The 62076-nt window shown below is 44.6% G+C and overlaps 2 protein-coding genes across 2 annotated transcripts; one reads left to right on the forward strand and one right to left on the reverse strand.

Annotated features, from left to right (window-relative positions):
- Window positions 1–49910: 49910 nt before the first annotated feature.
- TYW3 (tRNA-yW synthesizing protein 3 homolog) lies at window positions 49911–53231 on the reverse strand (the record flags this gene model as incomplete). Its single annotated transcript, XM_029959733.1, has 5 exons — window positions 49911–50379; window positions 50560–50693; window positions 50960–51031; window positions 51821–51919; window positions 52935–53231. Coding segments are annotated over 5 exons (807 nt in total), but the record flags the coding sequence as incomplete, so codon positions are not given.
- An 857-nt stretch (window positions 53232–54088) lies between these two features.
- Window positions 54089–60554, forward strand: CRYZ (crystallin zeta). Its single transcript, XM_008921926.3, has 8 exons — window positions 54089–54280; window positions 54623–54775; window positions 55991–56154; window positions 56809–56860; window positions 58089–58238; window positions 58623–58724; window positions 58868–58963; window positions 59225–60554. The coding sequence occupies exons 1-8, from the start codon at window positions 54170–54172 to the stop codon at window positions 59384–59386; spliced, it is 990 nt and encodes a 329-aa protein (XP_008920174.3). The 5' UTR covers window positions 54089–54169; the 3' UTR covers window positions 59387–60554.
- The last annotated feature ends 1522 nt before the right edge of the window (window positions 60555–62076 follow it).

The raw sequence follows: 62076 nt of genomic DNA on the forward strand, positions 1-62076 counted from the left end.
CAGTGGTGCAGGATTTGTCTGTTTATGACCCTCTTTCTGTTGTTTTAGATGTGAGGTAATATCTGGGCAAAAGGACAGGCTCTGGATCTGATGCAAAGGACTTGAAAGTCCGTGGTCAGGAATGAAGAAGGAAACAGAATTAGACCAACTCAGTGCACAGAAGTGATGGTATAAATATGTTCTGGGCTACATACCTATGCTTCTTTCCGTTTAAGTTCCCAAATAAACCCAGTTATTTTAGGGAAGCCTTGAAAGACTAATGGATGCAGTTATAGGTGTAATATCTTCCTCTGCAATTGGCATGCTGGAGGCAGGGGTTATTTTAAGGTTATAGACGTGCAGTTTGCAACACTAATAAACAGTCATGGGGATAGATGATATAAAGACACGTGCATTGAAGAGCAGGTTTGGTACTCCATTTCTCACTGTCTGTTCAGAGCTCTGCCCTGCAATCTGAAACCACGAGGCCCAGCAATAGTGTCTGTATACCTTGTGCAAGAGTTCAGCAATCTGCCATGCGCATCTGAAAAAGGATAATCTAGTCCCTGCTGGCCCCACATGTGGCTTGTCTTGCTCAGGGTGAAGACAATGAGCCTATTTGACAGGGATGGGCTGGGCATGCTGCCATCAGCACAGGACATCATCTATGCGTGGGCAGCTCATGGTGCTTCTAATGAAGGTTTCTGCCGTGTCAGTCACTTACCTGCTAGGTGGGTATTTGAAGATGGGATGTTTAGCACAATATCCTGTTCCACAGTTCTGAATGGAAAATGTGCTCTAATACCCAGGGCATGTTGCAGTGGCCTGGCTGAGGTGATCCACACTGTCCTGCCTGTGTGCTGGTGAGATCCACACCTATGCCCATGGCAGGCTGGGACTGGGCAGGGTGGGAGGGGGCCTGGGGGAGGCTGGAGCTGAGGGTGCCAGCCCCCAGGGGCTACTTGTGTGCACAGAGCAGCAAGAGCCAGCGTGTGGCCTGGGGGAGCGGCTCCATTCATGGAGAGAAAGGGGGGTGTGACACTGCACCACAGGGCTGCATAGCTGCTGCCCTCAGTGTGTGTTAGTCCTGATCTGCAGAGAAACCATCACTGGTTTAGTTGGCTGTGCAGAACTTGTCCTCTGGGATACTTCGAGGCTTTTTGACTTTCTCTGCACAGAGCAGACCAATTTTGGGTAAAACCACCCCTCCCAGACTGGAGGCACAGTCATTCAATTTATTGCATTTTCAGATAGTTCAGACTCCTCTTAATTTCATTTCTGAGAAAGGCCTCAGACAAATGGTTTAGTTCATATAATGTGTTACAGTTTTGGATGCAAAAGCTACTTTTGTGTTTAGTGATGACAAGTGTAGAAGGTCTGTGTTTAAAAAGCAGATTCCAGCCCTGTTCCTGTAACAATCCCATGATCCTCACTGTGTCAAAGTGCCTGCTGCCTTCAGCCTGAGTAATGACCGCAGGATTGGGTTTCTCTCTGCAGATTTCAGGTTTCTCGTGGAAGTATGCATGTACTCAGATGAAATACATATGTTTGTCTGCTAAGATATGGTTATGCTGACATTTTAGATATGCTGAGTGAAAGAGTATAAGAGCACAGCCCGAACTGGGTGGCTCTTGGCAGCCAATCAGGCGAGCAAAGGGTGTTGCCAGGACCATTTGTGGGTGATTTAAACAGCTCTAGGGAGCGTGAGTGACCCAGAGCTCAACGAACAAGGGCATTGGCACAGCACTTTGTGCAGGAAGGGCACAGCCACTCTCCCAGCTCCTGGTGGTGGGTTATGTGTTAGATGTGGCTGTGGTGGGGTTTTTTTGTGTTTTTTTTCCCCCCCAATTTGACTAGATCCTCAATGGTTTACAAATGCTCAAAAGGCATTGCTGCTGCTGCTAGCAGGAGTGTGGTGACCCAGACAGAACTCCCCAAGAAGCATGAAACTGTCCAGGTCACTGGCTGCAGGGAGTGTCTGAGCCTCGTGTTAGTACCCGTGTCGTGGTGCCCCCTCCTGCCTGCGCCACAAGGGACTTACTCCAGACCTGTGGATTCATGAGGAGAGCTGTGTGCTAAAATCTGTGCTGCCTCAGGTGCCTTGCAAGGGATGTGTCTCAGTGCTTGTTTTTGTCAGATGCTGCTGCCCTTCAGTCTCAGCTTCAAGGCATTATCAGTCTTGATTCAAATCCTTAACGGCCTCTGGAGCAAGTACTTATGGAAATATAGGATCATGCTTGACACAAGAGTGCCAATGAAGAGAAGTTGTTCAAATGCCTCTAAATTACTAGCTTTCGAGCATCAATCTGCCATCTCCCTTTGGTTGTTTTTGTTTTCCCTTAGGAGGCTGCTTTTTGGAAGGAGGGGTGAGTTTTGACTCAAAAGTGAAAACCTAGGCTTTAAGGCTGACACATCGCAAAGAGGGGTATTTGAAATCCCCAAGAGCTTTCCATCTGTGTGCTATGAGAGATGCTCCCCCACTCAGACAAACCCAGCCTATGGTCCTCTGTTCTGCAGAAAGAGCCCCTCACCATGTTCCCCGCAGACCTTAATGAGTTTAGTCTGCAGGATTTCCTCTTCCGGTGACATTATCAGAAGAAATTGCTCTGTACCATTACCTGTGGCCAATGAAGGCTGACAGGCCTCTCCCGGACTGTGTTCCACCCCTGAGACAGGAGAGTATTGTGTGGACTTAACCCTTTGAAGCTTCCCTCACCTCCACCTAGCAGCTGCTGCCGTGGCAGTGCTGGGGTCCCTGCCCTGCGTGCTTGGGAGCTGTGGGTGCTGATGGCTTCACTTTACATCTTTTGGCTATGTCCGCAGCCAGGTGCTGTCCAGCCTATGCTGTGTGACTCAGAATAGTGTTGGTTTACACACACTGACTCATTCTGTATCTCCAGTATAATTACTACACACAGAAGTTCAGGCCACTGTTGGTACCACTAGAGAAAGCAATAAACCTCTGTGCATGAGCTCCAAGGGTACTGTGAGTGCCACAGCCTTGACTAAAACCAAAACTACCTAGCAAAAGATGAGGAAACCTTTTTGCAAGGTGGTGTGCTTCAGTTCTTGTCTGATAATTCTGGGTAACAAAAAATGATGTTCTGCGGCATCAGCCTAGGGAGGGTGAAACAAGGTTCAGGAAAGCATTCACATTTTGTACCCCATGGCTTCAGTGATGGGTTCACAGGGTCTGCAGGGAGGACACCCAAGAAAAAGGAATTGTTGGTCTGCTTGGAGGGTACCGAGGAGAAACAATGTTCTTCCCCATCTCAACTTCACCCCACTTTGCTCACCCTCTGAGGGGATGCATTCTGCAGAGAAGGATTTATCATGGGTGTCAGCAGCAGTAAGTTCTGCTGCTGATTTCCTTTCTGGCCAAAACACTGGATTGCCGGGCAGCTTTCTGTGCCCTGTTGGGAAAGCACCACATCCTCTGAACCCCTCCGCAGGGAGGTAACCTGGCACATCTCCTGAGCTGTAATGGGGACAGGGGAGGATGCAAGGGGGATTACTGCTTCTTGTGGAGCATTTCTGTCTGTGGCTGCCGTCTCTCCTGGGGAACAAAGGGCCTTTCCTGCTCCCAGGTGAGGCAGCAAGTGTTAAACCCTGCCTGGGGGCCCCGCTAAGTGTTTGCATTTCTATCGCTGCTTCTGGGGTTTCATTAGCCCAGTTATTTGATTCACTGCTTGGAGAATTAGTCCGGTTTTCTGTAACTGCGAGGCCTTCATGTAAAGCTTGCTCTTGGTGTAATTCTCAGCCAGTTTGGTAATATTATTGGACCTCAAAGTATTCAGTGGCTGGAGGAAATGCTCTGTGTAAAACTCACAGCTTCATCTGGTAGTGATTTGTCATTTACCAGGCTTTGGGCTTGGTGCCAGCTCAGCTGTTGCCAAATAAAAGGAAGACAAGGGAATAAAATGATTATCAGGAAAGGGCTTAGAAATATTGTACATGAAACAAACTAAGAATAGCTTAAAACTAAGATGAGGATATATATATAATCAATCACGGAAATCACAGGGGCAGGGAGCAAGGGAGTTCAGGTTTCCCCTAGACTAGAGTCCTTTCACACCAAGAACATTTCACTGTTATCCCTCAAATATATGAGATCTAGTGGACCACCCAAAACAAAATTTCCTGTGAACCTGTGAAAACGGGCTTGTCTCTACTTTGTGTCCCTCACCTACAGAACATGTGGAAGTCCGTGTACAAATGGACTGCCTAAATCCATAACCACTTTGAAAGAGAGTCCTGAGTTTTAGTTAATGAAAGTTTTGGGTTGAAGGATGGAGCACAACAGGTGAAAAATTAGTGTTACATATATCAATTTCAATGATCATATTTAATTTGTATAAGGAGTTGTTCCTTTACACTCCCATTACTGGATTTTGATTTAATATGCACATTTAGGCAGAAGTTGTAACTTTGATGTTGGGAAAAAATAAAAGGTCAAAAGATAGGGGTCATTCAACAAATACTTTATCCAAATAACAGCACTTCTAGAGCTTATAAATTTTTTAAGAGACAGCTCTGGCAGCAAACAGCTGTGAAAGGAATTCCCCACAACTTTTAATATACTCTTAATTTAATAATTTTTCTTCCCAGCTCTGTGAGGTCAGTCAGTAAAATTTAATGGAGGAAGAAACAGAGATGTAGGGTGATTAAAGACTTGCCTAAGGTCCTACAGGACTGGGATCTACTAGCATGGTGCCGCCCCAGCAGCATGTGATGCTGTGGGTGCACACGGGTGGGATGGGGTGAGGATGCTCTTGGTAGCTGGGAACCATGGTGCTGAACTCAGGTGAGGCAGGAAGGGGGTGGGGCTGTGTGGAAGGGGCTGTGCCAAGCATGGGTGAGAGAGGCAGAGGGACAGCCAGGAAAACATCCTCACCTGGGCTGGGTTCAGGGACAGGCATGCTGGGGCAGAAGCAGCTCCTGTTTATTTCCACTCATGCAGCACTCAGAGTTGGGTGATGAAGTTGGTGCACAGCAAGAGCAGCAGCACTGCAATCCTACTGCAAGGTACCTGACATGCAGATGTTGGCTTCTTACAGGCTTTTCACCTATTGGTAGAAAACCACTGAACAAAGCAGAAGCTGTTCTGGTAAACTTGCACTTCTCCAGGCTCCAATTCTGCTTGTCATGTCCCAGTTTTCTCAGTCCAGATATCCTATACACTAACAAACTGCAAGGACTGAATCGGCTCCTCTTTAGCCACTGCCCTTGTCATGGTTATCCTTTCCATGGTTACTCTGCTGCTTTCATCTGCTACTCTCCCTTCCAAAGCCACTCTTCCTCTTCCTGCCTTTAATTTTTCTCCTGCTTTGAGATGCATATTGCCTGAGCTACTTTTCCCCTGCTGTGCTAAATTGGCCCTTGAGGAAGGCAGTGCCTTCCATCATCACGTATCATTGCTGATTTTCCCTTACAGAGAGAAATGGCTGCTGTCGAGGGGGTCCTGGCCGTAACGATAGGTGGCTTGATGTCTGTTATGGTTGTAGTCTTCAAATACATGAGCAGCAGAAATTTCCTTCTCTTGTTGTCTTTTTGTTCTTTCTTGAAGGTGCATTGAGAATAAGGAACTTAAATTGAGCTGGCAGTGTGTTCTTTGTGATAGCAGCACACTGGAATACATTGCTGTCTAGTTCAGAGGGCAGAATGCTGCTGCTCTTGATGTGGGATGCACCCCTGCCTGTCATGTGCTCCCGCCCAGAGCATCAGCTGATGTTCGCTACTTGTGTGATTTTAATGATGCTGAACAAGTGAGGCTCTATCTCCTTGATAGAGCTAAAGAAGCTATTAAATAGTGAGCCGAATGGAGGACTAAGATCAAGGAAATGTTGTTTTATTCCAACCTTTCAGGTGGATTTCCTTGGTACTGTTAGCAGAGCTATGTACAAACCTAACTTCAGAAGTGTTAATGTGAACTGATACCTGCAGGGACACCACACTTAAACAAATATCTATTTATTGTGCCTCAGCTGTTGCTTAGTGAAAGACAGGATCCATTTAGAGAAGGAGATGGGTAAAGGAAGACTGCTGAATAGCCATAAATAGCCTAAATAGCCATAGGAAGGCAACGATAATTTAGACATGGATTTATATTCTGTGTCTGTAGAATAGTGACATATATAGTTTTTGGTATTTGCGAAACGTGAATTTCTTTTTCATGCCGTCTTCTAATAAAAGCATGGATCCAGTTTTCCTGCCATGAAAATATAGATGGTCATCATGGTGAAAATTCTTACAAGATTTGGTCACCTGTTATCCTATTTCCAGTTATTTGAGATAATTTGAATTAAGAGAAGTCTGGTAATGTGATACACTTGTAGCAACAGTTTGAGCAATTTGGAAGATGTGGATTTTGGTCTCTGAAAAGAATTTTGGTAGGTCTTAATGCATTTTTTGAGGCTGTATAAGAAGCAAAAAAATTATTACGGCCCATCCTGATTTGTTCTACACTGGGGTCCATCATGATTGCTGTGGTTTAATCTCTGTAGCAGCCAAGCCCCCACAGCCGCTTGCTCATCCCCTGCAGAGGGGGAGAGAATCCAAAGGGTGAAGGTATGAAAACATGTGAGCTGAGATAAAGACAGTTTAATAGGTAAAGGAAGGCCACGTGCACAAGCAAAGCAAAACAAAGAACTCATTCCCCATTTCCCATGGGCAGGCAGGCATTCCACAACCCCCAGGACAACAGGGCTTCATCATGCATAGCAGTTACTTGGGAAGACAAACTCCATAACTCCAAATGTCTCCCTCCTCCTTCTGCCAGCTATTACTGCTGAGCATGACACCGTATGGTGTGAGATACCCCTGGGGTCAGCTGGGGTCAGCCATCCTGGCCATGTCCCCTCCCAGCTCCTCAAGTATCCCCAGCCTGCTCGCTGGCATGGCAGAGTGAGGAGCAGAACAGCCCTTGGTGCTGTGCAAGTGCTGCTCAGCAGGAGCTACAACATGGCTGTGTTATCTGCACTGTCTTGCTCACAAATCCAAAATATAGGACAGCACAAGCTTCTCTGAAGAAAACTAACTCTAGTCCATCCAAAACCAGTACAATGATGCACCAAAGGTCAAAGTTGAAGAGTTGATAGGAAGTCAAGAGACCAGAAGGAAAAGATATGTAGTGATCAGGTCCATAAATACTGTCTGCACCTTACTGAGAACCTGAGGTGTTCTCACTGTGCCCCCACAGGGGCTGGCTAGTCAGCAGCTGATACTAGTTGTTAATGGGAATGTGTATTTACCTCTTGTTAGGTTTATTACTGACATTTTGTGTAGATGTGAGTCACAGAGGTTCAGGCAGCAGCTTTGTGAGGACGATTGAGCAGTGAAGGTAAATGATGTGGTGGCTGCTGCAATCCTTGGAGACAGTCAAACCTGGTTTGAAGTGTCCCTGCTTTGAGTATAGGTCACTAGATCACCTTCTAAGGTTCCTTCCAATCAAAATTATTTTATGATTTGTGATAAGAGGAATTTAAAAAAAAAATCTGACATTAATTTATCCTGTCTAGGTATTTCTTCAGCATATCCTTGCTTCCTACTGCATTTCTCTGAGAATACCCCCTTTTGGTTAACTGTCTGGAAATTAAATTTAATGACATGCTTATCACTAACTCATGGTCTCTCCAGATGAGTGAGTCAAATTCCAGGCTGGGCGACTGGCTATGAGTTATGCAGCCAATCTGAAAATTGAGTTGCATTCATTTTCTTAATCTGAACCACAGGTTCTATCTAATATTTTTGTTTTCTCAAAACCAACGATAATGCCATTTCTAAGTCTGGTAATATGCCTTGGAAACAGGAAAACCAGAAAGAAAATATTTACATTTCTAAACAAAATATCTATCCAAGCAGGTAATCGCTCTGAGAAGGCTGGAGAGAATGTCTCGAGTCTGGCAGCAGCAGGAGACAACACCAGCATAAGAACAGCAGGGGAGGGTGACAGCTGTGTGTCTGTATCCAAACTGAGAGTGTATAGCGTAATGTTCTTCACTGCACTGTAAGTAGTTAATAGAATAAGTGCAAATTAAATGGGAATCCAGAAAGACTTCCTAGGCACATCAGAGTTTTTTTACACTAATGAACAATCTTGCTGCTATTTTCACAGAATCAGAGGATAGCTGTGGTTGAGAGGGGCATGGGGACTGCCCCTCTCATTGAGAAACAGTCCGCTCTGATCAGAGTCAGCTGCACCAGGCTGAGGTTTGAGCATCTCCACAGGCCTCTCCAGGCAATGTACCCCAATGCAGAAGATGCAACAAACTTTCTCCTTTAAGATGACTTCCAGTGGTTCCTCAGATGTGTCAACCTCATTGAAATTGGGTTTGTGAGGGCCCAGGGCAGTTTTAGAAGGCCCACAGTGCCCAGCTACGTCCACTGCCATCAGCTATCCCGCTCACCTGTGCTCCAGCTGCAGGGCAGGAGCTGGGGTTCTGGCACAGCCCTGGCAGGGGCAAGTGGCTGGGGGGGATCTCCACTTTGGGGATATTTCTGGACAGAGCTCTTTGCCAAGCTCCAGCTGGTCTGGTTTCTCCACTGCTGCCAGCCAGCAGAATTGCCCAGTTCAGCTGCCTTGGATGTGTTCAGCATACGTGAGGTTTGAAACTTCAGATTTCTAAGTTTGATAGTCCCAGGGATGCTGTTCCAGACTGCAGCCCAGGATATGATCCCCTTGGTATAGTGAACTGGAAGGGGAGTTGGCTGAGATCAATCAGTACATGGGGCATCTGTGGACATATGGGTTATCTCTGTGGATAAAACCACTTTCAAATTAAAACTGATTAGAAAAAAGAAGAGCCACAAAAATGAAGCTGTTTCTGGTGACAGGATCAACTTCTATTAAGCTATCTGCAGTTTAGAGTTCACTACCTTAAGATGCAAAAAGCAATCTTGATTTAAAACAAACAAATAAATCTCCCTTTTTTCCTGTTTTCTTATGCCACTATTCTCACTATGTAATCTAAGCATAAAGAAAAGTCCACTGCTGAACTTTCTGAAGCCTTCATTTAGCATTTACATGAAAAACTTTAAAAGAAATAATACAAACAAGTTGAATGTATATAAGGAGCCTTGGAAGATTGTATCATAGATAAGGAAAATGCTTAGGATTTTCTTTTTGTGTGTGTAATGCCTTTGCAACCTACTCGCAACATTATTCCCTGCATGAGGGCCCCCTAATTATTTCATCATGCAGCAGGAAATTCTGGTAGGTCATATATAAACAGCCCGAGGCAGAGACCTCTTCATCAGATAGAGCATGACATCTGACATGTGTGCAGGCTGCTGCTCGCATGACACAACCAGCCAGGCAGCCCCGAACGCAGGGGCAACTGGGAGCATGGGGCTGCCTGGAGGTGGCAAAGGGCTCCTCTAATTCAAAACTGAACCTTCACCCTGTCCCTTTCCGATGGCCACGTCCCACCTCTCACCTGGCTGAGCCTGCAGCAGGCGCGGTCAGGGTGCGGTGCCAGGCGGTTCGGGGGTGGGATCCTGACCCTGCTGTGCACAGAGCTTCTCCCTGAGGATGGGGCAGTGCATGTGCCCCTTGTCCCAGCGTGTCCCTGGGCGTGAGCCGGGTCCCGCAGTGGCAGTGGCACCGCCAGGCTGCACGTCCCGGCTTCAGCTGGGGCTTCATCCGTCTCGGAGCACCTCTGGCACCAGTGCACCAAGGAACGGCACCAGCTCCCGATGCTGCCTCTGAGAGCCTGAGATGCCATGGTGAGGAGTGGCTGGAGCTTGGAGACAGCTCAACCCCAGGTGACTGTGACAGATTAGGGCTCTGTGTCAGACATGGTACGTGACTGCCTTCCCCCCCCCCCAATTGCCCTTATTTTTATGGTTACCAACAAAAAGGCAGATTATTTTCCCTTAAATAAGTAATGGTCAGTGGTGTTTCCTTGCTACAGAAAACGGTTTCTTAGGGAAATTGTTGGAAGTAGCAGGCTGGGGAGGAGTTTGAACAGTGTAGGGAAAGCACGTGCCAGCAGTCCCCACACCACCCTGCAGGATTTCTGATCTGAAATTCCTTGCGGCCCCACACTGGATTGCCCAGGCCATGCTTTGTGTGCAGAACAGCACTGCTTGCTCTGACACTTTGTGAGCTTGTCTCTGTCTTGGATGAGAGAAATAGACCACGTGAAAAGCAAAGGGAAATTCTCCGAAGGAATGTTTTAGAGAAGCAGAAGCTCCCTATTGTGACATGTATTTTCCCCTCCAGTGTATATTTCCACTGTCTTAAAATACACAACTCTACTTCATTAATATTGTTATTGTTTAGACTATTGGATTCTACTCTTATGTGTCTTGGCTGTTTTGAATCAAATAAGAAAATTTTTAATGTATTTTTTTACTTTGACTTTAACCTTAAGCCCAGTCCCAGAAAACCCTGTGTTCAGCAGTTTTCCAAACTCTGTCCAAATCCGTTTACACAGGAAAATGTTCTTTCCATTGCTGCATCTAAGGCCATGATAAATTCCACAAGTTTTAAGAAACTCAGGACAGTGACAGAATTTGAAGACAGACTTTTGATCTTAATACCAGACTACTGAGGCTTGAGCTCTGCTCAATCTCCCACTACAAAATCTCCTTCAGACAAACAGTTCATAATCATTTTTTTCAAATATCAGTCATTCAGTAATGCTACGTATTTCCTGAAAAGTCGAGTTTTTTCCCTTGGGTAAGTGACTGAATCAGGTAGTTTGCTGGAATCAGCTATTTTTAAATCAAAGCATGCCACAGACTGAAATTGTTCCCTACTTTCTTCTGATGTATTTTTTACATTACTTACATTTGTAATTAGACAATTCCTCATTAACCCTTTTTTCTAATCTACCGTTGCATCATCGTACACCTCAGCATGCACCCATTCACTTTAAATTTGAAGACTAACATTGAACATTTTTTTGCAGTTAGTAGAAGTTTAAAATTTAATCTCTGAAATGGACTTTCTGCAACCTCCATGTACCTCCTTAAGATTCTTGGGTTAGGGACCTTGTGTACCTGCGTTCATTCCTACCTCGGGTGATACTTCTTAGCATCTCTGTTTCAGGGTGAATAAAATGAAGTGTCTACCCTTAAGACTTTCAGTATTTCTGACAAATATAAATGCTGTTTAAAACTGCCTTTGTCCTTATGGGTGATTTTAATTTCCCAGATGTCAAGCCTGATTTGTTAGAAAACAGAGCTGAATCTAGGTTGATTTTTTTCTGAGTAACTCTGCAGAGAGAACACTTTCCATTTCATGGTGTGGGAGAAATTCAGGAGAGATGACCAATGCTAGAAATATTTTTCTATGCCTGATGTTTCAGGTTCTGCCAGGTGCCTTTAAAAAAACAGGTCATACTTTTGTACCTGCTTGGTACCTGAGAGACTTCCCCACAAAATGGAACAGACTTTTGGTGGTCTGGAGGGAGAAACAGACCTCTGGCTATAGCTAAGCAAAAACATGCAACTTGATGTAAGGGAAATGCAGACCTGGGCTAGATGTGAACACAGCAAACTTTGAGGGTGAGGCTGTTGCTGGTCTGAGGTATCAGTGGAGAAGAAAAGGATACCAAGGTAGATGATGAAGAGTGCAGGGAGACTGGTGCCTTTGACCTGACATGCTGAGAGAATCTCTGTGTGCAGCTGCCCTTGCTGGGTGGGATGTTGAGACCCTGGAGGTGCGCATCACCGTGTCTGAATTAGCCGCACTGTCAGTGCTGAACACAGCTCCCAGAAGATGTTATAAAGCCAGAGCGAGTGTGTTTGCTGTGTGACAGCAGTGTAAGCAGGTCCACATAGCTGTGCAGGATATCCTTGTCAGCCATAGAATCATAGAATCAACCTGGTTGTAAAAGACCTCCGAGATCATCAAGTCCAACCCTTGATACAGACTCATGACTCTCACAGTCATCAGATCAGTGGTCTTCCTCAAAGCAGAACATTTTTTGCAATTTTTTGCCTTCTTTTACCTCACTTGATATACAGCTTGGTGTCTGAAATCTGCTGTGTAAGTCTCTTGTATTAATGTGCTGCCAATGTTGAAGTGTCAGGCACAGGTAGCTCGGTCTCCTTGTTTCCCTGTTAGTAACGTTTGGTTCTGGTTGTGAAACAAGAGAGAGGCACATGGCTTAAATGAAGCCTTGGCTGATGTTATAACACACATGGACAGTACATTTTTTGGCAGTGATATGATGGAGTAAAAGTATGATTATTTGTCACTCTGTCTCTGATCTCTATGAACGTCTTAAATCCAGCATTCTATGAAACCTATGACACCCAGTGTCAAAGCAGTGGAGTGGGTGGAGGTGAAATTCAGTGTCACAGCATCTGGGTCGTGAAGATCTCACTCTGGATCTGATGCTGCTTACCTGTGCCTTTAAAAATCTTTCACTAATAAATGTTAAAATTTAATCATTAGTAATTATGTCATCAGCTCCATCTGTTGGAAATAGCTGAGACTCAAGATACTGAAGATTTTTATGTAATTTTGCCCTTCTGCACCAGAAAGCGTGTGCAATGAATACCTCCTGTTGTCTTAAAGATCTTTATGTTCTCTTAATATTTCTTCTCCATCTCTGCACCAAAGTCCTATAAGTATTGCTACAGAGGAATGAGAATTGTCTGCTCTTTAATAGACATTACCTGAATTAATGCATAGAGACAACTGTATTCCTATTTAAAAGATCTAAAGAAACATACGTTGAAAGTAAATCCTAAAATAAAAATCCTTGATATGGATGGAAATTTCATGAATGAATTTCTTTTCCTTTTTCCCTCTTCTTTAATGAAGAACACAAGTAAAATTGCAGATTCAAACACTTTTGAGTACTGAGACAGGCAGGGGGTTGATTAGGGTTCTCTAATTATAACTAATGACAGAAATAACATAGGCTCCTGTTTTGCCTGGATGATATAGGAATTGAGCCACTCATACAAATACAGCATATCTCCCCTTATTTTCTTATGGCAGATGATACAAAACTGGCTCAGTAAACAACGCTGCTGCTTTTGAGGTTCTCAGGAACCAGGACCTCAGTCTGCTCCCAGCTCTGTTCACTGGGTTCCTGGTGGAATGGCATCCAACAGGGATGGAACAGCAGGTACTGCACGTCACAGCTCTTCTGCTGTACTTGCTCTCATTCCGGCTACAGCCTCTTACTGGGCTGAGACCAACATCTTGTTTAGGGCTCCAGTTACTCTGACTTGGGCATTGTGGTGCTTCCATATGTTGTGCTGTGTTAGCAGTGGAATTCCTCTGACTGGAATTGGAAGTGATACTGCTGTGGTGTTATGTTGAGAATCCTGGTGTGTGTTTCAATATTTACTCAAACACCAGTCTGTGTGCAATTCCCTAGGAAGGACAGGCCAGGAAAAATTGCCTTTTGCTTAAACATAATCAGAATAAGATACTTAGAAATGCAGTCATTGCCCCTCACCTGCCTCAATAAGCTCTTGCCAAGGTTCATTCGGTCCTCCTGTGCAGGACACCAGTGGTGCTGGGAGCAGGAAGCCAGGCACTGCCTCCACTTTCCCCTGAGCAGGGATGGTGTTCTGCTCAGAGAATCCTTGTGCCTGGGTGTCAGCATGATGCAGGGACAGTTTCTAAATCAGGGCATGCATCACAGATCCTTTTTAAAAATATATCTTCTAATCCTGTTTGTTTTGTCTACTAATGAGCAGATTCACTGAAACAGGCACCTCATGCCCTGAAGCAAAATACCAGTGCTGGGGGAAACAAAAATGACAAATATTTTTGTTAGGTATCTTTCTCTGTCAATATTTATACAATCCAATTCCCCAGGTAGCTGTGGGTGAAATTACAGAGGAGAAAAAGAATTTTTGAGCCTCTACCTGACTCCAAGGACACAGCTCATGTACCCTTGCAGCAAGAGGCAGAGAAGGATGAAGCCGAGCAGTGAGAGCAGCTGAGAAGACATGAGAGTGGAGGGCTCAAGTGCTCTGCCTGTCGTGGCTGTTCCTGCACTGTTATCAAACCCTGCCTGGTGTGGAGGGGCTGCTGGGGCAGAGCTCACCCTGGCTCCCACCCTGGCCCACTGCCCCGCCAAGCCATGGGGGCACAGTCCTGGGCAGGAGGGCTGGGGCTCCTGCTCCTCTCTGTGCCCTTGGCTGTGCTGGCTGGGTGTGGGGCACTCCGTGGGGCACCCGTGGGGCACGGCTGCTGAGCAGTGCCCAACCTTCTCCCCATGTTACCCTGTGGTGCTGCCTCTGTGGGAGCTGCTGAGGCCACTGGGAGCCATGGCCCTGCAGCTGCAGAGAGGTGCAGAGGGGCTGCAGGTTTATCTGAGTAAACATTGTGGGAATGGTGAGGTGGAGTAACAGGGCAGAAGTACAGAAACAATCTGGCATGCAGACCACAATGACTCCTCTCTTTTTTAATTTTTAATTTCCCCAGGGAATCATATGTTTATTAAAATGTTAGAATCTATTGTCTCACACTTCCTTCAGGCTAATCCCAGAATTTGCTAGAAAAATCCCTTCTTGTAGAGCATACATTGTAAATCTGTTTTGTTTAAATAGAGTTCATAGAAGAACTTTGTGAAAGTCAACATTTGAGCTTAGCATTTGTGTGTCTGTATAAATAGCATGGCTTTGCTCAAAATGAGAGTATCCATGCACACACGCTGCGTAGTTCCTTAAAGCTCAAGAGAGAATGAGCATGTGCAATACATGTGGTTAAGTGTAACTGTGGAAGTAGCCCATAAAATTGTTTTACAAAACATGGATTTATATATGTTTTACTCTGGGACACAAAGAGGCAGAATCAATGTTTTGCTTGGCATTGCTGCAAAAGAACAATTAGAATCTCTTCACATAACTGAAATATGTGCCATGCAAGTGTTTTTCTTGTTTTCAGACTTCTACACTTTGAAGTCCAGTCTGACCTTTGCTGTCTGTAGAGCTCTGGGCTCCAAGGTATGGGGTCTGGGCACCAGGAGGGCCCTTGTTGTGGTTCTGCCCAAGGCACAGCAGCCTCTGGGCACAGGAGCAGAAGTGAACTCTTGGAATGTCTCCTGCCAGCAGGACCCTATTGCCTGAAGAGCACAGGTTTTTGGCCAGGAAAGCACAGGGAAAGAAAAGTATGGGAGGATGTGTCCGGTCGGTGTGGGTCCTGTGCTAAGTGCTTTTCCAGGAATAATTGTGTATACCTCTCCTTCAGTGACAGTGATTGCTACTTAATCTTGCCATTTGGCAGAGTAAATTACAGGGCATAGAAGTTATGGTGTGGCCTGATGGCTGGTTAAAGATGACATCCTGTAAAAAACTGTAGTTACTGGAGTGGTCTCATTTAAGAGGGTATTAAAGCAACAGTGAGGGCAGTCCAGGTAGAGGACATACTGACAGTAAAGAGGGCAACTGAATTTTAGAAGAGTTTGATTCCTGCATGAAGCTTAGAACATGAAATATGCCTTCAATTTAATTCTTCAATCTCTTTCACATTAAGACAACACAGAATCAGCTCACTCATTATAGTCAAAGCATTTGAACTCCATACCCTTCCTGGGCTTGTCTTCCTTATGCTGTAAATCCATATGATTTAGATAATAAGGGCTGTGAAATGGCTCTTGTATTCTGTGAAATAGTTGTTTTTTTAAAATATCCTGGTTAGAGTCTCAAGATGGGATAAACTGCATTTCTGCTTCTGTGGTCAGAGGAACCTCAAATGCATACATCTTCATTAAAAATTATGTATTTATTACCTTTTTATCAAACAGGAATCTATTTGTTTACAAATTATATTTTTAATTTTTATTTATTTATTTATATGACATTTATGACTTAATTATAATAGACCAGTCTATCAAATAGACTAGCATTCCTTTGAGTTTTCTTGCAGTGTAAAATATACATCAGTGATGCTGGGGATGTGACACATTTCACTCCTGATGCAATCCCTGCAATTTAAATAAATGATGCAGTGGATGCATCTGGTCCAAAATATTTCTATTTGCTGCCAATGAAACAATGCATATCTTCAATGCTTTCACCATCAGCATTTTCTTTCATTTCCATATTATAATGCTTTCATGGCTCCTGTCTGCTCATGTCAAAACACAGTAGAATATTTCCTGGACAGGGAACTTTGTAAAGAGAGATGACCCAGGCAAAAACCTCTGCTAAACACTGAAGAGATCCCAGCCCTGCTCACAGGTCCCCTATGTAGGGCCCTTGAGTGTTTTCCATAGCTGAGATTCGGCCAGCAGTGGCATTGCAGTGCCAGCTGGTGGAAAGCACCAGCTTGGGCATGGGACCCTCCTGTTCTTTCACTCCTTGTGTTCTCTCCTGGACCGTGGTCTTGGAGTCAGTGGTTTCCAGTGGTCGGGAGAGCAGCAGATGGACACAGGAGCTGTTGGCGTGGGGTGATGTGGTAGCAGGTTCTCATCCCAGGGAGTGTGTGTGCATTCGCTTATGGGGACAGACTGCACACAAATGGCCTGGTCACGAGGGCTCATGTGGACAGAAACCAGGGCCAATCTGAGCCAAAATCATTTGGAGAAAGGATGGTACGAGGGGCTTCAGTGGGGTAGTGCCAAGCGTCTACTGTAGACACTCAGATCCGGATTTGGAAGTGGAGAGAGATCAAATTTTTTGGTTTTTTTGGGAAATATCTTTCTTCCAATTTTTTCCCTGCTGAATTACAAATTTTTACAGGGAATAGTCACAATTAAGTTCTGGGGATGTTGTCACTGAGTGGAAAATGATTTCTCAAATGGTTGAAAGATGGAGTGTCTTTTAACCTTAGGTATTTAAAAGAAAATCCTAAAACTATTGAAGAAAAATGGTCAAAACCAATGAAAACATTGTCACTTTTGTCATTCCACCCCCCCCCACCCGGGAATGCAAACAGCCCCTGGGTAGCAATGGGACCCTGCTCTGGCACAAAGTTGCCAGCTCTTCCGGGGAGCGAAGCCTTGAGCAGCACATTGTCCAAACTGTCCAAAACCAGATGGTGGCATTGGAGCCGAAATGACTCACAACTGAAACACTTTAGTCCTAAATTCCTCCCTGATGTTGCTCCATCAAAGCCAATTACTTTGGCCTCCTGAGCCAGCGTTCTAAACTTTGCCAAACCTCTTCGGCTTGTTCCTGTTGCTTGCAAATGGTTTTTAAACAAGTTCTCTTCCCATCCCACGGTCAGAGAGCGTGGTCAGTGGGCAAAGGCATGTTATTAGGAAAAGAGCTGTCCCTGCCTACAGATTTGCACTTGACCTGAGGATATTTTGTATTATGTATTAACAGTGGGTCTGATAAAGCTGGAAAGTTTTTAGATTTTGCTATTTATTGCTTGCATCAAATTATGCTACCTGTTATGAATGCTCTCTTCTCTGGAGACTGTGAAATAATGCAATGTAAAAAACTAATATCACACTCACTGACGTCCACAAACACTTAGCAGCAAAGCTGCTGCTCAGCTTAAGAAGCACATGGTTGACTCAGCAGACAACAGCCTGACAAGGTCCCTTCTTTCCCAGTCACTAGTTCAGATCCAGAACAAGTCAGTAACCCCGAGCTACCCTCCCTGGAGAATGTGGTGGAGCTGCCCAACGTGAGCCAAGGGCTGCTGGAGAATGTGTGGCCCTCCCACTCCAGCCTCCCCTGCTGCTATGCTGGTCTTCAGCCTCCAAGGTTAGGCTGTGGGCTGGAAAGCAAGTAGGCTGAGAAAAACGTGGGGAGAGTGAGGCACTGTCAGAGGGGCTGGAAGCTCTCCCAACCAGTATCACACTTTGAGTTTGTTATTTACTTGTAGATGCTTTGCTAAGGGCCAGTGTCCCACGGACAGTGTGCTGTGCTGTCTTACAGGCAAGGGCAGGTACACAGAAACTGGTTTTCCCCTCTTTCTTACTTCCCACCCAGAAGTAAGTCAAGAGAATTTCCTGGAGTTACTCCAGCTAAAAAAAATGGAGAAATAAGAGAGTGTGTTTAACACAGTTCTTCAGAAATGACATTTCCCATGGCTTGTGTAGCTTCACAGTGCCACATGGATCGCGGTGCAATGCTGTATCACTGCATTGGTTGGGAATGTTTCTAGCATTGCAGTGCTAAAATCACAGTGAAGTGGAAGAGAACATGAATGGCTGGACATTCAGTGTGGCCAGGTATGTGTGGGGTGGAGGTGTTTGTCCTTGACCTAAAACTTCTTTCCATAGGCTTCAGTTTGATTGAATTTAGGATTTAAAGGGCTGCAGTTCCCTGCCAGGCATTTCAGGTGCTTTTTCCCTGTGTTCCATGAAGGAATACAAACTCACAGCACCAGTGCTGAAGCAAATAGTGGACCAAAATGTTTTGGCAGTGTTTTTCCCTTGGGAGAGCCAGGGCTCCCGGTGGGGGGCCAGGTCTCTGCTGGCCGTGGTGCCCCTCATGCTGATCTGTAATGCAATGCTGCATTTCCCCTGCGGAGGGAGGAAAGCTGCTACATCTGGTAATGATGTTATTCTTATTGCATTCGTGTGTTGCACTGCTGTACCGACCTTGGAAACACAGCCAGCCATCTGATCCAGCTTTTGCTTGACTCTACGCATTCACTTACTCCTCAGCTCTGAGGCATATTGACTTAATTCCCTCTGTTTTCTAATGCTGTGTGTGGTTTAATCACATCCCCAGGAAGAGGTGTAATTATTAAACCACAGGAAAGTTAATGACTGGTATTTGCTCTTCAGCATAACCCATTTTGGTGTCTGGAGTTTGGCATGTCATCCAATGGGAAAACCAGCTCAGAGACATAATCCTCAAAGCACACATGATTTTCCAGTGATTTATACATCTTTTTTCACATAACAGTTAGAACAATAGTTTTGCTGGTTATTTTAGAAACCTGTGTTTTCTCGATCAAGCTGTGCAGTGCTTAGTGTGCTGAAAATTCTTCCCTGGAATTAAATGGGGGATGGGTATTGCACTATATGCAAACTATATTTTACATGAAATTTGCATACATGTATAAATGTTGCCTACAGTACTTGTCCTTATACAAATGCATAATTCAGGGTTTTTTGTTAAATCAAGAGCTCCTAATGTACTTTGCTTATTATGTATAAAATCCCTAGGAAATTGGCTAACAGTTGCTCAACATTTTCTTTACTGGAGGGATTTCCTAGCAATCTCTCAATAGCAGTTGGTTATTAGTAGCTCTTCATATGTCTAATGAATTCTGTTTATCTAATGATCCTCTAAACTATATCAAATTTTATATTAGTCAGAAGGAAGGGAATAGAACCCATTAGAAAACAGCATTTCTCCATTTGGTTGGCATTTTATTTAGGAAATTATGATCTGGAATCAAATCTCTGCTTTTTTTTTTGTCTATGAAGTTCATTAAAAGATAAAAATAATAAAAAAAGTTTAGAAACAGGGCCAGTTTAATCATCTTTGTTAGTCTCTAGACAAAGTTTGCAAACCAAACAAGAAATTTGTCAGCCCATGGCAGTGGTGGAGTTCTCAACCCTGGAGGGATTTAAAAGCCATGTAGATGTGGCACTTGAGGACACGGATTAGTGGTGGCCTTGGCAGTGCTGGGGGAATGGCTGGACTTCATCTTAGAGTCCTTTTCCAACCCAAATGATTCTGTGATTACCTTCAGAGCTGCTACACACATCCCATACCCCTGCCTTTGCTCTGTTATCCAGCCACATCTATAAATCAGACACCAGAGAGACTTTATTATGGACTTTATTAGGGAACAGTTGGAGTTTGGTCTAGGGATGAAGGAGACTGGTGCAGTGGTTGTGCTTTGTTTGTTATGTTTGAAGTCCTAAGGTGAAGTGGGAAGGGCATATCAGTGATGGATAGCTAGTTCAGGGGATAATTGTGTGATATTGGGGAAAACACCCATGGAATAGAGTGCTATTTTGTGTGAGCAGAGGTATCAGAACTGCAATGAGTAAATGTGAAATAACCTTGTCTGCTTAAAGAGAGATTGGTTAATAGCTCTGGAAATGAAGGACCAGCAATATTTTCTGGAGTGGAGATAACCATGATTTGTTTTCTGTTTCACAGAGCTGAATAAACCAGAATTGAAACTTACTCAATTGCACATTGATAGTTCTGCTTTCTGAGCATTTGAGAGACTTCTGCTCTTACCATGCAGGAAATTCACTTTCCCCCCTTTTTAGATGTTTAGTCTGAACTTTATTTGGGACTGCTTTTAAAAACTGCTGAAACCCTAGAGGGCTGGCTCTGGGTTCGTGCACAAACTCAACGCTAGTGGTATTTTACTACATTCGTTGTAAAGACTGTTTCTGATTTTATATATTTCAAGTTCAAGAATGTCAGGATTCTTGATTTAAACTATCCTTGAGGTTAAAACCAGACTTTAATGTTTTGCTTAGGAATTCACAGTGATTTTGTGCACTGAAGGGACGTAAAGCCCTTCACAGCACAGCAGCACACTCTGCATGGGTGTAAGGGTTGTGCATGGTCTACACCTGAAAATCAGGCTTTGGGGTAGAAATTCATCCTCCCTCAGCCCGAATGCTTTGTCCATGTCCTCATCCTGACAGCTTATTGAGGACAGGCAGTGTGTCTCCTTCATCAACAAAATTTCCCTACCCTGTAGGCGCAGGTGAGTTGCACCAGTGAAGGTGACCCTCAGAGAAGGTCCTTCTGCACATCCTTGTTGGGACTGGTGTGGCAGGCACTGGCTGAGAGGGCTGGCACATGGGGAGGCTGCCTGCCTGCTGCCAGAGCTATGAGGCTATGCAGAATCATAACTGGAGAAAATGACATGATTTCTTGATGAAAATGCCCATGGCATGAGAATTACTTTCATGCCATGGAAAAAGCAGAAATCTAAGAACATGCTTTGGTTCTTTTGTTTTTGTGCATGTGAGTCTCAAAACAAAACAATGTCATTGGGGAGCAGGGAGGCAGTTTTTCAGTTAGAAAGTTTGAAACTTGTTTTTGAAGCAAGAGAACATATTGCATTTTTTTTCCCCACTCTATAAATAACTCTTGGCAGGCAGAAACAACCTTGATTGCATGAGATGAAGTAGAGCAACCAGCAGGCTCTACAGCAGAATAAATGGCACTGTGCCAAGAGCTTCATCAAATGAATAATAGCTTCCACTTGACAATCAGTAAAGTGCCTCTTCTCCTGTGGATTTAGTTTTTAATGATGATTAGAGAGGATGGGCCCCTAAAATTTCTCTGGTAGAAATGACCTCCTATTAATTTCTGTTACTTGAAATGCTGAATTTCAAAGCTATTTTACAGCTGCAAAACCAAAGGCACTGACATAAAGGAACTATTATCTTTGTAATTGTAGCAACAAGTACTAAATTTGTCATTGATTAAGAGTGACTTTTTAACTTTTATGATCCTTCTGTAGGCAATGTCCCTTACATGATATTCTGGGCTTTCCAGATTGCTGTCCTTTGGAAGTAAAATGTTTGTTAGAGCGTGGAAGTGTATCTTCTGGACTGGGAACCCTTTCAATAGTACTGCCTTTTATTTATTTTGTTCACATGTTTTTTTCTAGCATTTGTTACCGATGGTTGTGGGAAGCCAAGGGTGTGTTTCAGTATGTGGAGTATGGGAGAGCCCTTCCCAGGTGTGTGGTTGGGGCGGGAGGAGTGCTTTGGCAGTGGGGTGCCTCACAGACACCAAGAACAAATAAGTAAATCCCATTTGTCATTTTCCCCATGAACAGGGGGATTTTTCCTGCTGTGCTGAGCAAAGAAACCTGGGGATTTTAATGCAGAAGGAGTTTAATTGTCTTGAAAACCTGGACCTGCAACACATATCCCATGTGTCCTTCACTTGTTTGGATTTTTTTTGTTTGGGTTTGGTATTTTGCTTGTTTCTTTTGATATTATTTAAAATAAAATTGTAGAAAGAAACTTTCATGAATGCTGTTAGACCCTCCATGGTGCTGTTTTAGTGGGGAGTTACAAGAAAGTCTGGTTAGGACTGACTGACTTCTTGATTAAAATTTAGAAGTAAATGACAATATAGTCTAGGCTTCTGTACTTGGGCTGCTGCTGCTGGTGGCTTGGGACAACACACATCACAGAGTGTTTTATAACGCAGTGTAATTTTATGAAGCTGTAATGGCTTTGTATGATCAGCTCCGTGATGAATGTCCGGGAGGTGCCCTCTCCCTGCTGGTGAGCCCGGACGGGCTCTGTGCTGACAGGTGCCGGGTGCCCACTGCCTTTGCCCCGGGGAGTACCGCGGTGGCACAGAGCCCCTTCCCAGCCTGCTACCGGCTCTCAGTGGCCACAGCCACTGCAGGAGCCACCCCAGGAGGGACAGGCTTCCTGGGCAGCCTGGCTGGTCCTCTGTGCTCCCTGCATGAAGGAGGGAAAGGATAGAGGATAGGAATAGAGACAGAATTCATTGGCACGAGGCTGCTACTGAGCGAACAAAGTGAGTGCCTGAGGGAGGTAAAATAAACTCATTTTAAGATCCAAAGGAGGTTTCAGAGGTCTGTGTGCCATGCTGTGATGGAGCATTAGCAGAGGACGAGTTAAGGAGAGTTGTAATGGGAAATGTGTGTCTGTGTAGGTCCTCAGCCCTCTTACAGGGCTGTGGCTGCCTCGGTGTGCTGGGCTCGACCCTTTGCACTGTGAACCCTCTGCACCGGTTTGAATCATGCTGGTAGGAAGCTCTGGCAGCCATGGACAATACTCAGAGGGGTGCTGTAGGGAAAAAATAATTAGGAAAAGACTTAAGACCACTATCCATAGTATTAGATATACTGTTAGGATGTGAGGCAGAATTGAAAATAAAAAAATTAAGGCAGTCAGTTGTAACTTCTTGCTTAGAATATTTTAAAATATTTTGTTCTGAATTTAATTTTTTTGGCTTCGTATTAAATTTTTTTAAATTTATGAAAAAGTGATCACTTTTCTTAGTGAAAAACTGACTTTGAATAAAGAGTTGGAACATTTAATTTAGAATATTGAAACTGGATTTTGAATTGGATATCGAAAGTGGCAATTTCTCATAACTGACCTTTTTCCCTACATATAAAATCACTGTTGATGAATCAGCACATTTTTTAGTATAAACATTTCTGTGAAAAGAATTGGCAGGCCATATAAGTATAGAGAGCATGCACACAGAGATAGAAATTTGTTTCTGGACCTAGTCGCTCTCTATGTGCACCATGGGAGTTGGGATTTTCTTCAGTTTTGCCATGAGTGAAAATTATTTTGCAAATATTTTCTGTAGATACTTGTTTTGGCTGCCTTACTGTATTGCGTGATATTGTGGTTTCTTTGCTATGCGAACAAAAACTGAAATGAGCATTTTGGAGTAAGACCTTTGTGTGTGCAGGTTCAGGTGTTGGGTGCTGTGACCCTCCAATGCTGGCACAGGAGTTGCTGTGTCTGTGCTCCTGGCTGGTGTGGAATTACACAGTGTGTTGGTGGAACTTTGGCTGGAGAGCACAGCAAGAGCAGGGTGAGGTGCTGGTCCCCCTGCAAGGGGAGCCTCTGGGGGATTCTGGCCCTTGCTGGTTTTTCTCCTTTAGCTATTGGAATCTGCACTAAACAGTTGCACAGTCATATTTTATGATTATTGGCAGGAGTTGGCTGTCATTTAGCAAGGAGTGCCCTATCACTTAATCTAGGGTTCTTTTACAAATGATGTGTGATCAGCTAGCAGTGTTTAAATTACATTTCTCTGCTATCAGACTGAAACTCTTGGAGCTATTTTCAAGGTTTGAAAGATAAAATAGAGTATCCAATGCTGACAACACTGAATTGCTTTTCTGAGATGCCACAACACTTCAAAAATTGTTTCCTGATTTAAGTGTGGGGGACTGTGGCACTGTTTTGGACACTGCTGTGTAGTAATTGTTAGAGAATACTTCTACCACAATGACCTGTGTGTGACCAGGATAACACCAGACAGCACTGAGCCAGGAATGTAACCTTGGCTTGTGGTTTAGGGACTGGGGAGGCAAAGGGGTGTCCAAAACATCAAGTAACACTGCAAGAAGGACTCATTTTCTTCCGAGGCAGAGACTGTGGACTATACCCTATAGACCTACAAAGTTCATACTCACACAAGATGGTAGTGAGAAGGGTGCTTTTGCAAGATCTCTCTTACTGCCTTTTCATAGTCACACATCTTCGAGAAAATCCAGCGTTTAGCAATTCATGACACATTTACCCTTTCTTCTTGCACCTTTCTCCATCACACAAGGACATCCTAGTGTTTACTGTGGGGTTTCAGTGTAAGTGCTGACACTGTTGGGATGCTCTTGGTAAGGCTGTGGCAGCCTAATGTTTGTACTTCAGTGTAAAATTAAATATATCTGGACTATCTCAAAGGCACAAGAGTTGTCTATGAAGCTCTAAGTCATTGTATGTCTGTGAAAGCCAAAAAAGGTTGTGGAAAACAGCCTACCTTGGTAATACCCTACCTGGGTAATTCCCTACTGGGGATGCTGCCAGGACTCTGATTCAGATTCAACCCAAATATGTTAAATTTTATTGTTTCAAGTTAATGGGTATAGCTTTAACTCAAGACAAAGACAAGAGCTGAAACCAGGTGAATGTGCCTTTAAACCACACAAGAATTTCCCTGGTGATTTTTTTTTCTATTTAAACTTAGATGAATAAAATAATCAAAATACTTCATAAGAATGATAAACTGTAAGGTGTTTTATTCCAGTAGTGTGGCTTGGATAGTTTGTGGCAGCTTGGAACATAGAAAGTTGTAAAAATTATTTATTGAAAGAAATAAGAAATAAAAATGAGCTTTAGAAGCCAATCCCTTGAGAAATTCTTCTGATCTAATCTTGTAGAAACTAATCGGACTCCTCTGGAAGGCTTTGTCACAAACAGAGATGTATTTTGTAGGTGATCAAGTTTTAGCAGGAATTAATACTCTTCTGAGGCTTCCCATGACAATCCTCTGACAGTTGCCACAACTGGGAGCAGTGATGCTCACAAGTTTTGTACTGCTATGAGCTGTGAGCTGCTACCTGTGCTGCAAAAAAAGAATTCTAGTCCTGAGGTTCATTCGTTTCTTAGCCATAGCTGATTTTCCTGTTCTCTCACACAGATGTCATGGTCCTCTTTTATTAGCTGGAGGTCAGACCACAGAAATTTCAGAAAATCTGAATGGAAGTGGAATCAAATCTACTGCTTTATTATTTTGGACTTAGCATATTTTGTACAGATTTTATATGTCTGAGCTATATTTAGCCACCAAAGTAAGAGACTTTCTTCTCAGGGAATGAAATATTTGTTAATGAATCACAAGAAAATGCTCCAGTGGAGTCTCTGTGAGGTGCTGGTAGACTGCTTGATAATTTCCAAAGCTGGACATTGGTCTACCCTTAATAGGCAGATTTTTGCCTTTGCAATAGGCACAAGATCTTGAAATTAAGACAAATTCAACCAAGTAAACCTAAAGACAGAAATGTAAAGGTAGGGCCAGATTTTCAGATGATATTAGCTTATTTCACTGACTTTGGGGCAGCTCTTGAGCTGAAGGAGGTGGGCTTTAGTGTACCTACAGCCCAGAGTGCCCACATGTGCCCAGGAATTAGTCAGCAATCTTAACAGAAATGAAAGCCAAATTATTTATACATCTGCTTTGGCATAGCACCTCCATATCACTGAGCCAGAAGCATTTCCAATGTGAACTAGAACCCTGGAGCACTGCCTTAGTGCCTGAGGTGGATGTGCCCTAAATTCACAGTGTCTGCTCCCCCCAAGTAGCTGGAGGTGAATCCTGCTCTTGCTGCTGCAAAAATGATGAAGATTTGGCTCCATTAACTAAATGGCAGCAAAGCCTTTATTCACTTCCAATAGGCTTTTACTGGTGATGCAAATGCTTCTTTTACAACATTGCTCACGAATCTTGGCTTCTCCAACATGATGTTCCTGTAAAAGTGCCTAAAAAGACGCTTAGACCCCATTGAAGATGGAGTTTAATCCTTGCTGTTCACAAGTGATTACTTCTTGCTAGAGGAAAATTGACTGAAATATCCTAATAGTTTCCTGAAGTCAGTATGAATTTGGTGTGAGCTGGTGAACTGCAGAGCTGTAGTATCTAGCAAGTGGGATGGAACAATAGCTATTCCAATATTCCCATGGAGCTTGGGGTAACAAATGAACATGTTCAGGGATCTGCTTTGTTAATATGGGATTAATAATAGATGTGCATTGTGAAATTTAAGATCAGAATTTGCTGCCCTTGCTCTTGCTGTGGTAATCAAAATTGTTATATTTCCCTGGTATCATCATACTGATCTTCCAAAATGCGAAGGCAGAACATGATGCAGCTCAGTGACTCATCCCAAAGAAAACAATGCTTAATTATCTTTAATAAAAGCTTCATTTTCCAAGAAATTTAAGCCCCAGAACAGCCATATTGAGGCAATCTGGTATTTATCAGTGAACACGGCCCCTCATGGGGTGTGTAAGCCTTGCCACAATGTATGGGGAAGAACTGATTGATCCTTGAGTGTCTGCAGAGGTGGGTGGATTTGTCTCTGGAGGGTGCTCAGCCCTGGCCCACCCCAGTGCTGTAGGTCCCTGGTTTATTCCCTGTGCTCGCCCATGTTTCATTACACATGTCAGTGAGAGGACAGCAACGAGCTGTTAGAAACTCCTGCTCACTGCAGAAAGCTGCAACCACTTAAGACCTACCAAAATTTAGGCTAATTATTTGCTAACCAGTTAGATGGCAGAGGTATATTTGAGGAAAAAATGCCCAACCACAACCAGCAGGGCAGTAATGAGCTGAATGCAGCTGGTTGTGCCTGTGATGTGCAAGCATCTCTCTGAAATGCAGGTATGAGACCTGCCTGTCACTGTAACCAGTTCTACAGATGCCCAGACCTCTCAGAGAGCCCAGCTCAGTCACACCTGGGATTTGTTTGGTAGCAGCAATACTTTACCTCTTTCTGCTACAGACAAAGCTGGTGTCTCCTGCTCACCAGACACAGCCAGCCCCTCTTGCTCTTTGGGCTGCCTTTTGCCCCTTCCTGTGTGGCACCGTCACCTTGCTCAGTAATGAGCTCCCTGAGTGAAAGATACAGTAAAAACATAGTTTTTACAATTAACAGAGAAGAAACTCCAATCATAGAAATATAGAGTTGTTAAGGTTGGAAAAGACCTCTAGAAGGTCACCAAGTCCAACAATCAACTCAGCACTGCCTCCATGTTCACCACTGAACCATGTCCTCAAGTGCCACATCCACATATTTTTTGAACCCTTCCAGGAATGGTGACTCCACCAGTGCCCCAGGCATCTTGTGCCAGGGCTTTACAACCCTCTCCGTGAAGAACTTTTTCCCAGTATCTAATTGAAACATCCTCTGGTACAACTTGAGGTCATTTCCTCTCATGCTGTTAATGGTTCTTGCAGGTTAAGTTCACTGGGAATAATATGTCCCCAGTCATCAAGCAGCATGTGGTCCTTGTCCCTGAGCATTTTCAAGCTCCACCCAAGGCTTCCTGGGCTGATGCAATTTGTGATAAAAGCACAAAACCAGCAATGAGGCACTGAGGTGATGCCAATGGTGCTGCTCACAAAGGACGGTTAGGTGGGTTCTAGTTCCCCCTTTGTGCTGGCAGCGGCACATACCCTTGCTGTCCCAGAGGGTGGCCAGGTACTACCTCTGGGGCTCCTGGGATGAGAGCACAGAGCTTGGAGCATGTTCCCTTCCCTTCTGGGGAGTCAGCCAGTGCTCGTGTCTCTGTGCAAGGGAGGGAAGAGCAAAACCACAACATTGTTTCCCAAACCACTGAAATCATTCTCCTTGCTTTGGCAGTGATTCCTAAGCTTCTCTCTTTGCTATGGGGCTTTAGTATGTGTTTAAGGTTAAGCACATTCTTAAGTTGTTTCCTGGATTAGGAACCATTGAAAACAGATAAAGTGTCTTGTGTAAGGGTGTGCAAGACAAAAGGATGGTTGGCATGGCAACGCCTGAAAGATTTCCCTGGTGCAAGAAGCCAGAGTACAGTGAGCAGAGGAATGTTTGTCCCCCCTTGTCTGTCTATCTGATGGCTGCCAGGAGGCCCAGCCAGCCTCTGGATCCTCCCAGCCACTCAAAGGTGGTCGGCCTTCACACCTTGCTCAGGGCTGGGTAATGGGTAGAAATATCTTCTTTTTGGTCAGTTTGCTCATCACTACACTGTATTTATGTAATCTCCAAATGTAGCCTTCTCTCAGGATATTTTTGTGTAATTGTTCCTGACTCTTAAGTTAAAAATATGTATTTGACCATGGCTTTATCTCCAGCCATAGAAATATCCAGTGCAGCCCCCACAGGTTCTGAAGACCCTGTATGTCCTTCTAAACTAACATGTTTGCATGACTTTTAAACATGGATACTTTTGTCTTTACCCAACAATATGCATACAATCATGGAATATCCTGAGCTGGAAGGTACCCGTGAGGACCCTTGTGTTCAACTCCTGACTCCATACGGGACAACTGGGAAGTTAAACCATATATCTAAGAACATTGTCCAAAGAGTTCTTAAATATTGTCAGGCTTGGGGCCAACTAATAAAACTATTACTTTTTGTTACTGTAAGTAGCCAGTACACAATGTTCCATGTTGGTATTTAGGCAACTATGTTATATGCAAGGTTGCAGCACTCAGGAGTGTATGGCCTAATTCCAGGGTGCTAGAACCTCTGTAATTAGTGGTGATGAGGATGACTCTTTTGTTCAGCTGTTAGCATTAACTTTTAATAGTGAAAAGCAAATAGTGGCCTGGTAGTCAAAAATGCTGAATAAATTGAATTTTACAGGAGATGCCATGATGAGCAATGCTATTGTGACCTTGCTGTTTACTGGGCTGGGTTTGCAATACCACAGTGTTTTGAAAAAATCATTTCCATATGAGCAGTGGTGTGAGATTTTCGTTTCTGAACATACCTTCCTCAGCTTGTCATGGTTTTCACTGCCATGGAGCTGTGAGCAGGAACCTATCTGTTTTCAATTGGTTGCCAGAACACTCACATACTTAGACTGTACAGTTAAAACTGATTTATTTTGTGGATATGAAGTTGCAGTTACAAACTTTTATTGAATAGTCATCATTGGTAAAGAAAAAGCTCAGACATGATGCAGAGAGATGAAATACCTCTGAACCCATGGGCTTTCATCTGAGTGGTGAAGTAGAGGGCCATCTGCTATCATTCCGAGGGATGAGAAGGGCCTGGGACACTCCATTGTCAGGCTGCTGGGAGATCTCAATTTGATACTGAGTGTTATGTTCTATGTGGTAATAGATATTGGAAGGAAAATCCAGAATAAGGTCAAACTTCCCTTTGCTTTTCTTGCCGTAGTCCTGCTTCAGAGGGAGCTCTGTTCACTGGCCCTGACACCACCACACTGGGCACCAGGGCAGCCTGAGCTGGGCTACGGGTGGTTACAGCTGGAGCGGGACTTTAAACATCTCACGCCTCTGCTTTTCTGCTGTTTCTTGCTGGACAGCACTTGCCTTTGGGCACGGACTGGGTGTGGAGAGAGCGCATAGAAGCCAAAGACGTTGGACATCAAAGTTTGGTCTCCTGCTGTGGCGTGACATCTGTGTGCATTCAGGTCAGTTGTTCAGTCACTTGCTAGGCCTCAATTCATTTTCTGCAAAATGGTGCACAGCCACATTTCTTAGGGGTTTTACAAGGAAAAACATACCAGAGATGGGGAGTTGAGCAACTTCTGCCTGAGTCTTGGAACTACATCAGGTATCCTTGGGTTCCCTGAGCATTCCACTTCTGCTGATCATGATGGGAGTCCATGGTCCTTCAGCACAGAGGAAAGGTTCAGATTAACAACTATATATTCCTTATGCTCACATTCATCTGTCAGCTTTGCTCAGTCTCCCAGCATGATTAAGTCATCCAGGAGTGAGTTGAAAGGACTGGGTTTGTAATTAAAATGGGAACACATGGCTGAGTTTCCTTTTACCTGTTGCAGAACATGGAGCTGGGGCACGTAAGACATGAGCTGGATGTAAACTTCCAAGAGGAACTGGGTAATCATCTCGGCAATACTGCCTGGGGCTCACTGGTTGCTTTTGATGCAGCTATAGGGTTACCAGAGGATTGCTCACATCTCTGTGACTATTGGAATCCTGGGATTTTGATGACATTTCCTTTCACTGTCTATATCTCTTCTATTCATTTGTAAGAGAGCATAAGTTTTTAATTTGGTTAAAGGAGTCCTAGTCATGTTTTTCCCTCAGATTCTTTCTCAAGGAATCAAAACTGAAAAGAACAGTCTTGACAGAATTTTGGCTCTAGTCTTTGGCAGGTATTGAGTCAAAATGCAGTGTGAAAAGTATAAGCTCACACTGTTTCCATTTGCAGTGAGTCACTATAATAATGGATCGCAGTGTTCGGTTTAAGTGTCGGCTGCCTTTGCAGCTCAAACCCCAGAGTTTACAAGTGTCTGGCTGGGAGTTTCTCTGGGGTTGGTTCTGCCCACAGATGCATAGGTCTGTGTCAAGGGGCTCCCAGCTGGCTCCATCACACCGCTGACACCCAGGCACCCGCGGCACAGGCTGAGACAAGACTGTAATTTGGACAGGCTTTGGAAGAGCTCAGCCTTTCTCAAAGACCCTCTTGAGAAGCTTCAGTGGCTGGTGCTTGCAGAGCAGCCACTCAAGGCTCTGCTCTGGATTCACCTTCCCAGAGCATTGGGCAGCGAGAAAACCAGATGAGGCAAATGTGTCTGGTGCTGTTAGTTATCAGCAAGTGCTTTACCTGCTGCTTTGGGCATATCACAGTCACCTTCTGAGGTTAAAGCTCATGTCAAACTGTGGTTTACTGGTTGAAAGATGGGCAAAATACAGCACCCAAAACTGGGCTATATATTTAAGTCACACAGACAATCTACAGGAAATCGAAAGATAGAAATTAATTCTCCCAAGTCTGGGGCCTCAGCTACAATCACAAAGTTTTTTACTTTCATTTACTTATACTATCATCAGGAACTGATTTTGTTAAATCTCTAAAGGTCGCAGTGCTTCCTATAGCAAGAATGAGACAGCGCAGTGGCCCATTGCCTGCTACACTTACCATGATAAAACCACTTGTGTTAATTTATATACCCAGGAAACTCTTCTTGCAGTTTACTTTTGCTTGCTCCAGTTGTACATTCTCCACCAAATAACTAAATCTTTATATCCCACTGAAAACCATGATGTATCCTCAATTTGCTTGGAGACTGACCTAAACAGGAGTGTTTTGATGCCAGACCCTGACTCATGGAAGAGTACTTCACTCTGGATTTAGGACTGCAACTCTGTAAACCAGGCAAGTATGCTGTGTCATGGTTGTGTGTTGGTTGTTTGTGGTATACAAGTTTAAGCTGCTAATGTGATGGAAGAATTCAGAGCCATCCTTGTAACTGTCAGACGAAAGGTCACTAAAGTTTGGGAACAAAAGGAATACTTGTTTGTGAAATTTTCTCTTTTGGTTTTGCTCTTAATCCTTTTTCTGACCCAGGTCCAGGGGTGGCATCAGCCAGTGCTGGGAGGTCTGAGGTCCCCGGGTCTCCTCAGCAGCCGCTTTGCACAGGTGGGAGCTCTCCTGTGTCACGGGTGGAGATTGATGTGATGCTCCTTGGGACACCCTGGGCCTTCACTGTCTGACACCATTGTCACCTTGGCTGGGGCCAACACTGGAGGAGCAGGAAGGGGACAGAAGGGCTTGTGCTCTGAAATGAAGAGAACTGAAATTATTTGGCTGAGCACTTTTCACTCAGCTCCAATTTTAATATTTTAAAATTGTATTAAAATGCAAACTGATGAACAAACACTTCTGGAGTGCCTCATGCACAGCTATGAAGAAGATTTTCATCTTTTCCACAGAGAGGTAGTATTGTTGTGCCTGTCACTTTAGATTTGACTTCTGGTCTTTTAAAATGCATTTTTCCAGTTGATTTGTGTGTTATTTTAATTTTCTATTCTCTGCAAACAAACAAGTAATGACAATTCCAAACAATTATTATAGTAATGGCATGAAAAGCTGATGGGTACTATCAGTTGTAGGAAGAATCTGAGGTATGTCTGATAGGAAACTCACTGAAAATAACATGACTTTATATGATAACCAAGTGGCAACTTGGGATTCAGGTATTTGAGTAAGAACCTATGTTCAATTTCTTGTAATTTTTAATTTTCATACACCTCATTTTACATTTACTTTGTGAAAAATTAATTTCCTAATTTTATTTTCATCCTTGCTACTTGTTTTTTGCTATTTGACTCTGCAGGAGACCAGCTTTTCACTTGACTGTTCCTCCAGACTGTGCTGCCAGTGGAGGGAAGGGTCCAAGGAGGGGTCTGAGTCTGCCTGGGGACTGCTCAGGTTGCTATTTTTCATTCACTCCAACCTTCAAGGACAGTGATTTTTTTTTTTGTTTGTTCTGTTTTATAATTGTTTTCTCCCTAACAGGGCTGAGCATCAGTTCATCATGACAGTTTCCCTGCCCATTCCTGTGTCTCTTGCTGCTGTTCCAAGCACAGGAGAAGCACTGTGGGGTTGGGAACAGTGCTTCCAGCCCTGGGAAGCTCTCAGACTCTGCCTCTCCCTTCTCATTTTTTTTAATGTGGAATAGTTATACTTCCCAGAGTCACTGTGCTGCTGCCAGGATCACTGATTTCCTTGACATCATTTCTACCCAGCGTTAATAATATTGCACTTTTTTTGTTGACAACTACTAAAAGCATTCTCAGAGTGCACTGTGACTTTGATATCTGAATTACAATGTTAGCTGCAGATAGCGAAGACAGAGAATTATAATCATCAAGCTGATTTTCTTTCTTTCCAACCACTAATTTCTGTCAATATTAAGAATTTTGGGGATGGTGCTGAGACCCCTTTGCTGTGCAGTGGTAGAGCTGCCTGGCATGTTTCAGGCACAGCTGGGATGTTTGCTCTTCTTTAGCGCAGTTTTGGAGACAGGTTTTATATCTTCATATGCCACTGTGACTGATTTATGTTTATTATTTGTCTCTAAATTTTTTAAAAAACGTTTCAACTTAACCACTTTCTGACCATGATAAAAACATGTGCTAGAAATTGTGTATGACAGAAAGGTCAAGCTCAGTCCAAAGATTTCTTGGAAAGTGGCTGAGGAAGCAGGTTTTACCATGTGCTCTGAGGATCAGCAGACCTGGATCCCCATCAGTCAGTGACAGAAGGTAACTCCAGAGCCAGAGGGCTGAAACCTTCATCTTCTTTCCCAGAATACTTAAATTAAATGGCAATGAACAATTGGATGGTGTGGAAATCCTAGAATCTCTCAATGCTTGCACTACGTAACCCCCTAATTAGATTAAAATGAAGGGAGGGATGAAGGAAGATGTGTAGGAAATCAGGCTGCCATGAGCCTGCTATTGACAGACTTATTCAAAGAATCTGTGCTGTTTGGCTTCAGTGAATTATAACCTTAGCTGAGAGATTTATAAAGATATATAAGAACATGTTTGGCACTTTAGGCTGTTTGAAATTTCTACCCTGAATTTTTTATTGGTTCCAGCTCTAAAATAGTGCAAGCCATTTCTGTAACTCTCTGAACACTCTTGATATGGACTAGTTATATATCCTATCCCTGAATAACTGTGCATGAATAATGTTTTCTATTTGATTCTGCACAGGTTGGAGGACTCCACAATGACCCTTGAAAATTAACAAAACTGGGAAAAGAAAGGCAATGCAAAAGTAAATCACAGATTTAAGGGGAGTGAACTCAAGTAGTAAATCCAGAATTATTGAATGAGGGTTCATTACTGTGTGCTGTGAGCGCTGTGTGATTAAAGAATTGGGCCAGATTTCCTGTGGGACACTGGTAAAATCACAGGGGTTTTGTCACAGCCACATCAATATACTGCAAAGAAAAATGTGAAGCTAGAAATGTTTATGATTAGGCATCAGCAACTCAAAGGAAACGATCAAATTATGTGGTTGCCAATGACACAATGCTCCCTGTGAAGTCAGCAATTAAAGCTGGTGTGTCACTCCCAGGAATAATTTCTGTGGATGGAGTGTCAGGACCGGTGAGGGCTGCTCAAGGTGCCTTGTTCTGTCATGCTGCTCAGGCATCAGGTCCCTGCTCCCACCCTGACAGAGTGTTACCTGATAACAGCTCGGGATTCGGTCCTTCAGGTGCTGCTGAAGAGTGAACATCCAAGCAAGTTATTCCCAGTGGTTCTCCAAGTTCTTGGCAGCATCCAAGCAGCTTTCCTGGCAGTCACAAGTCCTGAGAACTCAGTTCTCAGCCATGTCTGTGCTCTTCTATCAGAGTGCAAACTTGCAACAGACTGCCCAGCACTTCAGCAAATTTTTACATTACATTGGATGATAATGAACTACAGAATTTTATGACATGGCCATGTGTATGGCCTGTTTTTCTAGCAACATGCCTCCATATTTCCTGTTCCACTAATTTTACTGGAATTTTATCTGTGGGCTTTTAGTGATACTGGTAAATCCCTGTGACTGTAGGAAGCCGGATGAACAATAACATGACATGCAGTTGTAGACCCCTGTGACTGATCACTGATGTCACAAGGACATGGTCCTTTACTATATTACTTTCTCAGCCCTAAGTAGGCTATAGGGGCACTCGGGCAGTGTTTTTGGGAGATGGCTTTAGTTAGCACTGTAAAGGTTTGCTCACAAAGTAATCTGTGACCATTACAAGGAGTTTTCAGTCTTAGTTGCTGCCTGTTCTTTTGCTTTCACCTATTTTCTGGCTTGACACTTTATTGGCTATTTGGAGACCTGTTTACCAACAGGAATTGTGGATGCTACCAAAAGAGTTGGAGTATTTGAAGGCACATGCCAACAGTCTCATGCTTTGCCAGCTCTGGGCAGTGCCAAAGTCAAGATTTCACATCAAAGGGAAACACACTCTGGGCTGTTTTCACATCTTACTTATTAATAGAAACTAGAAATGATCAATACATTCAGTGGTACAAAATATGGGACTAAACTCTGTTCTTGTTTAAGACTGGTTGAAAACAGCTCAAGGACAAACCAAGAGAGGACCACTGTCCTGATTCTCTGGGGGGCTGGAGGTGTTGTTCTGGTATGAGGACTGGCTGGGGTCACTTGGTCTGTTCAGCCTGGAGAAGAGGAGACTGAGGGGAGACTCATTGCACTTACAACTTCCTTGGGAGGGGCAGAGGAGGGGCAGGCACTGATCTCTGCTCTGTGGGGACCAGGGACAGGTCCCAAAGGAATTGGATCTGCTGTGTAAAGGGAGGTTTAGGTTGGATATTAAAAAGAGCTTCTTCCCCCAGAGGGTGGTTGGGCACTGAACAGGCTCCCCAGGGCAGTGGTCACAGCACCAAGGCTGAGAGAGCTCAAGGAGTGTTTGGATGATCCTCTGGGGCACCTGGTGTGACTCTTGGGGATGGGCCTGGGCAGGACTAAGGATTGGACTCGATGATCCCTGTGGGTCCCTTCCAACTTGACATATTCTGTGATTCTTGTTGCAGTCAGGTCTTTAAATCCCAGAGCTTCACTTAACTTGCTTAAACCACGGAAAACACTGATAAAAATCAGATAATATATAAATAATACTTTTAATAGGGTGATTTTTTTCCCCCTCCTCTGGGCTGGATTGATGCAAACAGAATCCCCTCTGATGGGCACCTTTCTGGGTATCTCCTTTGGGAGCAGAAAGCTGTCTAGGGATCTGTTTCCAGTGTCCCATATATGCTATATGCTGCCTCCTGCAGAATATAAAAGTTTTCTTGAAGCCAGACCCATGAAGCAAAGATGTGGGGTTTTCCCTGAAGTCAGAGTTTGCTGGACCTACCTTGTCCTCTTACCTGGGGCTGTGTCCAGCACAGCGTCAGCAGTGTGTTGTGCATTAAATAGAGGTTTGTACTCTATGCCAGGCTGTAAAATATCTGTGTGATGTGAGTCATCCCACCAGAAACAGACCCCAAATGATCAACAGCTTGTTGCATTGTGTCAGAAACAGTTTGGACAGGAAACGGGGTTTTTTGGCTTCAGTACACAAAGTGAACCCCTTGTGAAAAGAATTTGAAATTTCAAGTGGAAAATGTGGAAGGAGGGAAGAATGTATGAACACTGCCAAGAAACAGACTCACTTCTTTGGCACAAAATGTGAAGAAGTTTTTCCAGCTGGTGGGGGGGGGACCCAAAAGCAATGTGGTGGTAAAAAGTGAATAAACTAAGTTGTCTTTTTATTCTCATTAGTATGAGTCATTTTCAAGTAAGTTGATAATATACAGTATGTTGAAAAATCCCTTTTGGGTGACAAGAGCAAGAACAAAAAGCAGATTCTGTGTTTGTCAGACCCATACATCCACGTTTCACTGGTGAAAACAAGCAGAGCAGGCAGTGCCTTTGAAAGGGGCTATAGGTGTATACAATGAGCTCATCTGGGTCCAGGTGCAGCCGGCAAGGAAACATCTGATATTGCCGAGTTCCTTAAACTTCAAATGCTGGTACTTCTAAAAAGTGAGTTATTTAATGTAAGTGTTAATACCAGACAAGAAAGAGAACTGTTTTTTATAGCCTAAGAAGTCATGTGCTTTCTCAATAAAAATACAATTAACTATTTCATACCTTTGCACACCAGAAGAGGATTCTGATGATGTAGAACCTGTGACATTATCCCTCTATACTCTGCTGAAACAAGAAACTGTGACAACATTGCCTGCCTGTAGTTTTACCAAAAACCGCACTGAGCTGTCCTCTGACTGCAAAACAGGCCCTCCCACACACAGTTTGGAGGCTGTTCCCAGCTGCTCTTTGTAGAACTTATCTCGATTTTCCTGACTTCATATCTCTAGGCTCTCTTGTAGAGCCAACCTAAAGGGTGTCCAGCCCATGCCATGTTGGAGCAGAACTGGAGCTGCCCTCCTGCCCAGGGTGGATGGGTCCTGACCACTGTGGGGGCTGGGAACAGCTTGTTTCCACCAGCTGGTGGGTGTCTGTGTGTGCACCTGGTGTAAGAAAAGGTGACGGTTTGTGTTCATGGATGTGTTGAGAACTGGTCTTGGGAAAGGAAATTGATTCAGGCTAAGCAAAACATTAATTGAGTATTAATAAGGGAGAATAGGACTCCTACTGCACTCCAAATTAATTTTTTTCTACATTGTAAAGCAGGAATTAATTTTTTTTTCCACTGTTTTGCCTCCTTTTAAAAATTGTTTACAATTTTAAGCAGCCTTTAAAGTTGGTAAAGAATTAAGGCAGTAAATGATCTCCTTTCTAGTGCTGTTAAGTTTTGGGGGCATCAGCGTAGTTTAACACATTTGGGAGGGAATTAAATAACAGTTTGTTGACAAAACTTTAGACCAAGTTCCACTGTCTGCACATGTTTATCTTCTTTAATGCAGACACCAAATCTCTTCAGATTTTAAAGGCTGTTTTACACTTGTTTCTCAGTTTCCAGTGCTAAAGAAAACTCCTCACAAATATCGTCTAAAATTCTTACATTCCGGCCTTTGCTGGCGTATTTAGATCCTGAAATGCATCGTTCGTCCCTCTTGAGTCCCTTTGTGCAGGACTAGAAATAAATTACCCTGGGTCAAGTTCTGTTTATACAGTGGACTGCTCTTGCAGAATTACCTTCTTGACTTAATAGCTTCCTTTTGGATGACATTTCTGCCAGAAAGAAGACAAATTGGCTGAGGTCAGCACGCGGATCAGCTCAGTGTGTAGGAGGAAATTGTAGTGGATCAGCTAAATTGCAGCGGGTCTGGGGCAGCACTGGGCAGCGTCGGCCTGCGCCGGCACCATGAGCTCTGCACCAGGGTCGTGCTGTAGTGTGGCCAATTCCAGCCATTCCAGAGTCTGAGGAATTCAGCTGGTGCAGTGACTATGAATTAGATCAGCAGAGTGATTCTTCTGGCCTAACGCTGACGTGTGCAGTGGTCCTCCAGACTCCTTGTGTTAAACCCAGCATTACCTGGCCATATCCAAAGTGCTCGCAGGTCTTGTTCTCATCATCCACAATGGCGAGGGGGGGATGCTGAATTTGCTTCCTGATGTGTGACATCAGGGCACAGGACTGAAGGCCCTGTTAAGATCCCATAATATTACTCCTGATGACCTTGGTCCTGTTCTGTGTACATCTGTATGTTCTACAGAACACATTGTGTTATGTTATACAGAACGCATTATGTATTTATTACATATTTAGCATATTTCTTTTACTTATATGTATAAACCCAAGAAAATCTGAATTGCTGGGGAATAGTTCTGCTGAAGTCAATGGCTTTATATTTTATGGAACTGGTGGCAAGAGAGCAGTTGGGGCTATAGGCACTGGTCAGAGTGGCACCAGAACTTTTGCAGAGCCGTTGCAGAGGAGCTTGGAAAGCTGAGCTGCCCCTCAGCATCGTGCCCATCTCACACGATACCCCATTCCCTGTGGCAGGGGCAGCCTTGGCCACTGTTGCAGTGATGTTGCTGCACCTCAGCCCCATGCAAAGCGCACCCCCACAGCCTGTGCACGAGGAGAAAAGCCTAAAGCCCAAATGCATCATGTTTAAAATGATGGAGTTACCTTTTCCCTTTGCAAATTCTTCTATTTATTCTGTGTTCGACAACAGAAGAAATATAGAAGTCTCCTTTTAATTAAGCTCTTTATCCTTTGAAGTTATTTTGGATTTTTTTTCCATGTTGGTGATGTAATTTATGTAAATAATCATCTATCTATGAAAGGAGTGTGTCTGTCAAAAGCTAAAATAAAAAACATCCGTCATTTTGAAGTGATTAACATTCTCCAGATGTTTAAATCATCAGATTTCAGGAGTTTCCCTTTGTTGTGATAATGATATAGTATCCAGAACAAGAATGTTTACTTTTTTGTAGAGGTCAAACACAGATTTTTCACAATCCTATTAAAGCATGCAGTTTATTGTAATTGTATGTGTAGATGAAAGCATATGCAGTTATTATTATTTCCCTTAATTGTAAACTGCTGCTGGTAATTTTACTGTAAAGCTGAAACAAAAGGAGCATAGTTGAAAGGACCACCACTGCCCACTTATGTAATCAATTTATAGATGTCAAGTTTGTACCAAGATGGTTATCCCTTTCCCTCAAAGCCCCGGTGACAGGCTACCACCCTGCAGCACACCCGGGGCTACAGAAGATGTAGCTGATAATGTTAAGTGACAGCTCTGAACGACTGCAGTCCAACGTGCTCAGCTTCAGGCTGCAGGGAAGAAGGAGACACACATTCCTCCCTGCTGCTGGACCTGTGGCTGACCAAGAAAACTTTACCTGTCCTCCACCGGCCAGCTTGCCGTAGTCCTTGCAGAGCAACACCCTTCAAATCATAAAACTGGACAATGCACAAGACATGTGTGGATCCAGCAAGTCACCCCATTGGCAAACTGCTCAGAGCTGACAAAATACACCCAGAGAGGGTTTGAGGGGGCTCATGGGTGATGGCAACTGGCTAACCATTTTCAGTGTTTGTTTTTAACAAAACCTCTCCTGAAATACGAATTTAGAGAACAATTCTCTAGAAAAGTACTAGATAGTTGTACAAGCCAAATAACCACTGTTTCTGCCCCAAGATTTCATTTGAGCTGAGATGTTACCTAAGGATTAGTAATGTAACATTAGAGATGTAACAGTTTTTCAGTTGATGGAAGGTTCTTGTCAGATGAACGCATACACCCTGTGGGAACATACCAAAGGCAGGGGCGGGCTGGGGCTGTGACCATCACTGTTCCCTGTCCCCAGTTCCCCCTCAGGGCTGGTTTTGGCACCTGTGCCCCCTGTGGCTCCAAATGAATGTTCTTAGAAAGAGTCACAACCTACTGGAGCAATTTCTTCCCTGTCCCACCCAGAACTCTTTTCTCTAAAGCTGCCTTTGGATGGAGTCAACAAGGGGAAATTCCAGCAGTGTGCCAGGCTCCAGTGCATGCTGGGAGGAATGTGCCTCTTCCCAAATGTTGCCTCATCCCCTTGCTGTCCTTTCCACCATGGGAAAAAGGCAGGTAAGTGAAAACTGTGTTTTGTGGAAGAAGAGAATTTCACTCCTCTCCAGGGATCCTTACAATACCACACATGATTAGGTCTCTAAAATGTTAGTCTATTTTTTTTTCTGGCTTCTTGAATGTCATCTTGCCTCAGGAAATATGAATGAGAAAGCTCGCTGCAGTAAAGCTTTGTGAGTCTAAGCCGTCCTGAAGTAAGTTTTCTGTGGCAAGCAACCTTTACAGCATCATATATGGACTTATTTAGGATGACCAAAATAACTAATTAAGAACTTTTAAGATTTATGTGCAAATAAACCAGCAAATTCCACCAGAGACTTGCTGGATCTGAGCCAGACCAGCTGAGGGGCTGGGGTGCATGGGGAGAGAGAAAATACACATGTGGGTGCAGCTCTGAGTGCTGATCCCATGGTGGCTGGGGAGGCAAAGGGGCACGGCAGGTACATGGGCACAGGGCACAGGACATGGGAGTGGGACATGGTATGGGAGGGTAGGGGGATGGTGCAGATGGAAGGGTTGTTGGTGGCTACATGTCAATATTTTGATTGCTCTTGTGAGACTTTTGTCACACCAAACTTGCTTGTACTTTTCCTTACCTCAGACAGGAGAGATGGACAAGGACAACTATGCGGGGTCACGTTTTGTATAATTTTGCATCTTTTTCTCTTCTGCAGTTCCATTGGCCTGATTGTAATAGATACATTAGCACAACTTACAAAGCTGGTAATAAGTGGTCAGAGCTCATTGCAGGTTTCCTGAGCCCTCACCCATAGACGTGATGAGCTGTGTGGGGTCTGGTTCTCCATTTCTAGAGCTTCTGTGGCACTCAGCTGCTCCACCAGCTTTGTGGGCACAAATACCTCACTGGTAAGTGTGGACATGAGGATGGGGTCAAACGCCTCACTCCATCCTACCTAGAAACCAGTGCACCTCAGAATAGATGTAATTAATTATGCAAATGCTCCCATTACAGATGAGGCGAGCTGCTCGGATGGGCAAGTGCAACAAGGCACATTTGTGTACGTAGAAGGAAAGTAGTGGATGGGTTTGGTTTCTCAGCCCTGGGATCAATGGGAATAAAATGGTTCTCAGCTGAAAAGTGATGTTAGTAATATCGAGTGTAAGTGATGAATTTAAGTCAAAGGCTCTCTTCTGTCTTTGTCCCACCTCAGCATTGCACAACAGCCTTGTGCAGTTCCTTTGGACTCTTTGTGCTTATTGAAGAGGTAGATACAGTGCAGCACAGCTTTCTGAGTTTGTGCTTTGGGTTTAGGGCTGGTTTCTTAATTGCTTGTGATGTCCTGGCAGAAATGTGCCTTTTATCATCACCCCGAGTGCCTTTCGCAGAGCTGGTTCTCCCATTTGTTCCCGAGGGCATGTAGCACTGTGTCCTGGTGCTGCCTTCAGAGAACAGTCCATGTAGGTGCTCTGTAAGAACATACCACAAATACAGGTTTAAGAAAGCAAATAATATTTGCAAACATTTTGGCTTTGCTGTGCATTCTCTCTGAGCCTGCCTAAAGTGGGGTTTTCCTGGTTAATGCTGAAACAGATTCTTCCCTTTTCTGAAGTAATTTCTCTTTGAGAGTCTTCCATTCCCTCATTCACACTGGCTTGCTAATTGGCCTAGGAGACGAGCTGGTGGTATGGCTGATGTTCTCCTTGATGTACTAGACCCTCCAAACTGATGCTTCGAAAAACAAATGGCTGCAAAACAGGTGAGTTACAGACCTGTACTAAATACCTGTTCTGCTGCATTTGCAGTCTCCAGCACCAGGAAATATTAGTTCTGTTATTTTTACACCTCCTGTTTTTGCACACAGTTGTCAGCATCGCCTTACATCACGTTATATGGCATTACATGGTATTACATCACTTTACCTGGCATTACATGGCACAACCCGGTCCCTGCACTCCCAGGGCCTGTCACACCATTGCAGTTGAGGATTTGGTGCATTTCCACTCACCATGGTTTTAGGGATGTTCCAGTGGCCCATGGAGGTGTGCTTTATTGGATTAGCTGACACAGAGTTCCTGCCTGCAGATGGAGTATGAGGCAAAACTCAGCTATTTCAGAGCAGAAGTGATTAAAGAAATGAGATTGATGTCTGTGGCTTCCTGCAGATGTGCTGATGTGCTCCTGACCCTGAGGTGCTGGCAGGGTCTGTGGTTGGACTGGAGCAGAGTGGCCTGCTGTAGCTCTGTTGCCTTTTCTACACTGGCCTCACTGGCCGCTCCTGGGTGTGGGCTGGGGGCCGGGGTGAGCCCCATGGTCTGCCAGGCACCAGGCCCTCAGCTGTGCTGCTAGAGCCAATTTGGGAGGAGCTCTAAAGTAGAATATGCCAGCTAAACAGATGAGTTCTGGAAAGAAATGATATAAATACAAGTTCTTGGCTCGAATCTGGTTTTCAGGCAAACAAAACTCTAAACTCCAGCGCCCAGAAACCCATCAGTGCTTCTGGCTGACTTCAGCCCTTTGAACAAGTCACTTCATCCCTGTTTCTCAAGTAACTACAGATCTGATATGTGTGTGGAGCCAGATGACAACCTGCCAGCCTCAGCTGCCTTCTTTCAACTTCATACTTGGAACTAAACTTCACACAATATTTTCACAGACATTCATCCCCCCCACTCTGAAAGAATAAAAAAAAAGCAAAAGGAGAAAAAAAAGGAAAGAAAAAGCATGAGGAAGGAAAGGCGTGGGAGGAGAAAAGACAAACACAAAATGCAGTTCACTTAAAAATATCTCTGCTTGATGGAGGCTAAAAGGTGGCAGCTGTGCCAAAGTAGTGGACCCTAAATCGCTGAGCAAAAAAGAGCAGGGAAAGCTCTGATTGCTCCCAGTACTGTGGTGAATGTGTGCTCTCAGCCGCAAATCAAGCAAGCTTAAAAAAAAAAAGAGAAAAAAAAAAGACTCAATCAAGGCAATAATGGCCTCCACTTCACAATCAGACAAGTGCTTCTACTTCAGAAATCCTACCATTTAAGGCTGATTGCTAACCCTGGCCTCATTTCTAATCTAAAGGGCGAGTAATAATTTGGAAAAGGAATTATAACAACTTCCCAACCATTTGGTAAATCGTCATTATTTTAAAGGGGTGTTGGAAGGCTGTTGCTGTTTGTCAGGTATTTTTTTCCTGCTGCTGCTCTCCCACTTTCACCACCCCTTTTCTCCCCGATCTTGTACTGGAAGGGAAGTGATATATGATGAAAATATGTAAGAAAGAAAAGTCCAAAGGGGTCCTCTAACCACGGGGCTATGGTGTGTAGAAGATTACATGAAGCAGAGAGATGAAATGGCCCTTCCCTTTGCTACTGTAGAGTGCCCAGAGCTTTGTGCTGGGATCAGCAGCTGTGCTGGGCAGGGACGCCGTTCTCAGCCCAGGGGCTTCTACGTGATCTCTCCCTGGAGTGGGAAATCTTCTGCTTTAGGAACTTCCCAAAGGAAAGGATAAGGAATACCCATGCAGGTGGATGGGTGATGTTGGGATGCTGGTGCAGTGAAGGGCTGCTGCCCACCCAGCCCCACAACTGAGCCACTATGGCCCTTGGCCTCTCCTCGTCAGGGGCCACCCAGCCAATGGAATGAACTGGTGCTCTGCTGCCCAAATCCTGCCTGGACTGCCTGGGGTAGGCAGAGAAACATTAACCATTTAACCCATAAGATATCCTGATAGGAAGTGCCAAGTGTATTAGTCTGGAACCCTGGTAGCTGAGCTGTGTTTATTGTACTTGCTTTCCTGGTTCAAGCAGGGAGAACTGCATCTATAAATATTTCAGTATTTATGTGAATATTTATTCCATCATCTTCTGTAAGTTTGTTGTGATTTTCACACACACATCACAGTCAATCTTAGAGGTCTTTCCAACCAAAATGATTCTATGATTCTAGGATTTTCTACTGAGAAAACTGAAACAAGAGGACTCAGACAATGTACCTTCCAGCCGTGACCTGAGAGGGCCACAGCTGCCCTGGGCAGAACCCAGGGCTTTGTCTGGTGCTGCTGTTCTCAATGACAGAGCATTTAAAAACAGATGCAACATGACACAGAGCAAAAGAGCCAGGGGGGACCTGTGCTGGGGGGACCTGTGCACAGCTTCACCTGGGTTATCTAATCCTGTGGAAATCTTGATGGTGTTTTGATAATAGCAGATATTAGTGATCAAAATACCTCTTATTTCAGTGATTCAAGGACAAAATGGGATGCCATTGTCTCCCTGGATGAATGTGAGGTGTTTTATGAAAGGGACGATCACTGTGTTTGGAGGATGACAAAATTTCCTTCTCTGCCTCTGGAGGTAATGGCAGCATCGGCTGTAATGCAACACTGTGTCCCTTACTCCTGCTTTGTGCTGTGAAGGGATCTGTGCCACAGTTATTTACATCTGTATTTTAAATATGATTTGAAAAGAGACTGATTCAAAAATTTTCAATGACCCAGTGAAATCTGAACTACTTATTGCAAGACAAGAAGTATAATGCTTCAATCAAAATAGCAACTTGGAATGTGTTTTATTAAACAGAGTTCATTTAATATTACCCCAGAGTGCTGTGGATGTGAAAACACATTCTTGAATTTGGACTTTCATATTTAGGTAATAGGAACAAGGAAAAAAATGGTAATTTCTAATATTGCACATTTTGGGCCAAATTCTGATCCCATATAGAACTACCCATGGCATTCCTGCATGTTTTCCAAAAGCAGCGTGTCCCTGGGTCCTGTCTGTCACTACGAGGTAAAAATGTTACAGAAAAAACAAGTAGACCCTGCACAGAGCTCTGCATAAAATCCTGCTGGATTTTACTTTCCCATCACTGTCTGCAGAATTTCTGAGGTGAGTGTTTGCAGTGAGAGAAAACAAAACTAAGCTCAGGCTCTGTGCAATCGAAGAAAATTCTGAAATAATTTGCATGGAGAGATGCAAAATAATGGAAAAACGTGGATTATATGCATAAATTCTGTGTGCATTTCACTTCTAAATATTCCTTGATTTTTGTCAGCAATGTTATGCAAAAATATTTAAATGAGCAGATTATATGCTGCCCGTGTAATATCGATGCAGAATCGATCGGGGACGGGCAGCTGGGAAGCGATGGGGCCATTTATATCTCCATTAGCGGAGAATTGCTGGTCATCTCAAGGAAAACGGGTTTTTGCTTGCCGGCAGTTCGATATTTCGGGTTGGCTCCTGCTGCCAACCCGAGTGTGACTGAGGAGAGCCGCTGATCTCTCGCACGGACCCTGGGGTGAGCTCACCGGCCCCGAGCGCAGCGGGGCGGGGAGCGGGACCGGCGGCCGCGGGGGCCCCGCCGCTCGCTCGGTTCCATCGCTCGGTGTCCCCGCTGGCCCCGTCCCCCGCTCCGGGTCCCGCCGCTGCCCGACACCCACCAGGGGGTCAAGCTCCGGAGGGACCGGCGGGCCGGGGCAGGCGCGGACAGCTGCAGTCCCCATGCGGTGTTAAAATACGGTAAAACGGAATTTATTAGGTGCTTATTTAGAGAAACGAAAAATCCTACTCTGTTACACACGGAGCGAACTCCGGTGCCTGTATTAATTGTCGCCCGCCGTCAGCTAGGGTTGTGCCGACACCTTCCTCCCCTGCCCGAATCCCTGAGGCAGAGCGGGGATGTCACCTGCGCACGGAGGGGATGTACCGAGCAGCGCTGCGCCCGCCGCCCGGTGCGGCTGCGGGAGAGCCCGGCGGTGCCGCCGGGACGGAGCGGGTATCTGCTCCTGCGAGGGTATCTGCTCCATGCAACCACCGGGCTCTGAGCTGTCAGAATTCCTTTGCAAAAAACCCAATTACGGTGACTATAAAACTTGGTTTTGAGAAAAAAAAAAATTCTCTTTTCACGGGATCCTGCAGAAAATGAAAACAAAATAAGATTTTTATCCTTTCAGTATAAAATTGCCCAAAATAGTGTATCTGCTCAGGTACCATAAATACACTGCACCCAGAAAGCAAAATAAAAGCTTTTGTGTAATTTGGGTGGTGTTTTCTGATTTAAAAAAAGAGCTGAGGATTCTCTGACCTTGACACCAGGTAGCTGCCTGCTGCCACACCACAGCTGGTATGTTTGACAGCAATTCTTACAGGCTTTACTTTCTCTTGATATGAAGAAATTAAGTGGGCAGCTCAGGAAATTTAGGCATGCGATTATCTAATTTTTTTGGAGGCACAATTTTTTTTTCAAAGGCTCTTTCACAAAAACCCCAGCATGCTGCACCGAGGCAATTTCAACTATGGGTAGAGCAGAATTAAAACATTTCCCCTAATATCCCATTATGTAAAATCGAATTGACAGCGTGTTGCAAAGTAGTTGTGTATTTTCAGTAACCAAAAGTACCAAAGAGCTGCTAAGCCTCCAGTGCACAGTACCTTTAACACAATAAAGCAATTTTAAAAACTTGAAACCGAATTTCATACAATTGTATGTTGTTGTTAAATGTGTGAACTTGGGCAAATTCAAATCAAGCCCTGGCAGGAGTGGAGGATGAGAGCTGAGAAGCTGCCCCGTCCACAGAGGTTTAACCCCACATGAAAACACCGATTTCAGTGCACTCTGTAGCTGTTACTGTCATCCTCTTGTAAACTGATTTAAGTACTTGAGTTTCAGAGGAAGAAGCTATTTCAAGCGAATACTTGTGTGTATGACATCTGTGATTTGCATGTACAGAATTATCCTGGTGAATCAGTCAAGTGACTTTGTGCCCAAGTGCCTGGATGCACTGGGGAGCACAACGGGCATGGAACCTGCGGAACAACCAGCTGGGAACACTGTGGCTCTGATTTGAGTGGTTTCCTGGTGTGGATGCAAAATGCTATGGATGAGAAAAGACTAGCAGTTGCTGGAGTGAATGAACCCATCTGCCTCCCTCGAAACAACTGAGTGCACAGGGAATGAAATTGTAATTTTAAAAAATTTAACACAGCAAGAGCAAATATGAAAATTGAGATGAAAATACCTTTTAGGTTAATTAAGTGGCTAAGCACACTTACAAATGGTAAAGATTTGCCAGTTTTAGAAGTGTTGTTGCCTATCAGTGGATTTTCCTTTGGCCATGACCCCTAGAGTCACCTTTTCAGTGGTGCTGCCTCCCACTGCCTGTGGCTGGTCTGCCCGCTGGCTGCCTGCACTCTGCAGCTGCAGATGGCATTTACAGCCCAACAGAATTGCTTAGAGCAGCTGGAAATGAAACACAACTTGACAAAATTAACTTCAAAAAGAACAGGTGTAACTTGGGTGAGCCTGGGATAAGGTGTGGTGATCCCCAGTGTACGGGCAGGGAAGGGCTGGGAAGGGCAGTGGTGCACAGAGGAGGTGGTGCTGGGGCTGTGCTCCTTCCTGGAGTGGCTGCAGGGTGTTGAAACCACCTCAGCATTGCCCTCTGCAACCTTGGATGCAGTGTAAAAAAATCAGACAATCCTTGTAAAAACTGTTCTACATTTTAAGCAGTGAAGTAAAAAAATTCCCTGATCTTTCCCTGAGAATCATGAGACTGTTTATTTTTCTTGTTGTGGGCTCTTGTTTTGGATTTTTTGTATGAGGTTGCCAATTGTCTTCAACCGTTGGAGATGATGGGAATAAAGTAACAAGATGTCAACAGTTAGGGTAACATTTCTAGGTTAAGACTGCCAAAAAAATCTTCATGAATTTTGCATCATTTTTCAGAGGAATGTGGGATTGTATCACATGTCAGTTTCTGACAAACTGTATTTCTAAGAATGTAAATCCTGTGCTGCTATTACACAGTGCAAGGGTTTGGGATGTTATTGTAGTGTTGGGAAGAAAAAGCTAAAAAGAAGCTTCCCAAAAAATTTACTTGCACTGAATACCCTTTCCTACCAATACACAACCCTACTCTGCCCTCAAAGGCACACCAAGGTCCTGGTTTACACACACTATTAGCATCTGTGATCCCTCTCCCACCTTGCACAGGTGACTGTACACATTGGGAATTAACTGGCTCTGGATTTGGGAACAGGCCTCTCTATCCCAGGAATGTGGGTTCTGTGGGCTGGGCTTGAAGTCTGATATGGTTTCTTTGTATCTCTGCTTTTTCAGTGCTGAATTTTCCCTTCCCATGTGTGATGAGACCTGACAGCTTGGCAACGTCTGTGGGCACTGCTTGTGGTTGGTGCTGGTGCTGCCAGTCCCTTGAGCCACGTCCAACAGACCACAGCCAGACCTTTAGGAAATGTCACATGCAGAGGAGGGTTCAGACTGTTCCAAACAAACTCCTTAAAATCCACAGCAACAGCCTCCTCCTCTGTGCACAGGAGCTGCTTCCCGGGTAGTGAGGAGGGACCTGCCAGAATGGTGGGATCCCCACCAGTGGCGATGGGGACAGGGACAGCCTGTGGCTTCACAGCACTTGGCTGTGGCAGCAGGCTGGGAAGGCCCCTCTGCACGGAGGCAGATGTTGCTGAAACCCTGGGGTTTCAGTTCAGCCCAGAGGCGGCTGAGCCTCAGAACGGAGAGAGGAAGGTCTGTAAGCATGGTGACTGCAAAGGTCTGACACGAGCCTCCGCCCTAACACTGCTCCAGCAACACCTGTGGCAGAAGCCATGTCACCACACTTGAGGAGCTGTTGTCCCTTGCCCTGCTGTGGGACCCTTGCCTGCTCTCACCATCTGGCTGCTGCCCCACAGGCTAAGGGACTTGGGCTTTGCTCACCCACCTCCTGGCCAGCAGTTCTGCAATGTCAGAAATGCCTCCCCCGTGTTCAGTCAGAATGGAACCATGGTTAGTTCTCCCAAATGCACATGAGGTCTGAGACCAGTGCACACAGGGATGCTTTGGAAGGTTTCTGTCGAATTTCCACCTCACATATTGGCTATCTCACAAGCCAATGGTCTTCGGTCTTCAGTATTTGTCGCCAGCACCTCTCCTTCCCTGAAGGAGAAACCAGCAGCACCCGTGTGTTCTGTGACATGCTGTTCGTGCTGACAAGCACCTCAACTGGACGTAGCAGCAAACTTACAAGGACAGAAGGGCACTGGCCTTTCCCCTTCCCATGCCCCAGCCACATGCTGAGGTGTTTCAAGTGCCCAGAAGGAGAATATCTGAGCTTGAAGTCAGCAAGACAAATACACAAGAGGCTCCAGTTCCTTTCTTCTGGTGCACCTGTGACTGGAAACAGCCCAACGGGTCTTTCAGAATCTACTCAGTGCCCCAATTACTCTTCCCTGAGGCTGCCACGGAGTATGTTCAGTTTTTGCAGTGGAATTAAAATGCCCCCAAAGACAGAAGCTCATGTAATAGAAACAGTGACGTCCCTCTCTGCATGGCCTGGGAGTTCGTGCACAAATAAACCACCTCCTTCAGTCAGGGTCTGGCTCTGCAGTGTAAGCTATCACTCAGTCAACAAGACAGCTTGGAAGGTTTACAAATTCAGCATTTTTCTAAAAAATACACGAGCATGGAGTGCCTTTACCAGTGGCACAACAAGGAATGCACACAGTGCTGCACTGTTTGTATATAACAGTTCCTGTAGTCAGTGGTTCTCAGCCCAGTCCAGCCCAGCCCTTGGGGTGACTTTGGCCGGGTGCTGGCTGCAGAGTGCAGGGGCTCTGTGAGGGGAAGGGGCCATCAGCACACAGAGCTGGCTAAAGGGGCAAGGAAAAATGGTACTGAGTGGCCAGTGGTTATGGGAATTGGAGTGCACACAGTAGGGCTGGAGCCCAAGACACAGCAAAGAGCAGGGAAACAGCAGCTGCTAGTGCAGCAGCCAGGAGGGATCTGGATGCACCCGGCTGAGGCTGGTACAGAGCAGTACCCAACTCATGCTTTTCTGTCCTAACCTCTGCCCCAGGTATACTCTGCAGGTGACTAACAGCTGGCCCTGTGCTGCCAGGAAGGGCCAGCCATGCTGGTGCATGCTGCTCTGCAGAGGTCCTGCAGGGAGTAACAACCTTTGGGGAAAACAACTCAGTTTTTAGAGTTTCTCTGCTCTGCAAAAACAAAGTTGGAAGTGAAATGCTGCCACAGAGAACATGGCCAAAGGCTGCAGCAAACCTGTTATTCTGGGATAACTGGCAGATGGAGTAGAAGTCTGTTAATTCAACAGTACAGTTAAAAAAACCCAACACATTCTAAGGCTTTGTTCTCTGTGCCCGGTAGCATTATACCTGCTCGCCATTCTGTTAATTACCTTTTTTCTGGTCAATGTCCATGGGAGTGTTACTACTGAGAGCACAACAGTATATAAACCTCTTACAAAGAGCATACAGCCAGTTTGCCATTTGCTTTCGAATGCCTTAGTCTATATCATGATTTCGGCAAACAGATCCAGACTGCTTTCAGTATCATCCTGGGGCTCCAGCTCTCCACTGGGATCGGCCTGTTCCCGAATGGTCTGTCTCTTTCTCCTGTGCACATACACAGAGCGGCTCTTCTCTGGCCCGTTGGGAGCCAAGGTGTCTGTAGGGACAGCAGTCTCCAGAGCCAACTCCAAGCCCTTGTAGAATCTAGAAAGAAAAAATTTTGTATTTACTATTTTGTAGGTTTGCTACAAAACTCCTCTGAGAAACTAATGCTTTTGGAATTTAATCAAGACGTGCAAGGAGAAGAAAAGTGGTTTTAGCTGATCCTGAAAAAAAACTCAAGGTCATGAACATTACATCATTACATGGTATAATCTTACAAACCTCTCAATCCTCCTTATGTTTTCTTCCATTTTCTGATTGGCTACCTGTACCAGAAATTCAATATATTCGTCAGAGACCATCAATCTCCCCTTGTGGCTCAATGGAACTTCTAAGCAGTGAGTGCTCCGGACAGCCTGAAAAAGCACACAGGACTTATCTGGAACAAAGTTTTTTTACTTTATGAAGGTTATTTAAATAATATAGGGAGTTCACTGCAGGAAAAAACCTGCTTATCCATAAAATTGGTTAGTTTGCTCTCACCTAAAGCAGAAAGCTATTTCTTTGCTACAGCATGCCCTGTGACAGCTGTTCAGCACAAGTTAGATCTCAGCTGGTAAAAAGCCAAGGTTAACATAATGATATGACTTTGTTACATCCCTTACAGTAGCAGAGTCCTTACCATAGTAATTTTTCCTCCTCTGCCAACCGTAATACCGGAGTTCCTGAATCCAGAATCAACAGCCACTGAATGCTGCAGAACAAATAAGTGCTTAAACAGGTCTTGTACACTTTCACAGCAAAAAATAATTATGAATGGGTTGCAATGCAACTTGCAATCTTGGTTTTGCAAAAAACTTACTCAAAACCATCTCCACAGACTGACAAAAAATAGTTAAATTAAAATGTCCTTAAGATCAAGCCCACAAACTGTGGGTGATTTTCAGAGACCCATGGTGCATCCTGATTGTCTGAATCCATCAGTGCAGATGGGACACAATGTCTCTCTGAGCACTGAGTTGCTTTATCCCAACGAGCTGGAAGCACACACAGTTGTGCCACATGTCTATAGCTGTGAGGGCAGCAGCACTGTACACTGAGTTCATCAGCTCTCCTGTGCTAATGAGGGAATGAGCCTGGCACGGCACACACTGCTCTTCGGTCATGCTGAAGAAGCAGAACACAAAGGTGCCACTCAATTCATTGCAAATGGAGACAAATGGCCTGGATGGTAGCAAAGCAATGCCTAAAATCCATCCCTTTCAGCCAGTGAGAGAATCTCAGGCTCCCTGGGAAATGTTTTATGGGCGGCCCTCTTCAGCTCAAAGGTGAGTCATTTTGCTTTCTATGCACAGCAAAATCTCCACCAAGTTTAAAGATCTGTTTTCCTCATCAGCTGATTTTACTATCTCAGTTGTTAAACACACAGCACATCTGGGACTATTCCTAAGTGTTACAGCTTAACCAGGAGCCAATCCTTTTACTTTTACAGGTAGGAATGTAACAGAGCAACAATGTCACATTGTGCTTGACGTGGTTTTACCAGCAGCTGTGCATCCTGCAGCTCCCGACACAGCACGTGAAGAACAAATGGTTCAAACTTGAATACAACGTCTCCAGTGGACTTCTCTAGTGCTGTCATCTGGAAAATACACCAAAACATTTATATTAACACTGCAAGTGTGTACTGTTATTGCAAAAAAAAAAAAAAAAAGGCAAAAAAGAAAAAGCTAGTCTGTGTATGAAACAAGCACCAAAAATGCAGCAAATGAGTCCCAAGCAGTCAGGTTTGATCAGCTGCTTTTAAGTTTTCATTGCTCACAATACACAGAAACTCCATGGATTTCCCTGATTCTGTTTGCTAAACTGATCAGGTTTGATAGAAATTCATGGCAAAACAGACATTAAAAACTGTGCTTCATCCTTCTTGTTTTCCCTTTGTACATCCAAACATCGACACCATCAGTCCAGCAAGGGACAATGACTGTTCTGCTGCAATTAGGTGATTGAGCAGGGATTTTTTTTTACTGTTCTTTAGAATCAAAGACATTTAGTTGCTGAAGTACATTCCTCAACATTCTGGGTTTCAGCAGACTAAATCCATGGCCTAACATACTCAACCACACTTTAATCCTTTCTCAAATACCAGTGTGTAGCCTAATATATGAGAGTTATAAAGACAAATTCAGAGGTTGAAATTAGAGGCATAAACCCACAAGACTAGAAAAAAAGAAGTAACTTTATAATCATAAAATTGAAGATATCCCCTTCAGACCCCTCAGTTCTGCCAGAAGACAGAGATGCTAGTGGCAGATTTTCCTGGATCTGTGGGTGTGCAGACAGCTCTCTGACATCCTGCACAGCTCACAAAGACAGTTTATCTGCTTTTCTCTGCTGTGCAGAGAAACCTCGAGGGCTGGGAATATTTTTTTCTATTCAGAAATGTCACTTTGAGACAGAAAAGCTTGAACTTAAAAACATTCTCTTCAAAACGGGTCTGAAGAATTTATTAAGCAACACCCCTAAAGAAAATTTAATTTTGAAAGAGGGGCAATTCATCTCAGCATTAGGAATAAAAACTCTTTCACGTGTTTTCCATGACACCACGAGCACTGCAAATGAATAAATACAAAAGCTGTATCCTACTCTGCTCTTACCACATCGCCTTTGGCACATGGGTCATGTGTTACCAGGAGCCAAGTGCAGTTCTTCTTCTGGATCCCGCCGCCGTCCGTGTCCTGATGGACAGAAACCAGGGAATGGGCTCTGCGGGTCGGTGATGTTTCATCCGGCTCTTCCGAGCCAGGAGCGTCGCTTTGCCCGCAGAGCCCATTCACAGGAACACTGCTCGGCTGGCTCTGCCCGGCACCGGCCGGGTTGTGGTGTCCCGGCCACTGATACTCAGCTGAGCACGGACAGGGAAGCACCGGCAACAGCGGGACCCGATCCGCGGACAGCCAGCCCCGCCCCCGTCATGCCGCCCCCCCCGAACCCTGCGGTAATCACCCGTATCCCACCTGCCAGCAGGAAACCGCCCGTCGACGAGGCTGTGGTGCAGAACGCCTCGTGCGCGTCAGGAGCCGCCCGAGCTCCGCGGCACGCCGCCAGCGCGCGCCTTGCGGCTAAGGTCGGCCGCGCGAGCCGCTGCCCTTGCGCCGCGCGAACTGCCTTCCATGGCGCGGGACGCGGCTGCGCGGGGACAAACTTCGCGCGGCGGCCGACTGCCGGGCGGCGCGGGATGGCCCCCCCGCCCCTCCGCCTGCCACGCCTTCGGCGCGCGTGCTGCGCGCCCCCGCAAGTGGGCGGGGGCGCGAGCTCCGGTGCTCCCCGGGGGACGGGACCGGGCGGCGGCGGCCGCCGCGCTGCCCCTTCGGCTCCTGCAGCCCGCGGCGGCCAACCGCCCCCGGCCCTCTAAGCGGCGACGGCCGTGGGGCGGCTCAAAGGGGCGGGGCCTGACCGCGAAGACAGGCCTCGGGGGGCGGCCTGGAGCGAAGCGCGCCAGGGGCGGGCCCGGCAGGGGGGCGTGCTGGGGCATGCCCGGAGCGGGAGGGGGCGTCCGCGAGCGCCGGGTCGGCCGGGCCCCGGCCAGCCGTCCTTTTCCGGCGGCTGTGCCCCGCGGGAGACGGACTCGTGCTGTGCTTCCCGTCCGCACCATGCCCGGCTCCCGGAAGCTGCTCTGAGCGGGAGACCCTGGGCACCTCGGGCCCCTCCCCTCCTCCCCCTCCCTCTGGATCGGTTCATTATCACGAGGCCGAGCCGCCCTTTGGCCCGTGGGCTGTGCCGTGTCCCGGGCGGTGTCCGCAGGGCACGTCCTGGGGACTCAGGCTCTCCCTGACCTGAGCACGAACCAGGGATATTACTGTCGTGTTTTTCCCCAGATCCTCTAGTCGCCATGGCAGCCACCAGCAGAGTGATGAGAGCGATCAGAGTGTTTGAATTTGGTGGCCCTGAAGTACTTAAACTCCAGTCGGATGTGTTAATTCCTGTTCCAAAAGAAAACCAGGTATATGTGTGCTCTGTGAAGGGAAATAAATAGCAGTAATGAATGGTAACAGGTGCCCGCAGGACAGAATGAGGGATGCAACCCAGAACTCTTCATCTGGAGTACATGGGGTTTGATCAGTGTGTTCGTACTCCCTGAGACATCATGCTTGACAAATGTGGGCTCTTTACTGTTCTGTGGGCTACATATTCCACACCAAGGGTTTCCTGAAAGTAGCTCCAGTTCGACACTGGGTTGTCGCAGAGGCTGTTTGAGAATTCAGTTAAAGTGCCATGATGCTGTGCTGTGAATTAAACGGCTAAATCTTTCTGCTTGCTGCTTAAGAAGCATCTTTTCTTGTAGGTGTTAATTAAAGTCCATGCCTGTGGGGTAAATCCTGTTGAGACATATATTCGTTCTGGGACTTACGCCAGGAAACCGGCTTTGCCCTACACCCCAGGCTCGGATGTGTCTGGGGTGATCGAGAGTGTTGGGGAACACGTGACTGCATTCAAGGTATTTACACACTGAGCTTTAATTCCCTATTGTTTATTGTATCCTCTTTGGGTGATTGCTGTGCTACTGTGCCTGGTTCTTTTGCTTATAATCATGTAATCTCTTCAAGGGGGGAATCCCCTTCATGGACTGGTAAAAGCACGCAGTGGGATCCCATTGGCAAGCCAGTCTGCAGGTGGGACTGTGAGGAATGCTGTGACCTCTGGGAGCTCAAAGGTCTCAGAAGAGGCAGCTGCTGTCTGTCTCCTTAAAGGAGTGACATCAGGTGTACAAAAGTTGGGTTTCTGCACTGCAGAAGTAGTTGAGATTGGATGCTTCCTGCTGGGGATAATAATTTCATGCAGAACTGAAAAATTTTCTGTGAAGTTTTTTGGGAAATGGAAATTGCTTACTTGTAAAACCCCATTAAGTATTTGTTGTTAAAACTGTTCAAATACTGCATTGCTCCAGTGTAGTAATTTTACTTGGATTTCTATGGAGGAAAGTCTTGTGACAGGAGAAGGCAAATATCAGTTTGCTAAAAGGTATCTATGACATTTGTATAGTTTCCAAATCTGTTCTCCTGTTCAAGTCACTAGATGGTTGATCCCAACCAAACATAATCGTAGTTAGAATTGTGCTGGAATTTCCTGATTTGGGATGAATGTAACAATTTTGGGAGACCTCGGTGATTTGGTTATCTAGAGAGAAGGATCATCTTTATTCATATTTTCTTATCAACAGTCTGCTGTATCTGCTATGTGTGTTTTTTGCTTCCTATGGCAGTCGTGATGCTCCTGGCTTGAATGAGAGAGAAGTGTCTTTGGGTATATTAAGAATATATGTTTTTCCACATTAAAATTAAATAATTTAGAAACATTTCTTTTATGTTCATGAAAGCTTTTGAGGTTTTGCATTTGAAATCTGTGGATGGAATTCCTGAGTGTTCAAGTTCATTAAGGTTCATATTAATGAGACTGTAGGTTTGTGTGTTACACTGCAGAGCAGGGTTATAATTATGACACTTTAAATTAAGTATATGGAATTATATGGTTTGTGTTGCATTGATGGTATGTATCAGCATTTATAAAAATTTCTATGACAAATATAACTGGTTATTTTTAATAGGAGAGCTGTTAGTAATAGCCTAAACCTCTGTGAATTGGTTCATAATGTTTGTTAAGGAAAAAGGAAGGGAAATGATTGATTTCTCTATATTCTCTCCCTCTGTTCTAGAAAGGGGACAGGGTTTTCACCCTTGAAACGGTTTCTGGAGGATATGCAGAGTATGCAGTTGCTGCAGCCAACAGAGTCTTTCCTTTGCCAGACAAGCTGGACTTCAGGCAGGGAGCAGCGCTCGGTGTCCCCTACTTCACTGCCTACCGGGCCCTCTTCCAGAAGTAAGGCACCAAATCCAAGTTTGTGCACTTTAATTTTTAATATTTAAAATACCCAAATTCATATTTTCATTGTCCTGTAAAATGGGGAAATTGATGAGTGGGAAATGTTCAAGACACTTGAATTCATTACGCTGATGGAATTGTCAGATGATTGTGACCTAGAAGCCTGTGACTGTCTTTTCCTGTTAAGTGTTTCTTCTTAAGAAAACAGACTTGGAAAGGCTTCATGTAATAAAACATATGGCTGCTTTTCAGTACTCACTGGTATTTTAGCCAAGGAAGAAAAGCAGGAATAGTTCTAATTTCCTAATAAAGCAGCCAGGTACTGTGGAGCAGAACCACCACTTTCCTGGGACAGAGGAAGGTTCCAGGCTGAGGCTCAGTACTGGGCTGTCACTGGCTGCTGGCTGCATGTTGCTTCATGTCATCAGTCACAGGGTTTATTTTGCCTCCTTGTTCTCCTTAAAAGGCTTATGATACCTGTTTAGCCATAAATTGGAGCATAGTTTGGAATATAAATTGGAACATAAATTGGAAATGCTGTGTGAACGATGAGGTTTGATCAGTGTCTGCATTGGTCAGAATCTGCACCCTGGTACTCAGTCAGTGTGTACTGCACTCACAACACCAATATGTCCTGTGTTCTTCACCCAGAGGCTGTGCCAAAGCTGGGGAAAGTGTGCTGGTGCATGGTGCCAGTGGCGGGGTAAGTGTTCCAAGGAGGCAGGTGATAGGGAATGCTGCTCTCTGTCCTTGCATCTGCTTGGGGTATGAGTTATGGTCACATTTAGATCAATAAAGGGATTAGCAGATTAGGTGTTTATTTCAGACACTCTGGGATACACTTGCTTAGAGCAAACTCTGTTATTCACAATAACTGTGAAACTGTACAAGTGCTGGTGTGAGGTCCCCAATCAGAGGGTCACACGCTGAACAGATGGAAGTTGATGTGGAAGCTTTGTAGTAGGTCTAACTCAGGCAAAACTGATAACAGAAAGCTGTAATTTTCCAATATGTACCAGTTGTTCTGAGTCCTCTGAGAAGGAATCAGCGGTGCAGGGCAACTGTGTGTTTCTGGGATGTTTCTACCTGTGAGCTGACAGCCAGCTGCACAGGGAGAGGCACTGGAATGGATAAAGCTGTGACTGAATACTATGTGAAATTGCACTTCTAATTTTCTTTAGTTTTACATGACAGGCTAATTTTAGATCTCTCTCACATAACATTCTAGTTTAATTTATGTCCCACACTGTACCCTTTCTTGCTCAGTTTCTGCTGATGCACCAAACAGCTGCTATGAACAGGCAAAGTTTCAAAGTTTCTTTAAATATTTGTTAGACAACAAAAAGGTAAATTCAGATCCTATTCTGAGATACTAGGATGGCATTCAGCATCATTGCCTCTTTATTTTCATGAACTAAATGTGGTGCTTCTGTTCTTACTGGAGTGCAAAGCTGGTAGAAGACAGAATTTGCTTTAGAAAGAGATAATTTAATTTGTTTGTGAAAGGTGCAGAAGTGGTTTTAATAAAATTTGTGCCTGCAGATTTTCTTTGCAATGTATAATGCTGGTATCAATAGCAGATGATTCTGTGAAGAGAAGAATTTCCCTGGCTTTGCATCAAAAATGTTTGGCCCAGCTTTGACAGATAGACAACATTCTACATTGATTTATATCAAATGCTGATAACTGTTAAAAAGGATCAAAACTTTACCATGCTTCTTTAAATCTTTGTCCTTTTTGAAAGACTATTTTTCTGTCTTTAAGATCCAAATTACTTATTATGGTTAAAACACATGTTACCAAACCAACTTTTTAAATAGGGAAGTTCCAATTGGCTGGTAGAATAATTAAAATTTAAAATGCTAAATGGGTAAAATAGTTTTCTTTTTTAGTTTTCTTTTTTTCTCTTTTGTTTTTTTCTCTCTCCTCAGGTGGGACTAGCAGCATGTCAGATTGCCAGAGCTTGTGGTTTGAAGGTTTTGGGTACAGCAGGAACTGAGGAGGGCATGAACGTGATCCTGAGAAACGGCGCTCACCAAGCCTTTAATCACAGAGACCCTAATTACATTGAGAGAATTAAGGTAGGCGTGATGTCAAGGCTAGAGGATGCAGGTACTAACAAACAAGCAGTTGTTTGCTGAAGATTTTAAAGGGGATTTATGTAGGAGCAATAGTGTACTGCCTTTTCAATTTCTACACAAGATAAAACTTTCCCAGGCTGGAAAAGCTGGGAGCTTTCCTCACAGGCAGTGTCATTTAGAACTAACATTCAGCAAATTCCAGTGTGGGAGCACACCATAGTCAGCACAGCAAAATGTGCTACAGTTCAGCTCATTAGCTGTCAGCTGTAGAACAGAGGCTGTATTGAAAATTTAAACAATAGCCTGTAAAATGGATGTTTCCTGTAGTGTATGAAATAAACAGTCGTACCTGAGCACTAAAATAACATCCTGTGTCTTGTACAGGAGTGCACAGGGCCGGGGGGAGTGGATATCATCATAGAAATGCTCTCCAATGTCAACCTGGATGCCGACTTGCAGCTGCTGGCCCATGCAGGGAGGGTGATGGTGAGTGTGTCCCTGCCCAGAGGATGATGGTGAGTGTTTGTGTCCCTGAGCAGGGAGGTCATGGTGGGTGTTGGAGTCACTGCCTTAGTCTGTGCATTCTGCATCACAATTGTACAGCTCTTATTTTGGACTTGTTTGGGCAGGTTGTGGGCTGCAGAGGACACATTGAGATAAACCCAAGAGACACTATGAGCAAGGAGTCAAGCATAATTGGAGTGAGTCTGTTTCTTGCAACTGAGGTGAGAAACATTTCTGTTTTAAAGTATGCTTTGTTGGCTTGTTCCAGCACTCCTCTATTTCAAGTTAAAATCCTTTGTAGGGATGAAAGCATAATTTCACTTTAACTAACTTGTTCGTTCATTTCTTTATGTTTTGATTCAATCTCAGAACATAGTAAAATATTTTTGGGTTGTGGAATTTGGTTTAACGCTTGAATAAATTGTCAATGCAATTCTAAAATGCAAAGACCTTGTTGTGAATGCTGTGTTTGTTACATGCAGGAGGAGAGGCATGAATGTGCCACGGCACTCCTTGATGGCATAGAAGCTGGCTGGCTGAAACCCACTGTGGGCTCGGAATATCCCCTGGAGAAAGTAGCCAAGGCTCATGAAGACATTATTTGTAGCAGTGGTGCCCGAGGGAAGATGGTGCTCCTTCTATAAAGGAGAACCTTTTTCCATTTATTTTGTAGCTGCTTTAACTGCACCTTTGCTTACATGGTTCATTGAATGTATGTTATAAGCATACTTTTGATCAGGTTTGACAGTAGAAAATGCTCACTTACATGAATTAATTAACAAGCTGATTCTTTTTGTAATGAGCAGAGTTTCATTTACTGTAAAGTAATTTTGGTAGCTTTTTTGACTGATGTGTAAATAATAAATTTTCCCTGCTGGCATGGCATGGTGCTGCAAGGGAAGGCAGAGTTTGGTATCATGTTCTGTGTGAAGGCAGAGTTAGGCCACTCTAAGTAGTGCAGAATGAAACTGCTTTTTACAGATACACAAAATTAAATAACTTGCTGTGTGTGTTAATTAGAACTGTAAATTCTTTTAACCACAAAATTGGTCTTAAATTTTGTCACACAATTTACTTGAAATAAAAGCTTTTACTGACAAAATAGTTCATTTTCCAGCTCAAAAGATGGGTAGAATCTCTCAAACATGAACTGTTTGGAGCAGAGGTACTTTCACTTGGCTGTGCCTGCCTCAGGGTCTGAGGTGACAGTGTCCTGGCTCATCCACAGGGACTGTCACTCTGCAGATCCATATTGGTATTCCTCTCTGGAACTGATGATAGTTATTCCTGGATGGTAAATGGCTGGTTGTGAGGATTTCAGTTCTTGCTGTGACCTTTATTAAAGTCTCCTGGGTCCCTGGCTGCATGGAGAGCAGGGCTGCATGGCTCTTGTGGCATGGAGACTTCCTGTGAAATTCCTGAGCCTCATTCTCTGGAGTGGGCAGACTGTGCCATTACACTGAGTCATTGTCTCTTGTTCTCACAAACCTTAAATCCATTGCCTGGGTGCAGTGGGATCCTTCCTCCCTCCAGGCTGCCCCAGGGGAACAGAGTTAGTTTCCTTGTTTGTTGCACTTCCCCAAGGAGTAGGGAGCTGCCTTTCTATGTGAAGGTTTAAGAGTGATTCACCTGGTGTAAGTGATGTGAGTAGGTAGTTTCTCAGCTGCTTATCCAGGTGAAAGGTGCTGACTGTTCCTGTTCCTGTTCACTGGGGCAGAATGCAGCCTGAGCAGTGATGGTGTGTTGGGAACCTGCTTGATAATGTTGTTAGAGAAAATAAAACATCTTTTAATATCGAAATACTAAATAGAGGTTAAAAATAATGGTTAATGATTGATCATGTGCATGTAAAAGTATATATTTTCCTTATACTCTGTATGTGTTTGTTTAAATATTATTTTTGATTCAGCTTTTTAATTTAGTCGAGGTATTACATGAGTGGGAGGTGATGGTTTTGCCCAAAACAAATGCTGCCTACGCTTTCTAGTCGTTAAAAATGCCATCCCCTCTCCCTTGTAATTTTTCCCCTGTATCTGTTCCTGCAAAGATGCTTAGTGCTGCTTCTGCATTGTGGCTGACGTTTAGAAGTGAAATTCAGAACAGTTCTCAGGTCTGTCCTCATTGCTGCTGTCTCCAGGGGCTGTGTTTGTCACAGGGTTTGTCACCAGAAGGTGTCAGAGCAGTTCTGTGTTATCACATTGCTGCTGCTCTTTGCCAGGTGATCTGGCAGAATGGCACAGTAGGACTGAGACAGACTTGTGAAGGAATGTCATGTAACGTTTATTCTTTTGTCCATTTGTGATGTATTGTACCAATGGAAGGGGTTGTTTTAATTTTGGGAAAAGTAGTGTGAATAGAACTAATGAAGTAGGACTGAGGTGTGTCTGATCTGTGCAAGCCACCCATCTAGAGAATGTTAGCCTGGAGAGTGCTTGGTTTGGCTCTCTTTTTGGGACATACTGCCCCTTGGCAATGCAGAAAAGGATGGAGGAAGAGGATGGGGATCTCAGACAATTGAATTGGGCAGAATAATTCGGTCAGGTTGTTGAGTAGCTTCTCCTATTTGATTGGATGGATTTTGGAGGCAGTGGTTCCCAGTAGCAGGCTGCTTGGTGCTGCTGTGGGTGGTTGGAAAGGTTGCACAGGCTCTTCTGTTTGTGCTGGCCTTGGCATCTGTAGGAGAGGTTTGGGGTTCAAAGCAAGGAGTTGCATACAATGCCAGAGTCTGGAAACTGCTGTTCTATGTGTTTCTGAAACAGAAAAGAGTGGAATTGTTCTGAAAAGCAGCTGCTCTTGGTTAATCTCAATGTGCCCAAAACAAATGCTGTCTATGCTTTCTAGTCGTTAAAAATGCCATCCCCTCTCCCTTGTAATTTTCCCCTGTATCTGTTCCTGACTTCTTCCTGTGGTGCAGGATGGTACAAAAAATTAATGAGACTTCAATTATAGGGCTGGAAAGATAAAATATGAAAAGAATATTGATGTTCTTAATAGTTGCTCCCTTTACAGAAGGCAGATCAATATTGAGTGTGGGTGGATCATGCCACAGAAGGCCTGAGGGTGCATCATAAGGGAAGGTTGTCCCTGGTCTTCCTCATCATGGGGATCTCCACTCAGATCAGTTGCTCTGTGGCCCCTGGAAACATCACCTGTGAGTTTGTGCTTCAGCTGGGACTCATCCCCCTTGCCAGCCTGGGTCCAGGGCTGTGGGTCTGTGCCAGGGCCTGTCCCCGGCGGTGTCTTGTGTCCCCGAGGCGGTGACAGAGTGGCACATCGGCCACATCTGGAGTGCTGTGTCCAGTTCTGGGCTCCTCAGGACAAGAAAGACAACAGT

Source organism: Manacus vitellinus, unplaced genomic scaffold (assembly GCF_001715985.3).
Source record: "Manacus vitellinus isolate BGI_N305 unplaced genomic scaffold, ASM171598v3 scaffold_21_pilon, whole genome shotgun sequence".
In the NCBI taxonomy this organism is placed as follows: domain Eukaryota; kingdom Metazoa; phylum Chordata; class Aves; order Passeriformes; family Pipridae; genus Manacus; species Manacus vitellinus.

Coding starts and splice junctions, on each gene's coding strand:
- CRYZ (XM_008921926.3), top strand. CDS start 54,170: ATGGCAGCCACCAGCAGAGTGATGAGAGCGATCAGAGTGTTTGAATTT. Junction 54,281..54,622: donor CTGTTCCAAAAGAAAACCAG/GTATATGTGTGC, acceptor CTTTTCTTGTAG/GTGTTAATTAAAGTCCATGC. Junction 58,239..58,622: donor ATTACATTGAGAGAATTAAG/GTAGGCGTGATG, acceptor TGTCTTGTACAG/GAGTGCACAGGGCCGGGGGG.